General features: G+C 33.0%; 1 protein-coding gene and 2 long non-coding RNA genes across 4 annotated transcripts; 1 reads left to right on the top strand and 2 right to left on the bottom strand.

The window, feature by feature from the left end:
* Nucleotides 1–16,477: 16,477 nt before the first annotated feature.
* Nucleotides 16,478–17,831, top strand: LOC108221299 (uncharacterized). Its single transcript, XM_017395188.1, has 3 exons — nt 16,478–17,148; nt 17,293–17,505; nt 17,621–17,831. Exons 1-3 carry the CDS (start codon nt 16,478–16,480, stop codon nt 17,829–17,831), a joined length of 1,095 nt encoding a protein of 364 aa, XP_017250677.1.
* Nucleotides 17,832–40,743: 22,912 nt separating this feature from the next.
* Nucleotides 40,744–42,721, bottom strand: LOC108222623 (uncharacterized). Of its 2 annotated transcripts, XR_010292016.1 has the most exons (4): nt 42,356–42,721; nt 41,419–42,244; nt 41,264–41,334; nt 40,744–41,046 (listed from the first exon to the last, which is right to left on the bottom strand). It is a non-coding gene; the product is annotated as an uncharacterized LOC108222623 (long non-coding RNA). The 2 variants fall into 2 exon arrangements; XR_001807017.2 differs by having other exon boundaries at nt 41,419–42,721.
* Nucleotides 42,722–63,783: 21,062 nt separating this feature from the next.
* Nucleotides 63,784–66,012, bottom strand: LOC108222454 (uncharacterized). Its single transcript, XR_001806967.2, has 3 exons — nt 65,779–66,012; nt 64,477–64,559; nt 63,784–63,993 (listed from the first exon to the last, which is right to left on the bottom strand). It is a non-coding gene; the product is annotated as an uncharacterized LOC108222454 (long non-coding RNA).
* Between the last annotated feature and the right edge of the window lie 902 nt (nt 66,013–66,914).

The following is a 66,914-nucleotide window of genomic DNA, read 5'->3' as shown; positions in this document are numbered from 1 at the left end:
GATGATGGAGACTCAGATTGCTCAATTAGCTAGCTCTTCAAATACAAGGCAACCTGGTTCTTTACCATCTCAACCAACTCATTCCAAGGAAAACGTGAATGCTATTGCTCTTAGAAGTGGTCGCACATATGATGGTCCCCCAATGCCTACTCAAGATGTTTCTACTGAGAAAGAAACGAAAAGCACTAAAGATGACAAGGTGGATGAAGTTGTTGATCAGAAAGATAATGGTGGAACTGAAGGAAGCAAGAAAATTGATAAAGAGAAGATTAGTAGTGCTCCTCCACCATTCGAGCCTAAGCTACCATTCCCTAGCAGGATGAACAAAACAAAGGTAGATCAGCAGTTTGGTAAGTTTATGACCCTTGTCAAAAATCTGGAGGTAACTGTTCCTTTTACTGACTTGATTTCTCAAGTTCCTTCATACGCAAAGTTTTTAAAGGATATTCTTACAAAGAAGCGATCTTTCGGTCAGGTGGAGACAGTTGCTTTTACTGAAGAATGCAGTGCTGTTTTACAAAATAAGTCTCCACCTAAACTTAAAGATCCTGGAAGTTTTTCAATCCCATGTCATTTAGGTGCATTGTTTATTGACAAAGCTTTATGTGACCTAGGCGCTAGCGTCTCTGTCATGCCTCTCTCTATTTTTCAAAAGTTAAACATGGGAGAGCTAAAATGCACACAAATGACATTACAAATGGCAGATCGCTCTATTAAATATCCCTTGGGTATTTTGGAGGATGTGCCTGTCAAGGTTGGAAAATTTTATATCCCTGTGGACTTTGTGGTATTGGATATGGAAGAGGATAGTCAAATACCTATTATCTTGGGTAGTCCATTCCTTTGTACAGCAGGTGCTGTAATTGATGTTAAAAATGGGACTCTATCTTTGAGCATTGGTGATCATACAATTTCTTTTACTCTAACATCTGCTCTTAAGTCCCCATTGTTGGAGAATACTTGCTGCAGGATTGATGTCATAGATGAAATTGTTGAGGATGAGCTACCACAGGTTTTATTGAATGATCCTTTGGAAGCAGTTCTTATGCTTGAAGCTTCAGAAGGAGAAGGACATGCCGAAATTGATTCATTAATTCTTGAGTTGGATGGTAAGGTCGATCCGAGGAATTGTGAGGTAACAAACTCTATTACTTCTTGTGATAAATCTCATGTGAAGAAACGAGAGCTAAAACCTCTACCACCTAATCTTAAGTATGTGTTTCTTGATGATGATGAGTCTTATCCTGTGATTATTAGTTCAAGACTTGATGATAATCAAATTTTTAAGCTTCTCACTGTGTTGTGTATGCATAAACAAGCTATTGGGTATAGTATTGATGATCTTAAAGGGATTAGCCCAAACTTTTGCATGCATAGGATAAATCTTGATGATGATCATAAGCCTTGCATTCAGGGACAACGTCGCTTGAACCCTAACATGCAAGAAGTAGTTAAAAAGGAAGTGATAAAACTACTTGATGCGGGCATCATCTACCCAATTTCTGATTCTAAATGGGTGAGCCCGGTTCAAGTAGTTCCTAAAAAAGGAGGGACCACTGTAATTAGGAATGATAAAGATGAATTAATTCCCACTAGAGTTTTCACGGATTGGCGAATGTGTATTGACTATCGCAGGTTGAACACTGCCACCAAAAAAGATCATTATCCTCTCCCATTCATTGATCAAATGCTTGAAAGACTTGCAAAACATAAATTCTTTTGTTATTTGGACGGGTATTCAGGGTTCTTCCAGATCCCAATACACCCCGATGACCAAGAAAAGACAACATTCACATGTCCATATGGTACCTTTGCTTATCGTAGAGTGCCTTTTGGACTGTGTAATGCGCCTGCTACTTTTCAACGTTGCATGACATCCATATTTTCTGATTTCATTGAGTCTATTATGGAAATTTTTATGGATGATTTCAGTTTATGGATCTGATTTTGATGAGTGTTTGCATAATCTTTCTAAAGTGCTTAAACGATGTGAAGAGGTTAATCTGGTTTTAAATTGGGAAAAGTGTCACTTCATGGTCAATGAAGGAGTGGTACTTGGTCATCTTATTTCTGAGCGTGGCATCCAAGTTGACAAAGCAAAAATTGAGGTGATCGAGAAACTTCCTCCCCCTGTCGATGTCAAGGGCGTCAGAAGTTTCTTGGGTCATGCGGGGTTTTATCGGTGTTTTATTAAAGATTTTTCAAAAATTGCAAAACCCCTCACTCAATTGTTGCTTAAGGATGCCACTTTTGTGTTTACTGATGCTTGTTTGGAGTCCTTCTACAGGATCAAGAATGCTTTGATAACTGCACCTATCATACAGCCTCCAGATTGGAGTCTCCCATTTGAAATTATGTGTGATGCAAGTAATTATGCTGTTGGAGCAGTTCTTGGCCAAAGAAAAGATAAGGTGTTACATGCAATCTACTATGCAAGTAAAACCTTGGATGAAGCTCAAGTGAATTATGCTACTATTGAGAAAGAACTTCTAGCTGTGGTTTATGCCTTAGATAAGTTTAGAACTTATCTCATTGGTTCCAAAGTCATTGTTCACACTGATCATTCTGCGCTGAAATATCTTTTGGCTAAGAAAGAAGCAAAACCAAGGCTCATCAGATGGATTCTACTCCTCCAAGAATTTGACTTGGAAATCAAGGACAAGAAGGGTGCTGAGAATGTGGTTGCTGATCACCTTTCACGATTGCACTTCAAATCCAATGTTGCTGCTGACACTCCCAACGATGACTCTTTCCCGGACGATCACTTATTTGCTATCACTGTAGAAACTCCATGGTATGCAGACTTTGCCAATTTTTGTGTGAGTGGCTCTCACCCTCCAGATTTGACCTTTCAACAGCGGAAGAAGTTTTACCATGATGCTAAACAATATTTTTGGGATGACCCTTTCCTGTATCGGAAGTGTGCTGATGGAATCTTTCGTAGATGTATCCCGGAATCTGAGGTTAATGACATTCTTCAACATTGTCATTCTTTGGCATGTGGAGGACATCATGGCCCATCTAAAACTGCTGCTAAGGTACTTCAATCAGGTTTCTTTTGGCCTTCTCTATTTAAAGATGCCCGTGCCTTTTGTGTTGCTTGTGATGCTTGTCAAAGAACAGGGAATATATCTAAACGTCACGAGATGCCACAAACCGGTATTTTGGAGGTTGAGTTATTTGACGTATGGGGCATTGACTTTATGGGACCTTTCCCAACTTCTTGTGGAAACAAATACATCCTAGTTGCAGTTGACTATGTATCTAAATGGGTAGAGGCTATTGCATCACCAACCAATGATTCCAAGGTTGTTATTAAACTTTTCAAAAAGATTATCTTCCCACGTTTTGGAGTACCAAGGGCTGTGATTAGTGATGGTGGATCTCATTTTCACCAGCGACAATTTCAAACTCTATTGAAGCAATATGGTGTTACTCATAAAGTTGGCCTAGCTTATCATCCTCAGACAAGTGGCCAAGTGGAAGTCTCAAATCGTCAAATAAAAAGTATCTTAGAGAAAGTGGTGGCCAAGTCTCGAAAAGATTGGAGCTTGAAGCTAGATGATGCTTTGTGGGCTTACAGGACAGCTTATAAAACCCCCATTGGAACTACTCCGTATCGGTTGGTCTATGGCAAGTCATTTCACCTTCCAGTTGAACTTGAACATCGTGCTTTTTGGGCTATAAAGGAGCTAAATATGGATCTAAAAGCTGCAGGTGAAGCCAGACTTCTTCAGATGAATGAATTATATGAGCTTCGTTTTGATGCTTATGACAATTCTCGACTTTACAAGGAGAGAACAAAGAGAATGCATGATAAGATGATCCATCGCCGCGATATTCAAGTTGGTGATAAGGTGCTTTTATTCAATTCGAGACTTCGACTTTTTCCTGGCAAGCTTAAATCTCGATGGTCTGGACCGTTCACGGTAACTGAAATCAAATTTCATGGTGCTGTTGAAATTATGGGACAAGATGGGACGAAGTTCAAGGTCAATGGTCAAAGGCTGAAACTATATGTGGATGGTGCATTTGTTGGTGGAATAGAAACCTTCTATATCCCCAACCCCTCTACAGACATCTAAATCAAGGTTAGAAGTCAAGCTAATGACTCTAAAAGAGCGCTTCTTGGGAGGCAACCCAAGCTCATAGTAAGTTAGCTATTAAAAAAAATAAAAAAAAAAAAAAAAAATTAGATAGAGTTTTTGCAGAATTTTTGTATTTTGTATTTTTTGTATATAGTTTTTTTTTACTCCCAAGGTGCCTTGATAATTTTTGTGTGAAGTGCTTTCAGACATTTTAATAGATTACATTTGGGGCTCTGGCAGTTGATAAAAAAAAAATGTTAAGGCAAAAAGACCTGCCGATCTGTCTTACATAGTCGCGGCTCAAAACCTACTGTTTAAAAGCTTTTAAGGAGATGGTCAAGAGAGCTGCAGCTCTGCTCTGCCTAGCTACGGCTCAAAACCTTCTGCTTAAAATAATTAAGGAGCTGATCCAGGGAGCTGCAGCTCTGCGCTGCCTAGTCACGGCGCTAAACCCTTCTGCCACTCACGCATATGTACATCAGTATTACTACTACTTTTGTTGTCCTTTTCCTTTTTTCTTTTCTTTTACTTTTTTCTTTTTGTATTTTTGTTTTGTTTTAGTTTTAGTTCCTTTTATGTAAATTATAATAATCACATTTATCTATATTGTACTACTACTATTTGTATTTTTATTATTTAAATTATTTATTATAATATATGTATTAAATTTTTATTATATATATATATATATATATATTTGTAATTTATATTTATATTTATATTATATTTATATTATATTATACTATATTATATTTATATTATATTATATTATATTTATATTTATATTTATATTTATATTATATTTATATTATACTATATTATATTATATTTATATTATATTTATATTATATTATATTGTATTATATTATATTATATTATATTATATTATATTATATATGTGTATCTCTACTATATATATATATATATTCTAATACTATGCATATTTAAGTCATAATTTACGTGACTTATATATGTTTTATGTAAATTCATTTTTTTTATAATCTGAAAAAGAAAACAAATTGATTTATTTTGTAATATTTGTAATTGTATTAGTTTTGTATTAATGATGTTACATGTGTACATGTGTACGTGAGTGTCTCTCCAAACCCTAGAACCTGTTTTTCATCGGAACAGAGTCGCGCGACAACACCTCTCTCTTCAGTATTGCGGTTCAGTCTAGCCATCCAGTCTCAAGGTTCTGATCTCATCTGCAGGCTCGTCTGTAGCCTTCTTGCGCATTGAACACAGCCTGTCCGGTCTGCTATACAGAGTGTATGTTTTCTTTTGTTACCTCTGCATCAACACGAAAAAACAGAGCTTCCTTCAATTTCTCTGCAGGCTGCTCCCATATATATACGCGCAGAATTAACAACAGCTTGCATCCAGGAGTCTTGTTACAAATACTGTTTTTCTGGTCGCCAACATTCCATTGCAGCCGCTACAAACAGGCTGAGAGTTTGCAGCAAACACACGTGTTGTTCTGTTTTCTATACAGAGCTGTTCTGTTTCTATACAGAGTGTCCGTGCCCTTTCTCTAATCTCTACAGTAGCCAGTAGCCGCTTTCGATCAACGCCATCGATCATCCGAGCTTGTTGTAGTTCGCTGTGGTGTTCACCATGACTCGTAGCTCTGCACTTGTCTCACCTCCAAAGAAGAAACAAAAACAAAGCTCTGAAACCGAAAAGCCTGTTATTGTCAAGTACCCTGCAGTCAAAACCAGTGGAGACACCCAACAGAATCTCTATGCAACATTATCCAAACGTCCGGTGTTCCTCAACAAGTATGTTGATTCTGATGCCACTTACCGCTTGAATATTACCAAAGAATTGACATATAAGCTTGCTAAAGTTGGATGGCGTGGTTTGTTATTGATGGATGAACCTTCTTATTCTACCCTTACCTATGAATTTCTGAGCTCATTCACGGTGACTACAGAGGGTTTGTTATCTTTCCGGACTGCTAATACAAATCATCAGATCACAAAAGCTCAACTAGCTAACATGTTTGACTGGGAGTTAGTGGAGCCGCAGAAACTTCCGGCAAATTATGCTACCCCTTTTTGGCTTAAAATCACAGGATTGCCTTCAACCACAAGATATATAGCTCACGATGCTTATGCTTCTGATATTATAAGTCATTGCTATCGCTATTTTGCTCGACTTGTCTCATACACAATCTATGGTCGCCCTGAGAGTAACAACAAAATTCGATCCGGGGAGCTTGCTTTGTTGTATTATTTTGACGCAAAAATTCCAGTGGATTGGACGAGTTTATTGATTGAAAGGCTATTATATCAAGCTAAAAAAACTACAGGTGCTCTTGTGATAGGAGGATTTGTTACTCGAATTGCCGAGAAATTGGGAGTTTTTGATCGTGGCACGACGAGTCTCAAAGTCGTGGAGGGATGGTCTCCTAGGATTGATACCGAGTATGTAGTATGCATGAAGATGTTAAAAACACGACCATATGATCCAATACCTCACAAACGCCTTGCGGTGGCGCCTTTAGAGGAAATCGAGCTTCCAGCCTTAACACTCGAGCAACAGGTTGATGAGCTAAAGAAAAATCAGGTTCAAATGATTCAAACTCAAGAGAGAGTGGAGAAACAATTGTCTTCCATGGAAAAACAATTGTCTGACATTGCTGCTTCTATTGTGAAACACTTTTCACACCATGCATCTTAATCCCAGGGGAGTTTTCTTTCTTTTCTTTATAGCGTAGGTTTAGTAATTTCTATCAGTATGTGAGTCTAGTCTATAGTTTAATTGTTCATTGAGGACAATGAACCGCTTTAGTGTGGGGATGGGGTCTCAATGTTAAGAAAATCAAAAATCAAAAAAATTATATATTAAAAACATCAAAAAAATTAAAAAATTGAAAAAATTATATATTGCCATGTCTCAAATTTAGGAAATTCATGTTAGTTGCATTTAATTTAGAGCATATAGTTAATTAATTTGACATGCTTTTAGGTTGCACTTGCATATTTCATGAAAGTATATAATACCGAGTCAATTTCTCGTGATGAGCTTATTTGCATAATATCTTGGTTAGTAGTCTGGACCATATGTGATGTTTTGCATGCTTGGAAGTTGCTTTTGCGGAAATTATAATGACACTATTTGATGCTCTAGAAACAAGACTTAGACTAGCCTACTTCTTGAATCTTAGCCATGAGTCAAGCGTAGAATTCTGACTATTCCCTTTTGAGCTTAGAGTATGTAAATCTTATGTTTGGGAAAGCTGTGGGAAGTATATGCCTTTCTTAGAAAAAAAAAGAAAGAAAAAAAAATATATATAAATATTGCAAATAAAGTATCAAGTACTCCTTTGAGATCAACGGGTGGCAAATTCTGAAAGGGACGATCCATGTACATGTGCTGGTATTAAGCGCGATAGTACTAGAAATAAATCTTTCTTGGTGACTTTTCACTAACCTTGGTTACTGGAGAATTACTTGACTTAAAAAAAAACAATAATTAGCTAGCGAAATCTTATGGTAGTCGTAACTCACTTACCCTGAGAAGCGTCCCAACCTTAGATTGAGCATGCAAGTAGATTCAAAGAAAAAAAAAGAAAAAAAAAAGATGTATAAACATATATAGGAGAGGCATAAAAATTCCCTTGCGACCCTAAGCTATAGTTGACTCTAATGCAATGGAGTGTTTAAGCATTGTTCTGATTAATGACTCATGTTTAAGACTCTGTTGAAATTTGTCAGTCTATGTTTTGTTTCATTAGAGAGCATGTGGAGCACACACGATGCACTCCGTACTTGCAGTGAAAGAGTTGCATGACTAATATGTGAGATAGATGAAGTCCTTGATTGTTGCTTATTCTGAGGATTATCTGTTGATGAGGTTGATACTTTCATAGTTGTATTTCATGTATATTCATTTGGTTTGCATTCATATTAGTTGCATATTTGAGACTTGGCAGAATAATGGATTTTGTGGGTATATTCACTATAAACCCTCACGAGACAAAACTCGTCCTACTAGGGCTGCCTAGGGGTTTAACGGCTTGTTGCATACGCTCAATGCAATCGTGTCATCTACGAAAGTGGTGCTAGTTAGTTAGAACTTAGTTTATTTCGCTTATTTGCCCGAGGACGTGCAAAAGCTTAGTGTGGGGATGTTTGATAGAATATATTTTTATATATATTCTATATGATTTTATTCTCATATTTCATTATATTTTGCACTGATTTGGATTGTTATTAATAGACTTTAATGTTTTATTGTAGGAAATAAAGAATTTCTAAGTTGAGAAGGATTTGAGCAAAAAGATCTATTTTTGGAGCTAAATTCTATGAAAAATCGGATTTGTTGGGCTCTACCCGGTTTCTGCACTGTTCGGGCCATATCTTGAGTTCCGGATGTCGGATTTGGATGATCTTACAGCCCACGCGAATCTTGGGAGATTTTCTTTAATTCAGAGATAGTCCAAAAAGCACGATGTTCAAGTTCAACTGGAAGGTGACATGACTTGCCATAGACCAACCGATACGGAGTAGTTCCAATGGGGGTTTTATAAGTTGTCCTGTAAGCCCACAAAGCATCATCTAGCTTCAAGCTCCAATCTTTTCGAGACTTGGCCACCACTTTCTCTAAGATACTTTTTATTTGACGATTTGAGACTTCCACTTGGCCACTTGTCTGAGGATGATAAGCTAGGCCAACTTTATGAGTAACACCATATTGCTTCAATAGAGTTTGAAATTGTCGCTGGTGAAAATGAGATCCACCATCACTAATCACAACCCTTGGTACTCCAATACGTGGGAAGATAATCTTTTTGAAAAGTTTAATAACAACCTTGGAATCATTGGTTGGTGATGCAATAGCCTCTACCCATTTAGATACATAGTCAACTGCAACTAGGATGTATTTGTTTCCACAAGAAGTTGGGAAAGGTCCCATAAAGTCAATGCCCCATACGTCAAATAACTCAACCTCCAAAATACCGGTTTGTGGCATCTCGTGACGTTTAGATATATTCCCTGTTCTTTGACAAGCATCACAAGCAACACAAAAGGCACGGGCATCTTTAAATAGAGAAGGCCAAAAGAAACCTGATTGAAGTACCTTAGCAGCAGTTTTAGATGGGCCATGATGTCCTCCACATGCCAAAGAATGACAATGTTGAAGAATGTCATTAACCTCAGATTCCGGGATACATCTACGAAAGATTCCATCAGCACACTTCCGATACAGGAAAGGGTCATCCCAAAAATATTGTTTAGCATCATGGTAAAACTTCTTGCGCTGTTGAAAGGTCAAATCTGGAGGGTGAGAGCCACTCACACAAAAATTGGCAAAGTCTGCATACCATGGATTTTCTGCAGTGATAGCAAATAAGTGATCGTCCGGGAAAGAGTCATCGATGGGAGTGTCAGCAGCAACATTGGATTTGAAGTGCAATCGTGAAAGGTGATCAGCAACCACATTCTCAGCACCCTTCTTGTCCTTGATTTCCAAGTCAAATTCTTGGAGGAGTAGAATCCATCTGATGAGCCTTGGTTTTGCTTCTTTCTTAGCCAAAAGATATTTCAGCGCAGAATGATCAGTGTGAACAATGACTTTGGAACCAATGAGATAAGTTCTAAACTTATCTAAGGCATAAACCACAGCTAGAAGTTCTTTCTCAGTAGTAGCATAATTCACTTGAGCTTGGTTTTACTTGCATAGTAGATTGCATGTAACACCTTATCTTTTCTTTGGCCAAGAACTGCTCCAACAGCATAATTACTTGCATCATGTTGGGCTCTACCCGGTTTCTGCACTGTTCGGGCCATATCTTGAGTTCCGGATGTCGGATTTGGATGATCTTACAGCCCACGCGAAGCTTGGGAGATTTTCTTTAATTCAGAGTTAGTCCAAAAAGCAAAATCCTACTGGAAAAGCCCAGAAACAGAGAGGAAAAGACAGCTGCGAATTTTGAAGACTAATCCTACTTTGCTTTGGAGTTATATTTTAGATATTGGTTCAAAAACATTAAAAACAATTATTATTATTGTAGGAATAGAAAAAGATATTATTTTAGTTTTTATTATTAGTTTTGGGGAAAAGGAGATATATAGGACTTACGTTAGTTAGGTTTGATCTATCATCTTCTTCCTCCCGTAGACACGGTAGCTTTTTGGTTTTGAGCTTGGATATTGAGTTCTTGATTAATACAAGTTTAAGGTATTTTTATATATTCTCTCTACATGTCTTTGATGATTGTTTATGCTTCTTCTATTCTTAGCATGAGTGAGTAATTCTTTTCTAGGGCGTAAGGAGAATCCATATTTACACCATAGTATTGGCATGATGTTCATAGTAGTTTGATCGATTACAAGTAATTCTAGTCGATATGTTTTAATGCTTAATTTCTGTAATTGGCCAATATCATTGATTAAGTGTATGCGAATAAGGGTAATAAATCGAGAGATAAAATACCCATTAGAGGCACACATACGATTAGCCGAATGAATGTGAATGCGAGAGCATCATTGGAGTTCTGAAAAAATTAATACTCGAGAGAGATTAACACATGTTCTAATTACTTGACCAGTTTAATTACTAAGAGTTGTTAATTGTGTCATCATGTTTCGAGAGTGTTAGTACTCGAGAGAGACTGACATACTCTAGCTACGTGACCACTTTTATCATCTCAGTTTAGAAGCCAGTTTGGTGTAAGCATGGTGAATCCGATTGCCCTAGACCTTTAGTTAATTGATTTTCAAAACACATTTATTTGCATTGTTAGTTATATAAAAATCTTCAAAACTCATCTTTGTTATTCCGGAAGCAATTTGCAATAATTAGATTGAATTTCTTGAAACCTGTCTCCCTGTGGATACGATCCCGTACTTGCTAGTCTATGCTAATAACAAACACCGTGCACTTGCGGATATTAATTTAAAACGCATCAGCAACCCTGGTCTGGTGTTGCCTATTACCTTATGCAACGCCATTTAGGCCTTATGCAACTAAATAGTGGGGGCTGCCTATGTGCACTTATGGCATAGTGAATCACACCATATATGTGTGTGCCTCCTTACTATCTTACTATTATTCTATTAAATTTACTGCTATTATATTAAATTTACTGCTTTATTTGAATATTACAGACAGATACAGAATTCATAATAAAAGAATCTATTATCTCGATAAATAAATAAAATTCTCAAACCGTGTAAAAATTCATAATAAAGTATATTCAAACTCACAAAATAATCGAATAAAATTAATAATAAAGTATCTGAGACTTTAAGAGCATCTTCAATGGGAGGTGCCAAGAGGGGTGCCAATGTCATGTGGCATGACATGTGGACCGGCACTCTCGTTAGCACCGCCATTGGAGATGTTGGGGTGCTATTGGGGTGCCAAGTGAGTTGGCATGGGTGCCACTTTGGGGTGCCAAAAGTTGGCAACCCATAAAGTAGGGTGCCAACTTCATTTGTGTTCCTAATAATACATAAAATATTATTTCTTTATTAATAAAGTTGGCATCTTGGGGTGTCAACCATTGGAGTGTATTTTGAAAGAAGGGTGCTAAAAATAATCTGGAAGAGTGTGAATATAAAAATAATATTTTGAGTTATGTGTCAAAATTGGCACCCCTTGAAGGGTGCCAACCATAGGAGATGCTCTAATGAGATTGGATTATAATACAAATACTTACAATAATTTTTTTGGCTGCTTTCGTAATCCACTCCCCTTTCCTTTCTTTGTCTTTATATGTGTGACATTCCTTGTAGACAATAGTTTTATCGAGCTTCCCATCGTGTTTTTTCATATAATCCTATTTATTGATTACACAATAAAGACGAATGAATTAAAAAAAAATTACAAGCAGGACTCAAGGACTCTAGCACAGTGACTGTTTAAACGAATGTAATATCAACTAGCACACATGTATTTGTAGGATTGCTGGTTTTTAACAGATACTAGCTAAACATTGACAAATGCAATGAAAAACAATGAAATTCTATACCAATGCCCGCGAAAATGAAACCATAATGAAGATATTTGGATCCCATGTGAAGTAGCGCTAGGACATAGAACAAATAGACCATTAACAATCAAGATAAAAACCTACACAATTACAAAAAATTCCAAGATATACAAAGATGTGACTTACCAAGAACTCAATATCTATACATGTTGTCCAGAACGCTGGAGACTTCCTATCAATATCTCGCACGCCTACACAACCATCTGGCCAAAACATACGTGTAATCGCCAATATGTTGCGCAACGCCTGTGGACAATCTATCCTGAAATGTACAGGGATACATATGTAAATGAATAACTCTATTTAAAATATAAGCATATCATTGTGTTGAAGATCAAGTACGTGCTACTGGACTACATTTGCTTGTAAATACTATAAAATGTAATACAGTTTAATATGATAAAACGACAGACCTTTAACCGCTGAAAAGATCCCACTTGCATACCCTAAAAGTACTCAGTTCGATGCTTAAAATTAATGTTGATGCCTCATGGTTTGAAGGGGCAGATACTTGTTCTGTGGGTATGGTTCTTAGAGACCATGAAGGAAATTTTATCGAAGGCAGAAACATGGCCCTTCCTCAAACAAGTACAGTGTTCGAAGCTGAGAGTATAGGAGTTAAAGAACCTCTGTCGTGGGTGTCAACTCGAGGTGAAAGGAAGGTAATAGTGGAGACGGACTCTAAACTAACAGTTGATGCGATAAATGGCCACCGAGAATGTCTGTTGGAAGTAGGTCATGTAATCGATCATTGCAAAATTATTCTCCTAGATTTACCGGAAGTTACTGTCAAACATGTTCGAAAGCTGGCTAACAAGGTAGCTCATGGAATAGCTAGATTGCCTTGTGTTATTAACTGCTGTAATGTTTTTACGTCTCCCCCTGATCACTTGGTGGAGGCTTGTTTGTTTGATGCTTCGTTTTAATGATGAATTTGGTTCTTTGCGTTCAAAAAAAAAAAATAGTACTCAGTTGATATTAATAGACTCAAATGAAATCTTATCTACAATAATGATAGATTAATGTATTTTTTTAATCTTGGCTGTAGATGAAACTTATGAGTATGATATCAGTTTGCAGAAATAATTATATTGAATAGAATCTGAAGAAGTTAAATATTGCTAAAGATCCCTATTATATTCTATACACAGAATACTATTTATTTGTATATAAAGTAAAGTAGTATTGTATATACAGATAGATCTTCCATTCACGTGAATATCATGGCAATTCTATATATGCAGTGTATTTGACAACAATGAGCTAAAATACTATGCATGTATGCAGTCATATACAAAATACAAGATACTAAAATTTCACAAACATCAACTAAAATTTCACAAACGCAGCAAGTGATAGGAAGCAGCATTCACAGAGCAGCAAGTGATATGAACCACATTCTGCATCTCCCTGGCCCCCACTTCCCTGACCAGCAGTACCACTCCCCCGGCCATCAGAACCATTTGTGTCTCTCTGGCCACCACTACCCTGACCAGTAGTTCCACTCCCTCAACCACCAGTCCCATCTGTTTCTCCCTGGCCACCATGGCCTTGTCCAGCACCACCTTTGCGCCGATGCTCTAAACGTTCAATGTCTCCCTGGCCACCACTTCCTCGGCCACTGCCAGGACTCCTGCCTTCCAAACCTACTTCTCCCCGCCCACCATGAGAACCCCCCCTGCATTAGCCCTTCTTCCGGCCATCACTCCTATGACACTGAAATGAAAACAAGAGCATATTAGATCACTATAATATATATACAAGAGCATCAAATACGTACACATATATACAGACACCAAAATGAATCTAACAATTAAATTAAAAAGCATTAAACTGTGGTATGAGTCTGCCTAAAGACAGGGTTCCAATATCACACTTTAAGGGTGACCCGTAGCTGCTCTATTTGATTGTAAAAAATGGCATAGACAAGCAAAGGAAGTATTGTCTACACATGTTACAACCTTTCAAATAAATTACTACTGAATTCTACAAATTAAATATATAGTCAACCAAGCAAAGAGAAAGCAAGAAATATAACATAATGAATGCATATACCTTTAATTCATGGATTAAGTTGCCCTATGTCTTTTTCCTTCAGTTGTACAATCATGAGTTATGCACTGAACAAAATATATATTCTTAAATTAATAATCAATCTTTCAACCTTATAAAATTGGGAGTAGTCTGCTTTCAGCTGCTTTTTTGATACAATCGCAATTCTCATCTTTTTTTTGCTTCTCTTTACTTTATAAATCCTGTTGCCTTTTTGGCTACAAAATGTCCCTCTACATTCTTGCTTATTTCTGTTTACTGCCACTTGACTCAAGAGATTTATACGGTTTTTACTACACTACATTTACTCATTTTGTTGAGCTTCTAAGAGAAGCTGCAGCTGAAGCTTATCTTTTTACCTCGGTTAATTTCTAAAGTTTTATAACAGAAGCTAGCCCAGATGTCCAATGTGATTAAGGATACTTTGAAATTATTATTGGTGTCTTTGTTTGGTACTTTAGGTAATTGATTTCTTATTTGCAGTTTTTAATGAAAGGAAAAGCTGGACATCATGCATCAGTTTTTGACAAGTACCGGCTCAAATCAACGGTTAGCTTTGTAAAGTAGATCTTCAGTTTTTTAGACAGTTTTAGTTAGTGTATGCAAGGCATTTACTTTCGGCTTCTTTTTCTCTCTGAGATTTTAGTGGCCAGCTAACTTTTGCCTAAACTCTTTTTCGGTGCACATCTATATCCATGTTAGCCTGTAGTATAGATAGATGATGCTTATCTTATAACATGTTGGGTCTTATTTTGCGTCGATTTTTGTAGAATAATTGCTGCCTGTTGGAAGAATGTACACAACTCGAAGCTTTGCCTGCTTGTGCATTCAAACAAGCCTTTGGAAATTGGAGTATCGCAGTTCCTGTAGGAAAATCTGGCAGTTGTAGAGAGATAAAACCAAGAGGGTAGATGAGTTTCATCTTGATGTCGGGATCACTTCATAGTTTGTGTGTGTGATCAAGTCTCAAACTGGTATTTAAATATTTGCTCCTAGACAGTGAGATGACTTTTTAGTATGTTTATGTACTTTTAAGAATTTAGCTGCCGATGTAGTTGATGGAGCAGGGTCCTGCTGAGTTTGCTGAGAACTGCAGATAAACCTACTATTACAAGAAGGAATAATGGCCGCTAAAGCTCTCAGTGAGCTAGCTAGGACTAGAAATAGCGGTTTATAAAAGATCTTGAAAGTTGGTTTGGTTCTTTAGTTATATTATTTGGTGATTCCAGCTTCTCTGATATTGGTTGTGTCCTCGAGTGACATTCCAGTTATGGTAATTAAGCAGATCACTGAAATGTCTTTGTTTTATGTTTGACTTTGTTGTTTTTATATTCTATCAATCCGTTCCATTTTCATGGTATTCTAAGTTTAAATTAACTTTTCTCAAGCTCATTATATGTAGTTCTAGGCCGCTGGCTGCATTTGATGCTTGAACTATGATTTTAAATCTCATAATTACATTCTACCTGTAAGAATTTCAAACTCTCCGGCTAGCAATATATTAATGGGTTGGTTTACGGTGCATGCATAAATTAAGGTTGGCAGTAGAAAAATATAATGTGAGTATGTAACTTCTGGACAACATTGAATGAAGTCAAAGATGATGGCTCCAGATTTATTAGTTGTAGCAGCAGAAATACAAAGCTGGAGTATTAGATAAGAATAGCTGGGTGAAACATCTGGTTGATGAGAAGGTGATGCAGCTGCTTCAAAGATTATGGCTGATATTGAATGCTTAATACATAAGTAATGACTAACAGCTGCAACATAACCTTGGAGTAAATGTGGTACGAGTAAAAATTAGTGGGCACACATGAGAATTTGAGAAACAAAGGCGGCCAAAGTATTGTGTCTAATATTCACATCAGGGAGTAAATACTACAGGTCATGGTCCAAATTGCAGGCTGTAAAAATTAAATATGTTGTGATGTATGCAGTGATGTTATATTGTATGTGTCTACCCTATAAATTAGGACTTGTAGCTGCATGCAAAAAGATATAGTATCGAGTAAACTGAGAACTCAGCAGAGTAGACAGAGAGAGAAAAAATACAGAAGTGAGGAAATGAGCTCAAGCTCTTTACATGCTGTAGCCTCAGTTTGTTTTAAAAAGAAGCCATAGCTTTATTTACTAAAACAGTTTATTGAGTTTATTTTTCTGTTAAATCATTAGTATACTATTTTATATATTTAGTGTGTGAAGCTTATCACGTTTCCAACAAGTGGCATCAGAGCTAGGTTATTCCGGAGAAGAAAAATGTCAAATATGATGGTGCAACCACAAATCCCAAAGTCGACGGCAACATATTACGGGAGCTGGAGTATATATCCAAATGAAGGTGTTACTCGGTTCATACGATAATTGGGATGTTGTCGAAAATGGGTATGACGAGCCCGAGGATGAAGCCGTTCTTCCTGATGCAGAGAAAACGGTGTTAAAAGATTCCAAGAAAAGAGACCAAAGGGCGTTATATACAATTATTCAAGGAGTTGATGAATCAACCTTTGAAAAAAATTCAAATGCAGAAACGGCGAAAGACGCGTGGGAGTATCTGCAGAAATCATTCCAGGGTGTCGAGAAAGTCAAAAAGGTTCGGCTCCAAGTTCTACGTGGGGAGTTCGAAAATTTAAAGATGAAGAGTTCAGAAAATATTGGTGAATTTGTTACGCGTTTGAAAACGGTGACAAATGAGATGAAAAGAAATGGCGAAAGTCTCGATGATGTTCGGGTCATGAAAAAGTTGCTCCATTCATTAATAAAAAAATTTGATTATGTTGTGACATCCATCGAGGAGTCAAAAAACTTGTCCACAATTTCTATTGATGAGCTCGTAGGTTCTCTTCAAGCCCACGAGCAGCGAATGAACCAGTATGATGATGCAAATCATTTGAAAAAGGCGTTGCAAAGTAAGGTGTCCATTGGTGACAGTTCTGGCAGTAGCAATTCTGCACGTGGCAGAGGTGGCTTTAGAGGTGGCTACCGTGGTGGACGAGGACGAGGAAGGCAGTCCTTCAATAGAGGCTAGAATTCTGAAGGCTATCAGCCATCTGGTCGCGGTCAAAATTTCAAAGGCCGACAACGAGGTGATAAGTCTCAATATCAGTGCTATAACTGTAATAAATATGGTCATTTCAATTATGAGTGTAGAGCACCAAAGGTGGAAGAAAGAAGTCATTTTGCAGCAGCAAAAGAAGACAAAGATGTTGACACTGCTATGTTCCTCACTTACAAAGGAGACCAGGAAAGCAAGAAGAATGTTTGGTATCTTGACTCAGGGGCCAGTAATCACATGACTGGTCACAAGGAACTATTTACGGAGATAGACAACACCATCAGCGGAGAAGTTACTTTTGGTGACTCGTCAAAAATTCCGGTCAAAGAAAAAGGTACCGTTACAATCATGTCAAAGAAAGGTGAAAAGAAAATATATAAATGATGTTTATTACTTTCCTGCTTTGAAAAATAATATTATCAGTCTTGACCAACTTGTGGAGAAAGGATATAATATACAGATGCAGGACAATTCTCTCATTATCGGAAATCAAGCTCAGGAATTGATTGCAAATGTGGAGATGTCAAAGAATCGTTTGTTTACGCTTAATATGCAAGCGAAGGTTCAGAAGTGTTTAAAGTCTGTCATTAAAAACGGCTCGTGGTTGTATACAGAAATAGGGAATCGGGCCTAATCGGTTGAGCTACCGATTCAGGGATTAATCAGAGTGAAAGTCGGATTTATTTTAATATCAAAATATTGTTTAATATTTAGTTATTATTATATTAGCTATTTAGTAAATAATATATTTATTATATTCATAAACTCTATAATTATTCATATTTAAAGTAATATAATATTTTAATTTTAATAATTTATCATATATACTTCGATTGCGAAATATATATAAGGATTAATTAGATTTCAAAAATCGAATCGGTGCCCGACGTTGCTGGTGATTAATCGGTTGAATCAGGGATTTTTAGAACAATGTTGATACTTGATATATAACAACCAAATAAGAAATAATAAAACATAATATTTCTTTTCCAAGCGATATATAATTTTACCAAAAATCTAACTATATGAATAGAAATAAATAAATTATTATAGTATTTTTAAAGGTGCAGGTTATTAATTTTTTTCAGTAAATCATTTTGTTAGTGTAGGTTTATTTTTGACCTGCCCAAAGATATATTTGTTTATAAAATTTCAAAGTATAATTATAAAATGATTTATCATATGGGAAAATGCCGGGACCTTCTTGACTCAGAAAGTCCTCGGACCTTCTTAACTCAGAAAGAAAGCATCTTTGCAGAGTTTTGGACCGCAAAAAGTTGTTCGCGGAAGCGGATAGAGATGCAGCACATATTGAGCGAGTTGCTCTAGCTAGGAGTAGTTGTACAAATTCTCTTTATTGAGAAAGCATGAGCTGCCAAAAATGGTAACATGGTCTTTCAAGGCCTTTCATTCAGTAACTTGCAGTCTTGCACTACGAGGGCCTTTTCCTCCTGTTGACAAAATAGGCAACTCATTTTCGAAATCAAATATTTTGATTATTTTTAATAATTTTTGTTACAATTTATTTCTTATTTATGGATTATAGATATTAACAAATATTTCTTTATATATATTCACATATTTTTATTGATGGAGATTTGTATTGATCGTGTCATTATTTTTTTTGACAAAATGCAATATATCATTCCATTAAATCATTCCGAATAGAGTTTTTAACATTAATTGGAACAGCCTTCCGGTCAAAAATACGATTACAACACATAGGACGCATGCACGAGCAAGTTCATGAGCCGTCATATTCGCAGACCGTTTAATAAAAAACAACGTAACGTTGTTACATTGTCTTACTTCCTTCCTGCACTCCTCAATCACCTTGCCCAGCCTAGATCTTAAAGGAGCTGCACTTCTGATTAATTGCACAACCGCTAGACAATCAGACTCGACGATGAATAAATTCCCATGCATGTCCATGGTCCAACTCAGAGCCTCCTTCACAGCTATAACCTCCGCTAACATTGGGTTTATTATGTCTGTATAATGCGCAGATGGCCATTATGATCACGAGCAATCAAACCAACGCCAGCCTGTTGTTGTTCTGCAAAAAATGCTGCATCCGCTGTAATCTTTACTCCATTCTGGTGTGGCTTCACCCAGTATAAAGCACCATCCCCCAGTACTTTCAGTTGAGAGGATACTCCATGACTTCTATTCTGAGCTAGATTCCACTATGGAAGATATTCCCAAGCTTTTGCAACAATTTGCATGGTTGTCCAATACTTCTTATTCCACACTAAATCGTTTCTGAATCTCCATATTGACCTGCCAAAGTGCCTTGAATCCAGTCCAAAAAGTCCATGTCACCGTCTGTGTTGATACCAGGGTCAAAAATCTTCCAGCACATAGTTATCAGCTTGCACTGAACTAAGGCGTGGAAAATTGTTTCAACACCTTCATTGCAAATCGGGCATAATGCATCAACCTGTACATGTTTGATTTGCATTCAAAACCTTTGGAGGAGCCTTAACTTTCCACAAATCTTTCCAGAACACATTTTGAGCACCTACAGTCCACGCTCCTCTCTCATTCTGTAAGAATTTGTATGCACTTTTAACCGAATACTGACCTGAATGCTCTAAATTCCAACTGAGAACATGGACATCTAAATCCTACTCAATAATAGTATTCAAGATGCATTGACGGTCCTATCTTAGCTTCCAGAAAGTCCCTATCGGCATAATACCTGGCTTTATAGATTCGAGCGACCAAACTGTCTTGGTTTGTAATTATAAGTCTCCAACATTGCTTTCCTAACATAGCCAAGTTGAAGTCTCGCAAATTTTTGAAGCCCAAACCACCAACATGCTTATGCCGCGCCATTCTATCCCACGCCGTCCAACTAATCCTAGAGTTGCATCTCTGAGAGGAATTCCAATAAAATTATTAATAATAAATATTAGGGCAAAGTATATATTAGAATAATCATTTAATTACAGGATATTGAATTAACTAACAAAAAGAACCCTACTGGGTTTATAAGTGAAGTATCTTATTTATATATTTGTGTAAAAAATTTATAGGTCAATTTCTTGCTTTAAGGCTAGAATTTGAAAAGTTCAAAATCCTTACCTTTTATTGATTTATTTTATTTTTGAAATTTGATTTTACAAATAATTTTCGCTTCTCCCCACCCACCACGAGAACCCCCCTTGCATTAGCCCTTCTTCCGGCCATCACTCCTATGACACGTACTGAAATGAAAACAAGAGCATATTAGTAATTAGATCACTATAATATATATACAAGAGCATCAAATACATACATACACATATATACAGACACCAAAATGAATCTAACAATTAATTAAAAATAAGGCTAGAATTTGAAAAGTTCAAAATCCTTACCTTTTATTGATTTATTTTATTTTTGAAATTTGATTTTACAAATAATTTTCGCTTCTTCCCGCCCACCACGAGAACCCCCCCTTGCATTAGCCCTTCTTTCGGCCATCACTCCTATGACACGTACTGAAATGAAAACAAGAGCATATTAGTAATTAGATCACTATAATATATATACAAGAGCATCAAATACATGCATACACATATATACAGACACCAAAATGAATCTAACAATTAATTACAAATAAGGCTAGAATTTGAAAAGTTCAAAATCCTTACCTTTTATTGATTTATTTTATTTTTGAAATTTGATTTTACAAATAATTTTCGCTTCTCCCCGCCCACCACGAGAACCCCCCTTGCATTAGCCCTTCTTCCGGCCATCACTCCTATGACACGTACTGAAATGAAAACAAGAGCATATTAGTAATTAGATCACTATAATATATATACAAGAGCATCAAATACATGCATACACATATACACAGACACCAAAATGAATCTAACAATTAATTAAAAAAGCATTAAACTGTGAATAAAAGAATTACTAACAACTTGTTATGGCATCATACAAAAACCAGAAAAGAAACTGTCTAACAGATCCAAATTTCTTAATCTTTGAGTAGGTTGAGGCGCGCAGGTGTTCCGTTGTAAGTACTCATTATAAATCTCGAACTTGAGATGAAGATTTTTGTTGTCGAGCTCTTTTTTCAATAATTCGGGTCTGTTTAGTATGCATGTATTCACGTAAACTAGGATAACATCTAGAATCGAAATCCTTCAACAAAATTTTATTTTCTTCTTTGTACTCCGCGAGGTAGTTTTCCTTCTAAATCTTAGACTTGTTTTTTGATTAATTCTATAAGAACATTATTTTGCTCAATAATTTCAGAAATCCCTTTATCATGTTTTCGTTTTCCTTTTGCTTTTTTTGACTCCCATTGTACCCACAATTAAAGTAAGATGTTAAATATTTTAAAAATCAGGCTTTGATTCTTTATAGTCTTGAATAAATATTTAATGTTTGAATTTAAAGAAAATTTTAAGAGTAAATTGAAACTATATTTTATATAGTTTCAAATAAATATTTTAGAATCAGGCAATATTTATAGTTTCAAATAAAAACTATATTTGATATATATAGTTTCATATAGATAATTTAGAAACCAGGTTTTGATTCATTATAGTTTTGAATAAATATTTAATATTTGAATTTAAAGATATATTTTAAGGGTAAATTGAAACTATATTTAATTTTGAATAAATATTTAATGTTTGACTTTAAAGAAAACTTTTAAGAGCAAAATTGAAATAATATTTTATATGCACCTTAATATACGCGTTAAGAAATGAAAAAAATTATATAAAAACCAGAGGGACAAACGAAATACTATTAAGAATTCATTAATATTATTATTCAACGGTACGTTCACAACTATATATACGAGCAAAAAAAATAGTTTCTGTGCCATGCATTTTCTTTCTATCAACTCCACAAATTTTATTTATTCGTTTTCGAGTTTAGAAGCATGTTAAATTAAACAATAACTCAATATATCGGAAAATAATAAGCGTGTACACATTTTTCAGAGCAATCACATATATACAGTCGTCAATAACTGAATTTCTGACCAAATATATAACAAAGAACTAAATATTGAAATTTGAAACACTGGAAAACGGGGGACCTTTACCAACATAAAAGGGAAATAGACGTTAATGTCTATAATTGTCAAAAAGAAAAAACAATGGTTCTACTCCTATTTTAGATGAATTCTAGATATATTTAAAATACTTTTATTAGGCAAAACCGGAATCAGAAAGTTTTTTGAAATTATTTACTGGCATTGCTGGGACATCCTAGCTACCGCACCTAAGATGACCGGTTGCTTTACGCCTTTACCAAAATTCATACGCTAAAATACAACTGGCCAATTTAGAAACAAAATTTATGTGGTACAGGACAGAATGTCAGTATTGAGATATACTTCAAAGACTAAATTTTTTTAAGTATTTTTTATAAAAATTACTCTGTAAGTTATAAATTACTCATAAATCACTTTATTTTATTTTTATTATTATATTTTTAATAATTCATAAATTATTAATAAATCAAAATTATCATCATATAATCATGTTAAATTATAAATCAAAATAGAAAGGCAGCTTTCTGGGTCCCCACATGCTGGGGGTGTTGCTACAAATCAAGTTTCAAAAGCCCATTTATCAATCACCTCAAAGTGCATTATCGCAATATAACCTTGATATTTATTATAATATTTATTCAAAGAGGACTATATATATATATATATATATATATATATATATATATATATTATAATTATTAATATTTTGCACTAAATTTTAAACTTAATTTCAAGCACCAGCCTAGCACCGTGTTGTCTAAAAGAAAGCACTCTTGACGGAGAGTAGAAAAACGAAAACAATAATCAAAGAATTTAATAAGTCATGTCAAGGTTCTTCGGCCACCAATTTTTTCATAGATTTGTTGGAATTTTTTATTTTTCAAAGAGAAATAATCTTATCAATTTGTTAAAAATCGTATATATTTTTCAAGCTAAAATATTTTGCACCCTTAACAACGAAAAATTATATGAACGTATATTTTGACTAATATCAGATACTATTATTATAATTGTAATCAATGAAAATGACACTGAGAAAAACCTTTAGCAAAGACCACTAATCCACTATCCCAGAATTCTGTATACAAATAAAATATAGAATAGAAACTAATAGCGGGAGACTCCATCAATTTCAAGTCTTGAGTAACCATGCAATTAATTGGAAAAGAATTAAAAAATCTTCCGAGACACGCAACACCCTCTCAATGTGTATCTGCCATCTTTCATATATCCAATCAGTAAATATATAAGTTTGTCATTTTTGTTCTTTCTGCAGTCGTACAGATAATTAACATGTGCCTGGCATTTATATTCAGCAAGGTCATGTAAAGACGCACAAGTCATTTCCACAAAGGGAGAATTCTGTAAAAATAATGAATTACAAGTCATTTCCACAAAGGGAGAATTCTGTAAAACTAATGAATTAATTCTCTTTAAATAACCTTAGCCGATGATTAGTTTTCTTATTCTAACATAACACTCTAGCAATAAGCTCAATTCTTACATGACATAACACGGGGTGGCGTTGCTTCCTTGCTCTAACGTGCGAGAGTTTTTTTTCTTATAAATCGAAATTTCCATTAAGAACGAAAATAGAACAAAGGGAAAGCCACTCGATCGATACAACCAGCACTCTCGATCAAAGCAGCAAACGAACCACTGAGAAGAAAACTAAGACAACATAGATACCAGACCACAAAAGACAGCATAAAGCTAAAGACAAACACTGGGAAACTTAATAGCTAAATACTAGAGAAACAGACACCCTGAGAGATCTAGTTGCCACTTGAAATTTTGGGACCATTCTGCAAGGACCTGAGCGACTTCCATTAGCTCCACATCAATGGCTGCATGAGATTCTTCCAAGTCTTCATCCGGAAACTCCACAAAATAGGTTCCAGAAGAGGAGGAACTTGCACCAGCGTAACTTGAATTCCATGCCCTAACTGCTTGCTTCATGAGGTCTTTTGCCTTGAACCCATCCCACACATCAGCCTCTTTGTATTGAGAAAATAAGTAAAGCAGGGCCGACCGAGAGGGCTAATCAAGAACACAATTTCTAACAAAATAAGGTTCGCACGGCCGCTAGCGTTTTCTGTGAGACCCAGAAAGAAAGGACGGGGGACTACATTCAGGTACTGTACTGGCGCCGCTGATGGTAATGATGGTTAGAGAAACACCCCATCATTCAGGCTCTTTTTTTTTTTTTTTATAGTTTTTCTCTAACCAAATCGCATGGTTAATAAATACCAAAATTTTATATTATTCTTTGAATATTTACGTAGCTGGCATATTTCACATATATTTAGTGCTCCTTTAATCAAATAATTTTATTGAAAATTTGATAAAAAGTTTGTTTGATCATTTTTTTAATAACAATTGAAGCAATAATTTGGACTAAACTAGTCTTAAAAAAAATTGTTTTTCAACCTCACAAATTTTAATATAAAATCTTTTCAAAAGAATTTATATTAATTCAAAAGGTTCTGTAATAATTATTCGATTTTTGCGAATTTATTTCTTACCATCACCTTTTTATAGATGTATGTTTACATGTTTTGGTTAGCTTATGATATGAAATCAGAATACAGTAAACTATTGACTTAATTTGCTAAAGATTTCGCGAAGTTGTTTGGCTTTTTGATGTGAATTATTATTAATTTATGATGAGGAGAAGCTCTAGGTATGTGTCGGCTATTAAATTGCATGTGTATTTTACACTTTTATATCTAAATTTATACTGTTTTTTACAGGAAAAAAAGATGAACGATCATGAAGCCAGTACGAGTGGCACGAAAAAGGAAATTGAGATGACTCGCATGTACTACTGTAAGTTTTTCTACAAAATAAAATGCAACACTTTAAATATTATAAGTTTTTATTATTTACAAACAACGTATTAATGTCAATAAAGAAATAATTTGATATATTTTAATAATAGTAAAAACAAAGCAGTTTTCACTAAAACCAGCTTGTATTAGCATATGTAAGTATATTATATACAATAGAGAAAAGAATACAATGATCATAACACTTGTATTAAGTTAAAGTAATTATACTCATTGACAACTTTTTTAATATTATTCTTTTTTGTTTTATAGTTGAGACTTCGGACTCTAGCGATGAAGATTGTGACAGACACTCGTATGTTTACGAGATAGACGAGGATGCCGAGGGGGAATTGATAGATATTCCCCCAAATAATGTCCCATTGGAAAATACGAGGATGCCGAGGGGGAATTGATAGATATTCCCCCAAATAATGTCCCACTGGAAAATATCCATGTCCCACCGGAAAATATAATCCCCCCTCCTCCTCCTCCTCGTAATCATCATCATTTCAGTATCATTCCTTATATTTTTTATGTTTGTTTTCTTATTTTATTTGTTCTTTCCATATCAGCCTATACTTATATGAAATATAACTCACAAAAAGTCGTCTTGCATCCTTTCACGGCAAATATCATCGGTTTTAAACCGAATGGTAGCCGTGAACCTTTAAATGTGAGTTTTTCGTATTTGTTTTACAATCCAAATTCTATATTGAATTTGGATGTGCTTAATGGGACAGCAGATGTTTACTTTGGTTCTCATGGACGTCTTTCGACTAGTATTCATCAATTGTCCCTCCAACCTCGTCAACACAAAGATGTTGACTTCATTTTTCCCCATTTTAGATTACGTAGGTATGTAGAAGATTATTATTTCAAGCTTACAGTCAAAGTCAGAACGATAGTTTATTTTAGGTATATTCCTATATCGTTTTCCAGTTCTATCGAACAAACATGTCATTTCCATATCGAGGGACAGTTTTCTATCAGATCTGTTCCTGTTCCTGTAAAAAGATTTTCTTGTCACTATGAATAAAATTTGCGTTTTCATATATTTGCCTCTTATTATTGTCTTATGTTCCAAAAAGCGGAAAGAAAAAAAATTATTCTCTAATTATGTTCGTACAATAGTCAAACTATCAATATTGCATATGATCATAGTAAATCTCTTGTAAAGAAAATGCTGATATTAAATTAATTTTAACAAATGTGGGACAAAATGTGACAAACATGATTTTAAATAATTACTACTATCTTGCAAAAAAAAAAAACAAAGAATAGCATGGTTAACACATAATTACTACTCACTCGAAATGAGAGTATTCAAACCGCTACAATTATCATAATTTATCAATATAAAATTTTAATAGAGAAAAGAACAATTGAATGTTTATTATCTCTGCCCACCACAAGACAAGAAAATGATTGTATGGTTTCAAAAAGAAGATTGTATATGAAGATTGTACCGCTAAACACTACTGAAAACTGAATTGAACTCATTCGATCTCGTAGGTGGTAATCACACATATGTATCCTTGATGGTGCTATGTTTGATCAGGTTTGTTTGTGATTGTCAAATATGGGTTAAAAAGACTGCCGCATAGCGATTAAAGCATTGCTATAATAAATTTTTTATTTATTTGTAAATGCATAAATTTATATTTTTGACAAATATACATCTACATTTTTTTTTTTGAATTCAATCTTATACTCTAATTATAATTCCAATAGTACTTTACATAGAGAAGCATAATCCAAGGAATCACCAAATTCAACTCACATAACAAAAATTGAAAGCTCAAAAAACTGGCAACAATCCAGTTTGACCTTAGTCCCTTCCATCAATCTAATTGTATTTGGAGTCTTCGTAATTGAATTTACAATTCAAAAATTCAAGTGCCAAAGAAGATATTAACATATACAAGAAAAGGGGTACTCAGTTCCTCACCCTGCAGATGTCGAAACAAAGAGTGAATTTCACATCGTAGGCTACAGAGTATGCAAAGACAAGAAAGGATGGCACTGTGCAGTGTGCAGAGCTAACCTGAAGTAAAGGGTGAAGGTCAGCTTCAAATTTATATGACAGGCGATCTAAGCTTTTCCTCAAGTGAAAAACAGCTACTTATTTATATTTTTCAAATAAGCTCTTAATTTATAAGATACAAAAACCCTGTTAGCAATGCTCTTTCAGAGCTCTTGATGAAGAAAAAATTGTGGCCACAAGTGCTCTGGTCTCTGTAAATGCCTGAACTACAAAACGATCATAGTTCAGAAGCAATGCTACAACTGTATGAAATCTGTAGAACAGCAGAGACAAGAATATATACGGCAGCAGCAAAACGAGTCCGGCAGGCAGCAGCAGCAACAACAACAGTATAATGATGAAACTGCAGAGGCAGCAGCAGAATAGCGTTAGTATATAGTCTGAAACTCCACGAGTCTGTACTTAATGCAGCAGGGATAGCTGAGAACAGTTCAGGAGTGTGCTCATCAGCTACATCTAGACCTGGGAGTAGTATTAGAAGAAGACCAATTATTCCTTTCTAGGAGTGAGTGCTCAACAAGCGTTTATATAAATTACTTATGTCAGCCAAATTACATGACATAATTAGGTCTAGAAGCGCCCCCAGGCAAAGGTTAAACTTTGAGAGACCTGATGCAGTGAAGAGGTACGTACATGGATATTGGGATGAGGAGACCATCTCAGAGAATGGTTGGCCTTTACAGGCTAACTTTAGCACTATAGCTTATCAGTCGAAAAGTTTGGATATGTTTTGAGCATGTTTGTCTCATGTAGGATTTTCTTATGTTTTCAAATTCCGCCCGAGGTGACACATCTGGTTATTCTTCCACTTATGGTCGTAGATAATTTAGTACGGTAGTGCTGATGAGGTACAGTTCTGATGGTCCAAACTCATCTTCGTCTACCAATTCTTCCATACTTGAAATCAGCATCACAGACAGTATCAAGGGCTAGAATTATTCAATATCAGGAGTTGTGTGGATAGATTTATTTGTCTGATGTTCTTTGTGTCCTGTTGTACCTTAAATCTGTGTTGTGGACAGGATAAAATGTAATAAAATTCCATGGCTGGAAAAATGTAAATTTCGTATTAATTTTTTGACAACGCAAAAAAGATGATCTCGCAGACATATTACCTCAAGGCTTTCTCCAATATTAACAGAATTGATGGTAGTCACCAAGAACTCTTCAAGGACACTATTTGTAATATATATTTCAGAGCTTATACCTGTAACAAACCATCGTTCCCTGGTACAGATGGAACACCAGCATAAGAGTACAAATTTTGAATGTAGATAAATGAGTTTGAGCGAGAGAATTCCGAGAAAGGGATGAGCAACCACGTGAGAGTATGGAGAGGGAATGAGCGACTTGGATCGTTTGACCGTATACACAGGCCTATGGTTCAATGGCAGAGGTGAAAATACGTGAGTATCAATTGGGTGAAATGGTCATTTCAAAAGTATTTTTGCATTTTATGTATATATACAGGTGTTCTACTAGACTTTATACAAGGTGGTTCCATATGGAGTGCGACTCTATATTTATATCTGTGTGTGTGCGCACGCGTATATATTTATACTTGATTTTTATTTTTTGTATTATTTTTCATAAAAAATATTAATTATTCATGAAAGGATACATGATACATGAGGGCAATGCTTTTACTAATAAATCAATTTAAGTTGTTATCATGAAATTTCACGAAATCTCCTTTAACGGGAAAGTTTTCCATTTTATTTAAATACATATAATATACACATATTAATATTAAGTAAAAAAATCTTCAAATTAATGTTTTTCGAACTTCGTGCATCATTTTGATTGTGATGATCTCAATTGTACAAGTTCTGACATTCAAACATCATATTCAAATTTCACTTCTTTCCATAGATATTATTTTTCTCAATACAATTTTTTTTGTATTAAGAGGGGTGTATTGTATTAGGATTTTAAAACTTTTTTTTTCATTCATGAAATCCGAGGGTATTCTATTGGGATTGTTTGAAATCCATTAAAATCTTGAGGTATTCAATTGAGATTTTAAATTATGCTACAAAATTTGGTGGTATTCAATTAGGATTTTAAATTAGGCTTTAAAATCCGATGGTATTCAATTGAGATTGTTTAAAATCCATTGAAATCCGATGGTATTCAAATACTGATGGATTTTTTTAAGGTTATCATAAAATGATGAATTTTGTGGTATTCTTCAGTGTATTTTAAGTTTTTTGAAATCCCACCAAAATCCATGAGATTTTGAAGCATTGTGCTTAAAATCCTATCAACTCTGCGACATTTTATCAAGAATCTACACAAAATCAATATCACATACAATCTATTAAAATCTATAGACTAAAAACAATCCATTAAAATCTCAATCTAATACACCCCCGTAAATTCCTAATTTGGGGGAGAAAATATAATCATTTATTCAGTATCAAATCTTTAACATTTAATACTCAAATATCTTATAAAGACATGAATGATTATTTATACATGTCTTGAAACTCTAGGATTGAATATTTAAATTCTCTCTTTTGAAATACACAAATAAATTACAAACTATGTATATGTATCATGATTAGTGTGATAATTATGCACGTCGTTCTGTCAGACTTTTCAACATGTCCAGTAACATGTAAGTATCTTGATTGGCTTATAAGGTGATGAAAATATAATATTTTAAATTTTCAATACTATTCCTTCCTAATCAAAATCTTTATTGATAAAATTATAATATCTTTTTTCTGGGGTAAATGAATTTGTAAGAAATGAAATGAGATTTGAATGGGTAGAAAATTTTCCTTCATCATTTTATATGTTTAAACCCCAAATTAAGATGTAAAATCTCGTTCTAGTTTTTTAGCTCATCCTTTCTCCCTTCATTATTGCCCTTATCTTTAACATTCATTTCATTTGGTTCATGTTTAGTATTAGAATTATTAAAAAACACAATATAAGAAGAAAGATAAAATAAATTAAACTTATTTTGATATTATTTTGTTATTATTTTGTTAGAAATTTTACAGAACTATATCAATGTATATTTAATAGATTAGAAAAATAAATTCGTTTAATTTGATTGTATACTGATTTTTTTTAATTACAGATGATTCCAGTGCATATAATCAAAAAAGGGCAGTATGCACATGTATTACTAAATATGACCATGGATGCCAAGATGTTCCATGCTCTTATTTGTGCTTAAAATTTGAAGTGATAGATGGCTATTGTAGTGACAAATGGACATGTACATGCATATACATATGTTGAGACATTATGATGGCAAAAGTTTGAATAGGCAAGAAAAATCAAGTGCCCCTCCTTGCTGCGAGATTGTACTTGAATTCGAGTCTAAGTATTAATAATGTTGGCTATATTTTGAATGACGAATATTTATTTTAATCATAAGAAAGCAAATAATTTTCTTAAATCACACTTCTATATTGTGATTGTCTCTAGTACTTGGAATGCTTGATTAATTTGCAATTTTGACTCGATTATACAATTTGTGTGAATAATAATAATGATAAACTACATTTTGATTGATTATTTGACAATGTAATTGTCAACACGTGAATAGTTTTTATATAAGAAATTATTCATTTAACTTTAACTTTTTTGATAAACGGCAAATATATTAAATAAGTCGTAAACCTGAATTTCTAAAACATACTAGAGAATACAACCTAGATTAATCAAGTCAACAAACAACCCAATATAATAGAAATTAACTTCTAGTTTAAAAACGTTAACATCCATACATGAAATAAAAAATATTATAGTCAATAAAACTAGAATCTTCATAGAAGAATTTGGTTCAATAAAATTGGAGGTTATCGTCCAACCTATTTTTTTGACAAGAAAATGCTGGCTGTATAATTCAAAGTCGGTGAAATTGCATTCTCGGTTACTGATTGTAATAGCTTGTTCTCATAGTGATAGTAATAGCTAGGATTTTCTAGCAAGCCTATTGTAATAATAAATACTTCCAATCACAACAAGAAAAGTGACTATTTTCAAGTATTTCCGGCATAATATGGTCGAAAAAACATGGTCGAATATAAAATTTGAGCTAGTATTTGGTCGGATAAAAAGAAATTCAAATATACCCCATAGAAAATATTATATTTTTTACCAACATTTTTTCTACGTTCAAAAAAGTTTCACCAAAAAGAACTTCAATTTCGACACCCATGCCTCTAGTCGAAAATAACTCATGTCAAATTTTTTAATTACATGATAATTTTGACATCTATTTCTGACCAAAAGGGGAAAAACTTTCGGTTGAATATACAAACAGATTTAACGAAATTCAAGTTTTTGGCAAAATTCAAATTTTGGTAAACATATATGTGAACTATTTTCTATCGGGGTTGGTCGAAATAGGCGGTTGAATAATTTTTATTTTTTTTGGCTGATTATTTAATAGCTTTACAGCGTATATTTTTTCTTCAATCGCAAAAGATTGTTTTGTGACCTTATTGGTCAAAAATAAGGATTTTTGACTAGAAGCTAACGGTCGAAAATAGTAATTTTTCCTGTAGTGGATACAGTATATGTATCATTCCTCATATCCGGGGGTCTCAATTTGGTGTTACTAAGTCAAAAATAATTTAAGACATGTACGTTCGAAAGGAGATAAAGACAAATGATTCAAAACCTGGATATTTTTCAAAAGGATTTAAAATTTAGTAAATTGGACCCCCTAAAAACAGGATCAGATACAGGTTACAACATTGAAATCGGAAATCAACAAGCATTTATTATTAGAACATAATATGCATTATGACATGAACTTTGATAAAAGTTTAGCTCATAATCAATTTATAAAAGATAAGCAACATAATAAAAAATGAGAAATAATACTTACTTGCTTTAAACTTAGTTGATGTATAAGTTTGGAGGAAGGAGATAAAATGATGGCAGAGAGATTGAATACGTGGGAGGAGAGGAAGGAGGAATAGTGGAGAAGAAGTGATGATACAGGATAGATGATAAGGTTTGGGAATTAGATCCTCTATATAAAAGTGTCTGACATAAATAATCTGGTAGCTTTTATAAATTCCACCAGTTTCGGTAGCTTTTATAAACTCCATCGATTTCGGTAGGTTTTATAAATCCAACCGAAGTTGATCGCTTTTATATCTAAAATTTTTGATCCATCACCCGGAAATTTTCACGCCTACACTTACGGAACTTAAAAGCGATAACCAGTTGCTTTTATATTTAAAAGCGACCGCCCATAAAAGCTACCAAACAAAAGCAACTGACTGTAAAAGCCACCGCTTTCGGGATCGCTTTTATGTTTTAATCTCATAAAATTTAAATTGACTTTAAAAGCAATCACATGCAATTTCTTGTAGTTTTAGTCTTACTAACACATTTCACAATCATATGTTGCATGTGCAAGGGGATGTGTTGCACTTACTTGATCTTATCATGAAATCCTTTTTATACTATTTTCGTGTCTAAACTATTTATTTCATTATTCTCTAAGTAGTGTATGAAAACATATCAAATGTGACACAAGCATGCATGTATAAATAGCTATACTTATGTAAATATATATACAAATATACAGGATATACTTTTTTTTTTACAAAAATTATACATAATGGTTATATTAATAAAAAGCAGAGCTTTTATTTTGGTATGTTAGGTCACGATTTAATCAATAGAATTAAGCGGAATTTATCTATTATTAAATCAAATGTCGAAATAATAAGGATAAACAACTAAGAGGATTTAAATTAATTCAACTCTTATTGATCATATAAGAACTGTGTAAAATAACCTCTCAGGAAACACAGCCGTTCTTAACAGCTTCTAGGTTACACCGATTTTGCTCGTGTTGTGTATCTTGCTTTTAGCAAAACATAATCTCTGTGTTTATATAGTACACAGCTACTACAATTATTAACTCGAGATATTCTATGAGAAGAAAATTTTTTCTATGTATATCATGCGTGATAAAATATATCTCTATAAATAAGATCTTTAGTGTCAATCTTCTTTCTTTCCTCGTCAAACTCGATCTCTAGATCCTGATTACACTTGATACCGATGAAGTATCCGCATACTGATGATATTCCATCAGTTTTTGATGCAACCATCATTTTCCGTCAACTACATTGTTCCATGTTGCTTCATTGTGATGATCTCCTCGTGCATGAATGAATCTTCCTACGTAACAATCTCCCCCAATTTATACTTTGTGAAATAAAGCATAAATTCAACTAATTCATTGATGCCAAGAACTTCTTCAAAATTTGTGAAACAAGTTGTATCATCTTGAGTTTGAATTCTTGATACCTGTTTGTTCCAAGATTGATATCTGCCTTGTTTTCTTTTAGCTTGTTTATAGTTTCCAATTGAATTCCTCGTCCAGATTTAATTCAATTCTCTCTTCTGTCAGTAATTTCTTCCTTCTCAAAACTTTATTCTTGTCTTCAGCTTCATTCTAATTACTATAATATTCCAAAAACTTTGAAAATCAGTCTTCAGCTCCACTATATAACTTCAGAATTTCCAAGAATTTGTTAATTTCCTCTTTTTTTTTTGTTGTCTATAACCCTTTGATAATTTTGAACATTTTCTCCCTCATTTTGGCATTAATTGACCAATGTGAGTGTTCAGTCATCAGTAGTAGAAGAAAATAACCTGCGAACATGAATAAATGCAAATTCCTAATTTTATATGTTCTTTTTAAGCCATCTCATCACTTCTCACAAAAATACCTATACCACTTTAAAGAGTGATAACTAACTCTCCTTGCAAACATGTCACTTTCTTTCTCACAACTACCTCTCCTTTTACCAGTACAGGAGACTGCCTCTCTATGAATCTTTTCCGTAAATATTTTTCACACAATCTCACATGAAAAGGCTTAGTCTCTCATCAAATCAAAAAAATAAGAGGTGGCGAAGAAAGTTAGAATCAGTCATATAAATAAGGGTTTCTTTTATCAACAAGATCTGTTTGAGAGTTAATTCCAGAAATTACCATCTCAGCAGTGTTTGAAAAATATTCATCAACTGGATTTGTCATGTTCATACAGTATCTGGCTTATGGTTCACTTTGAGAATCAGGTTCTTGTGTGTCTTGGAGTTTCATGTTAAGCTGTTGTTTCACTTTGAGAAACAGGTTCGTGTGTGCATACGCCAATTCCTGCTTAATATGCTACATCACTTTGAGACATAGGTTATTGTGGGATATGAGGATTGACGTGATCTGCTCCACTACCCACTACTTTAAAGTGAAGGTTCGTGTGTGATTTTCTCAATAAACAGTCTGAATGTGATAGATTTTTCTTTATATGATTCCATAGAATTTGTCACCCGTTGCTACATGTTATTGATCGCGTAGTCGGTAGTCACTTTCATCGATCACTTGAGATTCCAATTGATATCTTGCACTTGAAAGAATAAGAATTTTGAATTTGCATAACGCCAAAATTTATGCGTAATTGATTCTTCAACAATTAGTAGCTAGATAATAATCATCAGGATATGATCATCTATCAGTATTTCATTTTTCCATCTTTTCGATCATTTGACTTGCTTAATACATTTTTGTTAAATTTTCTTTCATTTGTAACCATGAAATCTATGTATATGCTTCTTGTTTAAGTTAAATTATGAATAAGTCAAATTGGTTTTAAGAAAAGATGTTGTTCAGTGTAAACATCTGGGACTAGTTCAGTTTTTTAATTTTAATTTGTTGACTTAATGTGTAAGCTTTGCTGTAATCTTAGTAGAAATAGTGTCAAAATTAAAATTTGTGCAAAATATCTTAAGAATTAAGATTTGACAAATCGCATTTATATTTTAAAAATATCTTAACAAATCGCATATTTCAGGTATATTCAGTGCTCCTTCAATCAAATAATTTATTGAGAATTTGATAAAAAGAAATAGTTCGATTATTTTTATGAAAACAATTCAAGCAATAATTTTAACTAAACTATTTTAAGAAAATTGTTTCTCAACGTCAAATTTTAATATCAAATTCAGACCGAAATATCGTTGTCTTTATATGCTTGAGGGTTATTTCACCTATATGTTCATGTAATAAAACGAAATATAAAAATTTCAATTTACTTTCGCTTAGGTATAATTTATTAAGCTTTTTTAACTAAAATATATAAACAAAATACAGTCGTTATCATGCAAAACACCTATCCAATTTATTTTATATTATTTAAGAAATAATAATTTTATATTTCTACTATCTATACCATACTTCCTATTTTTCATATCATTTTATTTTGAAAATTTTATTTATATATATTGACCCATTATTAAAGTAATTATTTGTTTTATAAATGAAGACTAATAAAAATAATATATATATTTATTTATTTATTAGTGTAGGAAAAGTAATGTCATAATATAATTACCGATCGAGCATGAGTTTGGGAGTAGTTTAAAATAGCTCTTGTACTTTACAGTAATATCGTATAATAAATTAATCTAGTTAATTTCTTAAGAAAATATAATCGTCTCGAATTTAAATAATAATTTTATATCTTTATTTCTTTTCAAAAATATTATATTTGTTCAATTATATTAAATCATATATATAATAGATCACTGAGTAATTTTGTTACATATATTTAGATTTAACAATATAATCAACACAATATTTAGACGTTTTCCAAATTTTAAAAATTGTTTAAAATAGAAGTTGAGCCAGTGTTTTGGAAAAGGAGCCAAGTGCCTTTTTTCGGCTTCAGAAGCAATAATTCAGAAATTAGGAGTTGAAACTTCTTTTCTTTGCTTCTATTTCCAGTTTACAGTGTATTTGTGTAGATTTATGGAGTAACGAGTAGAACTCAATAAAGTAGAGTAATGATGTGTGGCTCCTGGCAATTTCTTTCTTAAGTAAAATGAAGTAGAGTAATGATGTGCGGCTCCTCGCAACAACTGTGAGTTTCGGAGCATACTATAAATTAGATATCACAAGTAGCCACTTAGTAGAATCTAAGTACAATCCCACAAATGTATCATGAATAACCTTTAGATTAAGTACCTGGATAAAGAAATCAGCAGAGAACAAGAATCCATACAGCAGCAGCAGCAGCAAAATTAATCCTGCAGGTAGCAGCAAGTTGCACATTGTCTGGTTCTTTGTAGTTTTTTTCTAACAAATCGCATATTTCAGGTATATTCAGTGCTCCTTTCATCAAATAATTTTATGGAAAATTTGATAAAAAAAATCGTTTGATTATTTTCTTGAAAACAATTCAAGCAATAATTTTAACTGAACTGTTTAAAAAAATTGTTTCTCAAAGTCACAAATTTTAATATCAAATTCTTTAATAGAATTTATATTAATTCAAAAACTTCCTAAACTTTGCTCAATATTTAAAAATGTTCAGTTTATTTCGTATACATATATATAGGTAAGTTTATCTATTTATTAGTAAAAAATATTAAAAATACATATATTTATTTATGGAATAAAAATCTACAAATTATATATGTGATTAAAGTCAAACATGTTGTTAATAAATAAAAGGGAGCAATAAATTATATTTCTAGTTATTATTTCTTTTTTAGTTTTTTTATTTCTTTTTAGTTTACTTTTATATGGCCGCCTCAAAATAAAGTTTAAATTAATTTTCACTAAATATAATATGGTCAAAGGGTGGAAATTGTATAAGTATATTCATATGGATTTTTTTTATTAATATTTTGTATTTATAAATTTTGTAAGGAATAAGTGGTAAATTAAACAAAATTCTGTTAAAATATTACGTGCATATAAAAACTGAGAAGACATATATAAATTAAATAAGTACCAACTTATGAAGTAAGTAAATGCTGACTGATTGATTAAATTCTTTTACATTTTGACTTTGGTACTAACCTATATCTCGCGCTAAACGTGTAACTTTTAACATACTAATTTTGATAGTTTTCAAAATTTATGAAAATCATTTGTGAGTATATTTTATTTGTAAAAACCACTTCTTCACTTTTCTTTCCTTTTCACACTACTTTTACTCCACTATCTTCTTTTTATACATTAAAATCAATGGGTCCCACCACTTCACCCACTTTTCCTTCTCTTTTCCACTACTATGGGAGGGACGGAGGGAGTACATAAATAGATAGATGCAGAAACTTAATATGTATACCATTTGCAGCCTAGAGTAGCGCATTGCGAGCAAATAATCCTGAACCAACCTGATAATCCAAGTTGACGCCATCCATCAATTCCTGTGAAATATATAGGAGTTAGTTAGAGCTAATATAAAAGAACCACTACTCTCATAGCTGTACAGTTTTACTTCAAGTCATTCTAGATACTCTGTAATTACTAGTTTACATACAACAATACAAGTGTTCTATGCAATCCACTAACTTATACTATACACTTTATCATCAAAGGGCACGACTGAGACGTGGTGTTGGTTTTGTGTTTATCCTTTAGCTACACGACACGACACGAGTTACACGAAATAAATATAATTTTATAATTAAATATTATAAATATGTATATTTATAATAAATTTGTGTATATTTCCTTTTAACATAATGCATAGTTTATAATATTGTAAGTACAAATGAATTAAATGTATATATTTCATGAAATTGGTAAAATATTTATCTAGAAATCTAATATTTACAATAATTTATATATATTTTTTTATATATAAACGACACGAAACACGCACGAGAACATCACGAAACTCGCACGGGAACGACACGAACGCACGAGAACAACACGAAACTCGCACGAGAACAACATGAAATTTATATATTTGCGATGTATTTTTCTTATTGATCATTTTTCTTATTTTTCCGAGTTTGCGCTTACGAACCAACCTTACCGACTTAACCGGAAAGAAACTACTACATAGATAGATGCAGAAACTAGTCTACATGTTGTCCTTAAACCTCAGCACAGACCTACGTTTGACAGCTGCCCGGGACTGAAAAGCCAAGCCCATCCCCCAGTGTTGTAGAGCTATTCTTGACACTGGACAGACTGCCATTTGCAGCCTGGAGCAGCGCATTGCGAGCAAACAATCCTGAACCAACCTGAGCATCCAAGTTGACGCCATCCATCAATTCCTGTGAAATATATATACCTTGTTTGTTTCAAACTTTTCAGCATTGAGGGAGCTCTTGGGGGACCGGGTGGGTGAGGTTGGTTTGTTGTGATTGTTCAAAAGAGCTTCCTTATAGGCAGCGGCGGACCTACAGGGCTGCCAGGTGAGATTTTTGAAACAGTTTTTTTCACTATTAATAGTATGTCAGTAGGTACAGCCCTGTCCATTATTTGGGAAAGGCTTCTGCTGTTTTGTTTTTCTGAAAATGCTTCTACTGTTTTGTTGTTTTAATTCTTAAATTAATAATCTTTTTGTTAAACAAAAGCGAGCATTAGTTAGAATCGCAGTTAACTGTTCAGATTTCCTGTATCACGTATAACTTTTAAGAACTATAATTAATAATTGCCCAGTTTATATATATATATATAAAATTCTCAATTCAAGTACTTGCATGTGTACAATTTAATATATTAATTTCATTATATGAAGAAAGTTATAGGATGATGTCTCCTCTGGGTTTTTAGGTAGTGTTTTATGCTGAAAGCATGAGATGAAGTGCTTAAGGAGCATGGTGAGTTCTTTAGGTTTGAATGCCCCTTTTGGCCTTAGTGTAGGTTTGAAACCCATCCCTCGCTTTTGCCCAGACAATGAGGTGTTCTTCCTTTTCTGATTCACAGGTGGTGAGTTGCCATTCTTTGTAGTCCTGGCTTCTTGAAGGGAGCCATATTGCACTTAATTTAGAGCCATTCTAATTCCTTCCGTATCTCCTTTTTCTACCATAAGTTGGACATTTGGGGGAATCAACGGATTATTTGCATGGAGGAAGTTTAGCATACATATAAAATTTATGAAAGAGAATTAACCGAGCTATATAACTTTATAGATCTAGTGTCCTCCACTTCTCTAAATTTCAATTCCAAATGATAGTAATCTAATCGATAAAAGAGACGAATTTTGACTATGTGATTGCACTACAAGAAAAACAGGCTCAGACAACACCTTTCAGACAACGCTACGAAAAAAAACCGTTGCAAAAAAGAAACACACAACGGTCGTTTTCTGGACCTCAACTAACCATTGTCTAAACGAGGATCATACTACTGTTTTTAAAAGCGTTGTTAAAAAGTATGCCAGAAAGTGTGCTTGACACAACAGTTTATAAAGACCATTGTTTTTTAGACATTCACACAACGGTGTGTAAAACTGTTGTTAAAAAATATACAATGGGTTTCCTAAACCATTGTAATTAGAAAAGTCATACAACAGGGACGAGTAACCGTTGTTATGTAATAAACAACGGTTGGAGAAACAGTTGTGTTTTCAGATATTACACAATACTCTGTTGAACCGTTGTAAAGAGTTTACAACGGTTTATAATTCTATTGTGTATTCTTTGTTAGACAACCTTTCTTGGTAGCATTGTTCTTTAGACCTCACACAATAGTTTATCTTATATTATGTCTTGTCTTTGATTTGTTAAGACATGTGCTTTTTCGTAAAACCGTTGTCTATATCACTGTAAATTTTTAAAAAAGATGAGCAGAAAGAGTGAAGCCCCTGCATTACCAAACAACTACCAAAACAATAAAGAGTAAATTTTGACCATCATCAAACTTTCAAAATTTCACATAAAAACAACAATCAAACCAATCATCAAGACCAAATATTTGAATTGTGCATTACAACAATGTGAAATATGTTAAAAAAAGGCATCATTCTAGTTGAATTCGTTCATCTACATCACGCATGTAACTAGCATCCTCGTGCAAATCATCATCTGGTAAATCGGGCATAAAAAACTCAGACTCAAGCTCAACTTCAACGGATCCTTCATTTTCATCTTCAATATCATCGTAGTGTTTTCTCTCGGGAAACTTCAATACCACGGACCATGATTTCTCGAGGGGGTCATCAATATAACAAACCTGCTTAACATGTGTTGCTAATACAAATGGATCATTCAAAAAACCAGACTTGTTCAAATTGACTAATACATATCCTAGTTCATCAGTCTTGATCCCTCTATTCATATCAACCCATTTGCATAAAAAAAAAGGGATCCTAAAGCTGTTATAGTCCAACTCCCATATATTATTTATAACACTACAAGAAATTTGTCATTTACCTACCAATTATATTTGTAGGTAAAAGCATAATATTGGTATATGTAGATGTTTAACTACCAATATAGTATTGGTAGCGATTGGTAGGTAAAGGTTGGTAGAGAAAGGGTCTTTACCTACACATATTTATAATAGTAGGTAATAATACATGTGGACCCCATTTTATTATTAACTAATAATGACTCATCATTAGACATGTCACTTGCTTACGTGGTTAGAATTGTCCATGTGGCACTTACATGGCATGCTAATGTGGCACATCTCTCATTGTCACATGGAGCCACTCAATTTTGCCATGTGGCACCTCTATATTTTGCCATATGTAAACTCTATACAATGCCATATGTCACCTTTTTATCGCGCCACATGGAGCCTTGACATCCTACCATTCAACACTATATCAACTTACCACCTGGCATCCCATTGACATGACATATATCATCTCTTTATAATAATATATTTTTATTTTCCTTTAAAAGATAAAAAAAACAAGTACACAGTAAAAGTAATTTTATTATTCCATTCATTCAAACTAAAATGTAATAATACACAAAACTTGAACTTAAACAGTACATTTAAACTGTATATATACAAGGTACTTGAAAAAAAAAATAGATATCTTAAATCTCCTAACATTGGATCAGAAGCTGATTTTTGCTGACTTTGGAATTAAAATTTGTGATAACCATCCCAACGTGTGACTCATCCAGTAATGTCATTGAAGTAACACAGATTCTGCGCTTTCTCAACTTGATCAGCAATACCACTTAAGTGGACTAATCATTCAAGTTAATAAAATATCCTGTAAATACATAACATCAACACCTATCAGTCACCAACAAATAACACTGTGACATTGAGACAAACAAGGTAAACATATACACACTTCTTATTTGGAAAAACTTGCTAAAAATTCATCACCAACATTTAGTAACCTCACAGTCTGTTATAGTGCTTCCAGAAATGATTCAAATTCGTCAATAATGGGCTTAAGATATGGATACAAAACAAAGGATTACCTTTTGATTGTGAGCTCCAGAAATTACACATCACTTCTAGTTATCTTCCCTTCCAATTGTTACATTATCCGCTACCAGAAAAGAAACCAAAAATAATTATACACAAGAAATGTATAAATATGCTTTAACATTAAAAATGGATAAAAATAGTGTACCTGTTGATGAACCAACTTCATCTTTACTTCTCATTAGGGGTGAGCAAAAAACCGATCTGAAACCGAACCGAAACCGAAACCGGGAAAAACCGGCTAAAACCGAACCGTCAAAAACCGAAACCGAAACCGAAAAAATTAAACCGAACCCGAACCGTTTTAATTGGTTCGGTTCCGGTTATATTTCCAAACCGAACCGGAAAAAACTGAACCGAACCGATTATTAAAATAAATAATTAAATATAATTTTATATAATTATTTATAATCTATATAATTTTATATAATGTAATTCTAACTTTAATTTATACTACTAAGTCACATGAATTCTTATATGCAGCTCTTTTGTGTTCTGTCAGAAATCTTTATCTTCTACTGTTGCTAATATTACCCAAGTCATGATGCTTGGCACACTACACATTAGAGAGGTAATAATCACAGGACACAGATTGCCCCTGAAAATTCTTAAACTGGAGCACTCTCTGATTATATGGTGTGAAATCCTAAAATAATTCTTTCGACTGATGTCTGGGCAATAAGTACCAAGTGAATTTTGTAGTCGGTTTTGTAACCGAAACCGAGCCGATTATAACCGAACCGGGATTTTTAAACCGAAACCGAATCCGAACCGGCGGTTGCGGTTTTCGATTTCAAAAACCGAGGATATATGGTTGCGGTTCCGGTTTTATCGAAAAACCGAGCCGAACCGGCCCACGCTCTCCCCTACTTCTCATAATGCAAGTATGACTTTCAAAGGGGTCCTGCTATCTTTTTGAGTTGCATCGACCCTTCATGGCGGACTTCTTAGCCTGAGGTTTTAATTTCACAATTCTGCCAAAATAGAAAGATTCCAATATTTAGAGATTTTGCGATTGCAAAATGGAATGATAAATATGGACGGTTTTTGTTTGAGTGATATTATCAAACAGTTAGAGTACATACTTGAATTTGATGAAAAACAAACAAAAAATCTGAGCATAGAATCTGAACCAAGAAACACACAATCGCCAAAACAGAGTAGAAGAAGCCCAATACATATTATGCATAACCCGATAGATATGATGACAAATCAAAATTTAAACAGTTGTTCATCTACCTTACGAGTTACGCATGAAGGACAGGGGAAGAAAATATCAGAAAATATAAATCGCAGAGAAAAAAGGCCAAACATAGTACGACTGTTGAAACTAAAACATCATCACGAAATAGGAGACTCCAGTTAGCTTTATCTGCTAGTTTGCCGGTAAACAAAAATATTTTGAACTTTAGCCGCGAAAATGAAACTTTTTTGTGAACAGAGAGAAGAGAGAACACATACCGTTAACTGTACATGAAATTTTGGGACTTTGACTTTCCCCTGTATTTTTAAAAATGCCAAAAAATAAATCATATGACACTTTGAAAAACGTCTAATTTCTATTTTAGCTTTTGAATTTTAAGATGCTACTTTGTTATAGGGGTGGCAATCGTTTCGTTTCGTATACTTTCGTTTCGTGTATTTTCGTGTTTCGTGTACTCGAAGGTGAAACCCGTATCCGCCCGTTATTAATTTCGTGTACCTAATTTGAAACCCGTATCCGTTTCGAATCGTTTCGTGTACTTTTCGTGTATATAATATATAAAAATATTAATATATTTTTTAATCAAAAAATGGATTTAATATATATTTTCCTTTATTAATTTATTAAATGTGAATGATATATATTATACTTGTATACAATTCTTTATAAATTTTTTAATGTATTTACAATATATATCCACACATACATATAACTATATACTTTATACTCAATTATATATTTAATACATCATTACATATATATAATAAATATAATCTACAAATATTTCGTGTATTTCGTGTACCCCAAATGAAAACCCATATCCGACACGAAATCTATCGTGTAATTTCGTGTTCGTGTACTTTCGTGTTTCGTGTATCGAAAATCAAAACCCGTATCCATTTTTTTCGTGTCGTTTCGTTTCGTGTTAGCGTGTTACGTGTCAAATTGCCAGGCCTACTTTGTTACACCCAAATCTATACATCTTTTTTTCCTACGATTGTAAATACAAATTTCTATAAAATATATTTTAATAACTTATCTTTACAAATTTTTGTTGTTGTACAAGAACTGAAATATTTCAGTCAAAAAAAAAAGAATTAAAATTTTGATTTTAATTTAAAAAAATTAAAATAAATTATGAGACTATATTTTATAAGAATTTTAAAATGTGTGCCAAACCCTCCGTCCCAAGTGTATACTACTCATTGTGATGGAGGAAGTTGAATAAAATATCTTAAATATAATAATATACGATTCTCATTATAATACCAAAAGATAAAATAAAAATTAGAAATTTATTATTATTTTAAATCAAATATATAAAATTGAAAATAAATTTCAGAATAATTCTTGACATATCAATATTTATAATTATTTTATAAAACTTACTAAAACATATAAATTAGCCTACTTAGCTATTTTATAGTTTCAGATAATAGATATTGAAAATTTATCTTCAATATTTATTTCAATTTAAATACATTATATTCTTATACGCGCCATTAAACTAATTGCTTACTACACTCACTCATTTTATATATTAAACATCAATAATCTACTATTTTATCCACTTTTCTTCTTTTTCCAAGAATTAATTCGTTTCTATTAATCTCAATGCTCAACAGTTTATTTGCAAATGGGGACGGAGACAGGTTAAATATTAAAAAAAATGTAACATATACTAAGATTTTAATATTAAAATTTTGTATAAGTTAATATAAATTGCATTGAAAAAAAAAACCAATAATGCCCGCTATCTAGTATATAGTATAGATAGTGTTCTAAAAATCGCTTAACTCAACGGAGAACTCAATCAAACTCAATCGAGTGCTCGTTTGAGCTGAGTTCCGAGTACTCGTATTTATAAATGATTTTGAAAAAAAATAGGTCAAAACTTGATTTGACTTTAGAGTATTTTGAATAAAACTTGAGTTTGACTTTGAATATAGACATAGATGTAGAAAATAACTAAAACTTGTTAATTAGACCGGACTGAGTTCCGAGTACTCGTAGTTATAAATAATTTTGAAAAAAAGGTCAAAACTTGATTTGACTTCAGAGTACTTTAATTCAAATTTGGATTTGACTTTGACTAAATACACAGATGTAGTAAATTATTAAAACTTGTTAATTATTATAAGACCGAGCTGAGTTTTGAGTACTCGTATTTATAAATGAATATGGAAAAAAAGTCAAAACTTGATTTGACTTCATAATACTTTTAAGTTAAATTTGGATTTGACTTTGACTAAATACATAGTTGTAGCAAATTATTAAAACTTGTTACTTATTATAAGACTGAGCTGAGTTGCGAGTACTCGTATTTATAAATGATTTTGGGAAAAAAGGTCAAAACTTGATTTGACTTCAGAGTACTTTAAGTCAAATTTGGATTTGATTTTGACTAAAAAATATAGATGTAGCAAATTATTAAAATCTTTTAATTATCATAAGATATTATACCTAAACGTGAACTCAATTATCACTATATATTTTGTTGTCAGTAATTTTATTTATTCATTAATAAATTATTGATAATATTAGATAATTATCGTTAATATGTAATATAATATATGTAATATATATATATATATATATATAATATTATATATAATATTATTTTGTTATATATAATATATGAACAAATAATTACACTTAACTTTCAAGTTTAAGCACTCGTAATTTGATTGACATTGAATTTAAAATATGATAAAATATTAATATTTTAGTAACTATCCGAGTACTCATTCGGAGTACTCTCCAATTTTCGAGTACAATTTTTTCGAAACAAAATAGAGTCGAATTCATTTTTGATTTTTACGACCTTGGTACAAGTATTTAAAAAATTCGAAAGTAATCCTGAATTGAAAATTTTTAAATCAAGAGAAGTAGCGGGAAAAAGATAAGAGAAGTAGCGGCAAATTGATACGAAAGAAGATAAGTCATCGAATGATTTCGCGGACGGTTACAAGTTACAACTTGCAAGTTGCATACACGAAGCTGTTCCTGACACCACGCACTTGCATGTTTCTACCCACTACGTTACCATGTTATGGTACCTGATAAGAGCATCTCCAATAGGCTCTTAAACAGGCTCCTAACTCAAGATATAAAAAGGATGTTCAAAAATTGAGCTCCAAGAGCCTCCTAGTGGCTCTTAAAAACCTTAAGAGCCTCTTCTCTCTCCTCTAATTTAAGAGCTACTAGTTGGCTCTTAACTTTATAAAATAATCATTTCCTCCCATTCTTACATTAGACTCCCACCACATGACAAATGTTTGAATTCAAAATATAAATAAAATATAAGTTAAGAGCATATGTAAAGAGCATTGTTGGAGTTGACACTCTTAATTTTATATTAACTTACTAGGAGCTTAATATTTTATATTATATATAGGATCCAACTAGGAGACTATTGGAGATGCTGTGTTGATATTAGACATAGCTATGGATGTTCAGAAAAGATTTAAAACATAAGTCATACAACAAATATAATAATTATATCTTTATTAAAAACAATCATCAAAACATGTTATTGATTTTCATCTAGAATAAAATAAAAGATATATATATAATTAGTAAAAAAATAATACAAGTATATAGACCCTTAAAACACGTCCATAGTATTTAGTCAGGTTTAAAAATAGTTTTTTTTAAAATAATTATATTTATTTTAGTTAAAATAGAATATATATTACTATTTATATCTTCGATGACAATAATCTAAATATTAATTTCAATGGGTTGAAATAATATAAATATTTAATTTATAGTTGGTTAGATAATAAAATATTTAATTATTAAATGGAGATAATAGAAAATAAAATGCTCAATTCAATATTTGATAATTCATCTGAAATTTTAATTTTTGTTTTCTTCTTTATTTCTTGGTTTTCAACTGAATTAATAAAAATGAAGAAATATGAACACACAGTGTTCAAATACTAGCAAAAATAATTTGTCTTATTGATATGTTTTTCTTTTTGACGGATGTCTTATTGATATGTTAATGATTATACCAAATAATTAGTTTTGTTATTTTAAATTATAATTCATTAAAATAGTTAAGAACCAAATTAATTATTTAACAATAAAATATGAATTCAGGAAATGTAGCGCACAGAAGAATACAAGCAACAATGAGTCGATGACAGGAAAAACATAAATGGCAGAACAAACACATGAGCCTCAGAAAAAGTGAGTACTGTCATTATATTTAGATGACATGGCCATAGGAAAATTAATTATAAAAAAAAGAAAAATTTACAAACACATACGTACATGTGTCATATCTAAATTTTAAACCAAATCGGAGAGAGAGATTGATGTCTTCGGAAATAACCCACGATTACATGTAATTAGCTGGGCCCGAAGATAAAATTTTATCTTGAATAAATTCATGTGTCACATTTATCTACCAATAATCTATACATGCGAATATTAGTAACTAAAGTTTACTTTTAACCACTGATATATAATGATAGCTAAATTATCAGTAGGTAAAGACTTAATTTCTTGTAGTGTAACTCCGTAGTATGTATGTGACGTATGATTAATATTTCTGTCAGTAGCTTGCACAACCATTGTTTCAGCATCTACACACACTCCACTACATTGAACTTGACGTGCATCATCCCGAGACTTGGTGCTAAATGGAACCCCATGTACCTTATAACCACTGAATGTAGGCACATCGCTGTTAGGCCCATCTGCAATCCATCTTATCTCGTGTGGTATCTCCTTCCCATCTAGTAAATCTGATGCAATCTGTACAAAAATAAAGATACATACAATTTGAACGTTTATAATAATAGATGTAAATGGTTGAATATAAACAATAAAGCATTCGTAATACCTTTTCTTTAAACCATTTCGGAAAAGTTTCATTTTGCTTGTTCTTTAACCACATTTCATCATTTCCATGTTCTGGGAATTCGTCCATCAAGAATGACATGTGTTCACTATAATTAAAACAATGACATAAAAATTAGGATAGCTTTGTAATTGATATATGAACTGGATGGATGTTTTTAGTATACTGTTGTTGGTTATGGTTCAATATATTGATGTTGGATATGGTAATTATATTGATGTTGGTTAAGCTTGTAATTCTGCCGTTTCGATTTAAATAGGTTTGCTAAAACAATTGTTTGATCTTTTGTTAGGCAATGAGTTCACATTCAGGTTTCTTGTTACAATATGTATGAGACAATAGTTTGGTTCCAAAAGGTGTTAACAAATGATTGTACAAACAAATAATACACAACTCCTTTTAACAACAAAACCATACAGTAATATAGCCTACACACAACTGTTAGTTAAAAAAGAAACCATTGGCAAAATACAATGTTCACAACTCTTTAAGAAATAACAACCGTTGTCCCACATTATTCTCACAACGCTTCTCCAAAGAAAACAATTGAATATGTAAAAGCAAGACTACACTTTATTTTAGAGAAACCATTGTATGTAAGGCAAATCAACACTTGTTGATAACCTATAGACTATTGTGTGTAAGGCAGATTAACAATTGTTGATAACCTATAGACCATTGTGTGTAAACGAGATCAACAATTGTGTGATAATCTATAGACTGTTGGCTAATAAGATACCTTACAATAGTCCATTATACGACACAGTTGTCTTATCAAAATCTTTACAATGGGTAGGATCCTAGAAACCGTGGAATATATTAGAGCAAGACAACAATTTATTTGACAGAAACCATTGTCATAAGGCTAATCAGAACTTGTAGATGACCTATACTCCCTTGAGTAGTACCTTGTTTAACAATTGTCCATTGTACAAAACCATTGTCATTTCAGAAACTGGGCAATTTTTATGATACCATAAACTGTTGACTAAACTGAAGCAAGACAACACGTCCACTTAAAGACACTGTTGTGGAAAAGAAGATTAACAACAGGTTATCACCTAACAAACACTTGACTAATCACTTGTTTTACAATAGGTAAGCGATCATAAACAATTGTCTCATCCAGCATTCTCACAACATTTTGTAAAGAGTTTCCTCTTGTCTTAGCTAGAGACAGACAACGATCGCGTACCGTTGTCTCCTAGGATCAGACGGCATCTCAATACTCAACGGTATTTGAGGATTTCAGACAACGGGCAAAAACCCTTGTCTGATTCATTTTTTCTTGTAGTGTTGTTTCTATCTGTAAATATAGTATTTTATGCCTACCAAATTTATATTTGGCAATCGGATAGTTTTATTGATTGCATGTGTTTTTTACACTTTTATATCTAAATTTATACAGTTTTTGTACAGGAAAAAAAGATGAATGATCATGAAGCCATTACTAGTGGCACGAAAAAGGAAATTGAGATGACTCGCATGTACTACTATAAGTTTTTCTACAAAAAAAGCAACACTTTACATACCGTGAGTTTTTATTATTTGATCTATTTTAATAATAGTAAAAACAAAGCAGTTTTCACTAAGATAAGCTTGTATTAGCATATGTAAGTATATTATATACAATAGAGAAAAGAATACAATGATCATAACACTTGTACTAAGTTAAAGTAATTATAATCATTGACAACTTTTTTTAATATTATTCTTTTTTGTTTTATAGTTGAGACTTTGGACTCTAGGGATGAAGATTGTGACGGAAACTCGTATGTTTACGAGATAGACGAAAATGCCGAGGGGGAACTAATAGATATTCCCCCAATCAATGTCCCACCGGAAAATATAGTACCCCCTCCTCCTCCTCGTAGTCATCATCATCATCTCACTATCCGTGAGATGATGATGATTATAGTGATTGCTTATATTTTCTACAGTTGTTTTCTTATTGTTTTTGTTCTTTCCGTATCAGCATATACTTATATGAAATATTCCTCACAAAAAGTTGTGTTCCATCTTTTCACGGCAAATATCATTGGTTTTAAAACTAATGGTAGCCATGAACCTCTTAATGTGAGTGTTTCATATTTATTCTACAATCCAAATTCTAAATTGAATTTGGATGTGCGTAATGGAACAGCACGTCTTTACTTTGGTCTTGATGAACAGCTTTCATCTAGTATTCATCATTTGTCCCTCCAAACTCGTCAACAAAAAGTTGGAATATTTTTATTTCAAGCTTATCGTCAAAATCAGAACGATAGTTTATTTTAGATATATTCCTATATCGTTTTCCAGTTCTATCGAACAAATTACATGTCAATGGACAGTTTGTAGAAAAATTTTCTTGTCATTCAGAATAAAATTCATGTATCCAAAATGAACGTTGTGTTTTTAGCCGTGAAGGCACTAAGTTGTGTTTTTTTCTAATACATGAATTATATTAGCAACATTGTGTCACAAAGAAAAATTCAATAAAAATTTGCGTTTTTACAGATATCTGCCTCTTATTATTGTCTTATGTTCCAAAAAGCGTAAAAGAAAAAAAAATTATTCTCTAATTATGTTCGTACAATAATCAAACTATCAATATTGCATATGATCATAGTAAATCTCATGTCAAGAAAATCCTGATATTAAATTAATTTTAACAAATGTGGAACAAAATGTGACAAACATAATTTTAAATAATTACTACAATCTTAATAAAAAAACACATAATAGCATGTTGGTTAACACACAGTGAAATAATCTGAAATGTGTATACACGATATTACTTTCTTTATGAAAATATCTAAAAGTACCTCGACTCTAAAATTTGACAAGATCGTTAGCATACATTATTATAAGTCATTTATTATTTCTTACATCTTTGCACTCACTCAAAATGAGAGTATGTAAACCACTACCGTTATCATAATTTATCAATATAAGAATTTTAATAGAGAAAACAACAATTGACTGTTTATTATCTCTGCCAACCACATGGAAGGAAATTGACTATATGATTTTATAAGAAGATTGTATATAAAGATAGTACCGCTAAACACTACTGAAAGCTGAATTGAACTTATTCGACCTCGTAGGTGATAATCACACATATGTATCCTCGATGGTGCTCTGTTTGATCAGGTTTGTGATTGTGAAATATGGGTTAAAAAGACTTCTGCACACGGATTAAAGCATTGCTATAATAATATTATTATTTATTTGTAAATGCATAAATTTATATTTTTCACAAATATATATCTACATTTTTTTTTTGAATTCAATCTTATACTCTAATTATAATTCCAATAGTACTTTACATAGAGAAGCATAATCAAAGGAATCACCAAATTCAACTCGCATAACAAAAATTGAAAGCTCAAAAACTGGCAACAATCCAGTTTGACCTTAGTCCCTGCCATCAATCTAATTGTATTTGGAGTCTTCGTAATTGAATTTACAAATCAAAAATTCAAGTGCCAAAGAAGATATTAACATATACAAGAAAAGGGGTACTCAGTTCCTCACCCTGCAGATGTCGAAACAAAGAGTGAATTTCACATCGTAGGCTACAGAGTATGCAAAGACAAGAAAGGATGGCACTGTGCAGTGTGCAGAGCTAACCTGAAGTAAAGGGTGAAGGTCAGCTTCAAATTTATATGAATGGCGATCTAAGCTTTTCCTGAAGTGAAAAACAGCTACTTATTTATATTTTTCAAATAAGCTCTGAATATATGAGATACCAAAACCTTGTTAGCAATGCTCTTTCAGAGCTCTTGATGAAGAAAAAATTGTGGCCACAAGTGCTCTGGTCTCTGTAAATGCCTGAACTACAAAACGATCATAGTTCAGAAGCAATGCTACAACTGTATGAAATCTGTAGAACAGCAGAGACAAGAATATATACGGCAGCAGCAAAACGAGTCCGGCAGGCAGCAGCAGCAACAACAACAGTATAATGATGAAACTGCGGAGGCAGCAGCAGAATAGCGTTAGTAGTCTGAAACTCCACGAGTCTGTACTTAATGCAGCAGGGATAGCTGAGAACAGTTCAGGAGAGTGCTCAGCTACATCTAGACCTGGGAGTGGTAGTAGAAGAGGACCAATTATTCCTTCTAGGAGTGAGTGCTCACCAAGCTTTTATATAAATTACTTATGTCAGCCAAATTACATGACTTACACGGAGTCAGCTCAGGCTAAAATTAGGTCCAGAAGCGCCCCCAGGCAGAGGTTAAACTCCGAGAGGCCTAATGCAGTGAAGAGGTATGTACATGGATATTGGAATGAGGAGACCATTTAAGCGAACGGTTGGCCTTTACAGGCCAACTTTAGAACTATTGCTTATCAGTCGAAAAGTTTGGATATGTTTGAGCATGTTTGTCTCATGTAGGGTTTTCTTATGTTTTCAAATTCCCCCCGAGGTGACACATCTGGTTATTCTTCCACTTATGGTCGTAGATAATTTAGTACGGTAGTGCTGATGAGGTATAGTTCTGATGGTCCAAACTCATCTTCGTTTACCAATTCTTCCATACTTGAAATCAGCATCACAGACAGTATGGGCTAGAATTATTCAAAACCAGGAGTTGTGTGGATAGATTTATTTGTCTGATGTTCTTTGTGTCCTGTTATACCTTTAAATCTGTGTTGTGGACATGATAAATTGTAACAAAATTCCGTGGCTGGAAAAATGTAAATTGCGTATTAATTTTTTGACAGCATAAAGACACCCGGATGTGAAATGTTCATTAGCTTTGATACCTTCTTTGCTAAAGATAGGTTACCATTACAGGAACACATTGCATCTCTACAGTAAGAGTTGGATCCACGACATCCACCATTTATGTTTCAACTTCCCGAATTATAATGCGAATACTCCCTTCGTATAAGTTTGCAAGAAGCTCTAGCACGGTTTCAACTTGGTAGATACAACATAATCGGAGGACAAGTCCATTTTACAATGTAGCATATTTGTAAGGACAACAAAGTTCTCTTCAATTTTTTCATTTATTTTTTTAAATTCTCTAAGAAGATTAGAGGAACAACGCAAAAAAATGATCTCGCAGACATATTACCTCAAGGCTTTCTCCAATATTAACAGAATTAATGGTAGTCACCAAGAACTCTTCAAGGACACTATTTGTAATATATATTTCAGAGCTTATACCTGTAACAAACCATCGCTCCGTGGTATAGTTGGAACACCAGCATTCTTCATTGTGTCCCTGGCAGTTGATTTGTCACCATGACACATGCTGTCAGGCTGCAAAAACCCAGATTCATTTCCTCACAAGGCAAAATCATTAATCTTAAACTTAGCAAAAAATTCAATCATAAACATGGAAAGAAAATCAAGTGTACTTTCAGAATCGTTGATTGGCGATTGCCCTGGTAAAGTGTAACAGGAAATGCTAGCCTGCAAAGTTAAAAAATAATATTATACCTCAAATAACATTCCAGTAGAATCAGTCTGTTCAGCAAACTTAGTATGTCCAGTAAAAGTATTTGAAAGAAGGCAGCAGAAAGCCAGGAATACATAATGATCCCATATACTAACTGGCGAGGCAGCAACAATGCAACAGAGCATGTAGAGTTGTGGTCAGGAGTCATATATCATGTAAAGTCATGGTCCTCATGGGACAAGATAGGCTTATGACATCAAAACATATCACAAATTTGAGATTAAACATTTTGCTCTTATGTAGTGCACAAAGCAATAAAAGAGCCTATGGCAAAAAAAAAAAGAAGAAATTTTGAACACACGCATAAACTGAAACAATCTTCTTAAACACATATTCACGCATGCAAAACAAAATACTTATTATTGTAGTTCAATCAATTCAGAAGCACTTTACAATAAAAATAATATATAGTAGACATAATTCCGTTGTCTAATTGGGGACCTTGTAATAGATTTGGATTATATCCTACAAACATAGCAAGATAAAAAATTCAAGATAAATAATAGAAAATGAGTCTTAGATTTATTTGTGACCTTTGAGGAGCCGTATGAGATGACAATCTCATGTGAGGTTCTGTAATAGCGTTGTGAACAATAATGTTATCGTCGACTATAACTATCTTGTTTGTTTGTTTCTCCAGAAAAGTAACTTAAAAGTTGGTAATTACCTTTAAGTCTACAATGTATAATTGTCTGTGTAATAAGTATAGGTGACTTGTAAGTTTAATTCTGGAAAGTACAAATGTAAACTTATTACACTTAATTATTTTGATTGTTGCAATTCACTTTCTAAAAGTTAATACTATCACTTTCAACGGCTACTTCTAGTGTTTTATTGTTATTTTGTCAATTTTTATACATTTAAGTTATATATTACTAATAAATTCATCCTACCTATAAATGTTTATGTTCCACTGGGCAAATTCTTTTTTGGATGCACTTAAGTAGCATTATCTACTTCAGATTAAGCCATGTCATCATCTGAAGCATCAGCATGTGTCGATCTTTCCCTTATCACTTCATCTTCTTCATCCTCAACATATGCTTTATATGTTAATTGAAGTAGAAGTTCCCCCGCTGATCCCTTCCCGAACGGTCCCCGGCCTCCTTGCAAGGTCACAATCCTATCTGCTGGAACAGTATCTTTAAGAGATCCCAGATCAACCTGAGAAAGGTATATTATGGAGACTACTGTACCAGTGTGGCAAGAACCAATAGTAATGAGCACTACAACTTTGAAATGAGAGTGAGGATCCAGCGAGTTCAAGATAAATGTCATTATTGTAGCTACTAATCTATTTGATACATTAAACATAAAAAAGGAAATTCCTTTAGTGTTGTAGATGCATAATTGTTTAAAACAATCAATGGCAAGCAAAAATAAGTAATTTATTTATTTTTGTCAATGGTAGTTGGGATTAAAAATCCTTTGTTAAAATATAAGCTCCAAACTGTATCTCCAATCAAGTCAAGTTAATTCAAATTTCTAACTTTGTTTATTTTTATATTTACTTTTGCTAAAGAAAGCAATTTAGCTCCACTGTTAGTCCAAGAGTGAGTGAGCGACATAAGACTCTGTATATAAATATATATTCATTCATTTTAGTCAACCAAAATTTTTGGCAAAAACCCATCTTAACAATTTTGCCAGAAGCAAGAGGACTTTCTGCTCACTTTATGGTTTCCAGATGATAAAGTTGAACTTCTACCGTTCTCCAGGGTTCTGAATTGTATCAAAAATGTTTCTCATTTCATCTTATAATTACAAATGTCAAGACTATGAAATTAATTTTTGAGGTTTAAATATATTAAACTATTTTAAGGCCACTAAATTACACATCAAGCTGTTTCAAGAAACCATCTGCTTCACATGTACAAAAGTAGAAAAGTTTATCTCCCCGGTTCCTATACTCAAATCTGCAAAGCTAAGGGAGTCATTCACTTGTCTATACATCTTTTCTTTTCTAGGGTTTGTAACCAGCATAGAAATGTCCTGCTCAAGTAAGGTTTTGTTAGATGTAATACTAAAACCGAAACTCGAAGATTAAATCTGTGCGAGTTTAACAATGCATGAAGGCTAAATGACAAGAAACATAACCTGATTCCAGATTGGCTCACCAGGAGAACCAATGACAGTTGTCTGACTATTCTTTTTACTACGTATGACTTGATCTCCCAGTTTTAGAATAACATACGAGTCTGTCTTTCCTGAAAGATAGTAAATGTAAATATTAATATATCATAAAAGCAGGACACAAGAGTCATCCTAAGTGTCTATAAGTGCCAGATATCTGATCAGCCTTTGCAGTGATGAAGTAATGGACATTGTTATCTCAATGTTTTATTACCCACGGTATCTAGATTAAGCTGAATTTATCCTGGTATTTTCGGTAAGTGTAGCAAACAGAAATTCATTCAGCTCGGACATAAAAAGAGGAAGTCGTCTTAACTTTTAATTGTAAAAAAAAAGTTCAAATTGAGAGACAACTGGTACCAGGAAAAACATAAAAGAGCTTTCTAGCATCTACAAGGGTAACCGATAATTCCCCCGCATAGTCCTTGTTGCCTTCTTGTACTTCTCCAGACCTAAAATCAGTAGGAAGGAGACCAACTGCTTTTCCCTTCTGGAAATCTAAAACAATCTTCTTTGGACGAACAAATGATTGTGGTAAATCCTCAGTCAAAAGCTTCGTCAAAAACCTATAGGAATATCATAGTGATTGTAATTAACATTCACTTGAACACACAATAGAATTGACAAAAGGAAACACCTATGGAATATCATAATAAACTATAATGCTGTAATAATTGTAATCAGATGAGGAAGTGAAAGTAGTAAAGAAACTGATCTAAAATTAAATAATTAGAGAGAACATAGTATGTCAATTTTTCACTTAGACATGTGATCCCTAAATTTATCTACCGTGGACACGAATTTGAGTAATGTAGACATCTGCCATGCCAACAAGTTTATCAAAATTTGCTAACTAATAATAATGTAGAAGACAATACAATCAAGAACATATTTATGACAAACAATATTTACGAATTATAGCCAAATAGTACTAATGTAATATCTTCGGTCATATGAGACTTCTCATTTAAGGTGTGTTGGTTAAAGCTTAAACCTCCCAACCAGTGCTTAAATGGCACTAGGTACTTCTACTCACAAAGAAGCACTTGTCTGAGAGATTTTAGAATACTCACACATCCCATTACTTTCATCTAGAAGTAAAATTTTAGAGAGTAAAAATATTTTATGATTCACAATGCTTAATAAATTTAGAAAAAGTGCATCAATATTCCATGCGCAGAAACTAATATATAAGTTCTAGAGAGAAAATAATTGAAGAGTTCAGAAGATAATTCCACTTACATCGACAGAATTGGAATTGTTGGTGTGCATGCAAGAAAGAAGGGAGTATTAGTAATCAAATCAAGGATTCACAATTTATCAGGAAAAAGAACACTACTGGACATCAGTACTCTGTAGATACCACTTTCACTTTAAAAAGATAAAGTGTACAATAAGCACAATTATATACATACATATTACCGGACCTATTACACAGTAGACTGCAGGGAAAGCCTCAAAGTTACCAAACACAGCCAGTTGAAGCCTTCCAGATTAACTTATTCATGCATTTAGCTTATTCATGTAAGCTAGACTAAATTCCACAAATTTATATATTAGATTTAAATTTGAGGCAAGATAGGACAAGTGAGTTGAGGATCACTAAAGAGTAATACATTATTCTTTTTCACGGAAGTTTGATGGCATGTGTTCTTCTGAAGCGAACATTAATTACTACTTATATATCTTCCTCTTCATAAAATTGTTTTCAGAAATGTTCATGTTAAAATTAGATTATCCAAACATTTTTAAGCATAGGGAGCACATGCATTATATAACAATATTATTATAGCTTCAACAAAAATGTCTTTTGCCTACCTGTCATCTAAATTTCGCTCCACGCCACTGGAAAATTGAAATCCTTCATGCTGCAAGTTCAATCCTTTCACCTCTCCGTGCTTTCTCATACATCTTCTCCCCTCCAACCTATGACAAGATGCAACATTTAGCAAAGATGTTGCTAATGATGTCTGCAACGCCTCTTCTTACAATCCCACAAATCATAAGTTATGAGCTATAGTGCTAAACTGACCACCCATGCACCCACTGCCTTCTCTCACCGCTCTACCCCCACCCCACCCTAGTTGTCGTTCGGGGCTCTGCCTCCCCCAGTTCTCTCTTTTCCCCCTATCTCTATCTGCTGTGCTCTGCCACCACCATTGATGGTGGAAGTTCGGCTCCCTCAACCACCCCAAACACAACGTCGCCTCCACCCTTCCGTCGTTTCAACCTTTTCTCTCACCACACCTCTATCTCCCCAGTGGTTTCTACGCTACAGCCACTTCCACGACAGGCTTTCTTTCCTCCAGTAACGATACAAACTGCCATCCTCTCCCTCGCCGAATCCTTTCCTCCTTTGTCATATCCTCCGCGCATCCCTCTTCCTCATCCCACACGTAAATGACACACACAACCCAACAACCTTACCCTCCGTTAACTCTCCGTGATTTGTATGTGGTTGGGAAAGATGATAGGAAGAGATGCGGTGATTTATGTGTGCGGTGGTGAATTTTATTTTTTGGCGCTGATTTTTCATTCTCTGGTCGTGATTTTTCATTTGACTATGATGATTTTTTGCCGGTGATGATTTTATGGTGATCTCCAGAGGTGGTCGTGGTCGCCCGTGTTGGTGGTGGTGGTTAGCGGTGGTTGAAGATGATGGGCAGTTGAATTAAAATATGGTGAAATATTAAAATATTAAATATATGTTGAGAGATGAATATAATATATTTAAATGAGCGGAAAAGATTAGATCTCATATCTCACCATAAAGTGTGTGTGTTTTCAATGTTACGTGATAACCTTGGTTTTTATTTTTTGACTTATATTTTCTTAAAAAATATTAATTATTAATTAAATGGTACATGATACATGAGTTAATAAATTAATTTAATTTGTCATCATGGAATTTCACAAAATCTCCTTTAAAGTAAAAAATCGTGTCCATTATATTTAAATACATATAGGATACACATATTAATATTAAGTGTAACAAATCTTCAAATTAATGTTTTTCGAAATTGGTGCATCATTTTGATTGTGATGATCGCAATTATACAAGTTCTCGCTGCTTTTTCTAGATATTATTAATTGTTAAATACATATCTTTTTTGTATCAAATATCTCATTTGGCAGAGAAAATATAATCATTTATTTAATATCAAATCTATAGCATTTAATACTCAAATATCTTATAAAGACATAATGACTAGAAACTCTAAGATTGAATATTCAAAATCTCTCTTTTGAAAAACAATATGAATTTCAAACTACACATATGTATTATGATTACGGTAATAATTATGCACATTGTTGTGTCAGACTTTTCAATATTTCCGGTAACATGTATATAATGTTTTAGATGATCATTCCACTACAAGAAAAGCGGCTATTTTCGACCGTCAAATTCTGGTAAAAAATAGCTATTTTCGACCGTATTTGATTGAAAATAATTATTTTCGACCGGAAAAAGTTGGTCGAATATAAGCTAGTCAAAATTAGAAACCCGGTCGAAAATATTTATTTTCGACCAAATACGGTCGAAATTATAAATTCGACCGGAATTTGAAAATTTCAAAAATTTGTCAAAATATTTCAAAAAATTTAAATTTGCCGCCAAAATGTATATGTTTGACCGAAATTGGTCCAATTTATAGATGCTAAATTCGACCAAATACGGTCGAAATTAACTTACCACATTTAAAAAAAAGAAATAGTAGCCGACTGCTCCACAATGCAGTATGCATGAGAGACGAACACATAAAACCAACAAACAATTTTAAGGCAACAATAGTACCATGATTCTTGAAGAACACCATAAATACTTATACATAAAAAGTCCAGAGACATTCAAGAGGTTTAAAACAAAGCATGTATCAAACAAAACAAAATCTAAACTAAACTAAACTCAAACCCATAAATAACTTTGTTTGTATCTACAACAACCTTGAAGATATACACAAACTTATGTACTCTGCATATGTACAAGCAAAAGCACTAACGTGAATTTATTAACCTTCATTTCCCGGGCACCAATCCTCAATCTCCGATTCTGAAAGCACCAACATGGCCTCCACTTCTACCGGAAAAACCAAACCCAAAATGAAAAAGAATACAAATCCAGATAACTCCTTGCAACCCCACCAACAGTCCCTTCTGAAAACACCCCAATTCAAATCCCTGATTCTGTGAGACAAAATATCGAACAGGTTGCGTGCGCCACCAGGGCCTCCGATGGATGGGGAGAGAGAGAGAGAGAGAGATTACCAAGTGCGAGAGCCTGGACTGTAGGTCCTCAGGTGAGCCTTCCAACTCTCTCTCGGAGCAAGTCCTTCTCGCTTTCTCGCGGCTGCAGATTGATTGATTCCCACAAAGAGAGAGAGAGAGAGAGAGATTGAGGGCGAGAGATTTTGAGGTTCGTAGTAATGGAGACTGATTATTTGATGGAAAATGCTTGGTGCACATAATTCTGTACAAAAACATGTACATAATGACATGCGGTGGATTCTAATTGGATGGCCCCCTGCATTTACACCAACCACCCCAATTAAAACCCACCACATCACCTGCCACATCATTATGTACAAATTTTCTGTACACAATTATGTGCACTTAGCACTACTCTTATTTGATATGCAGAGGACACTGACCCCAGTTTTATTTGTGTTTAGAGCTTATGGGTTAAATGGATTAAATTGATCAAAAAGACTCAATTAATTAGGCTATAGGTATTTTAATAATGTAAAAAAATATTAAACAATGTAAAAAATATTTTAAAATATTTTTCTGCATATGAATATAAAAAATATATTTTTTTTATTTTTCGAGAAAGTATGGGTTTAATAATCTAAATTGTGTATATTCTTGGTTTAGTAGTATGAATTTTTTTAAAATTATCGATAATCCAATCATATAGATGTTAAGATGTATATATTTTAGTCTTATTCCTAAATTTTCCAAAAATATTAAATTTATATGACTTGAGATTTTAATAGTCAACTGAAAATTTGACTATTACATCTAAATGGTGTATACTTCTCGTTTTGTAGTTTGAATTTTTTAAAAATAATTATCGATGATCCAACCGTTTTTCTTGATGATCATTCTTTTCCTTCATAATAAAAATTTTCATTGATAAAATTATCAAATCTTTTTCTAGGGTAAATGAATTTGTAAAGAATGAAATGATATTTGAATGGTTAAAAAAGTTTCTTCATCAATTTATATGTTTAAACCCAAAATTAATTTGTAAAGCCTCGTTCTAGTTTTTTAGCTCATCATTTCTCTCTTCATGATTGTCATTTATCTTTTACCTTCATTTCATGATTTGTTCATGTTTAATATTAAAATTATTAAAAAACATAATATAGGAAAAAAGATGGAATACATTAAATGTATTTTAATATAAATTTTCAATTTATAGATGATTCCGGTGCATATAATAACAAAGACAGGGAAGTATGCACATGTATTACTAAATATGACCACGGATGCAAAGATGATCCAGGCAGTGATTTGTGCATAAAGCTTGATGTGATAGATGGCTATTGTATTGACAAATGGACATGTCTATGCGTATATAGATGTTGAGACATTATGATAGCAAAAGTTTGTATAGGTAAGAATAATCAAGTGCCCCTCCATGCGCGATTTTACTTGAATTTCAGTCGAAGGATTAAATTTAATCTTGGCAAAAATTTAAACGACGAATATTAATTTTAATTATAAAAAAGCAAATAATGTTCTTAAATTGCACTTTTGTATTGTCTTGTCAATTACTTGGATGCTTGATCAATTTGGAATGACTTCATTATACAATTTGTCTGAATAATAATAATGATGAACTACATTTTGATTCTTTATTCGACCATGTATTTGCCCAACATGTTAATATTTTTTATAAAAAATATGGTTCATTTAAATTTTATTTTTTTGATAAATGACAAATATGTTAAATAAGTCGTACCTGAATTTCCAAAACATGCTATAGAATACAACTGAGACTGTTTAAGCCAACAAACAACCCAATGAAATAAAAATTTATTTCTAGTTTAAAAACTTTAACTACCTCACTTGGAATCAAAAATAATATAGTCAATAAAACTAGACTGTTAATAAAAAAATATGGTATTTGTAAAATTGGAGGTTATCGTCGAACCTATTTCTCTAACAAGGAAATGATGGTTGTATGATTCAAGGTGGGTGAGATTATATGTCTCGGTTACTAATTGTAAAAGAAAACGTTAGAATTTTCTGACAAGCCTATCACAATAAAAAAAACTTCCGATCACAACAAGAAAAGCGACTATTTTCAAGTATATGGTCGAAAAAACATAGTCGAATATAAATTTAAAGATAGTTTTTGGTCGGAGAAAAGGCAAATCGACTATAATCCATCAAAAAAATTATATTTTTTGACCAACATTTTTCTACGTTCAAAACAGTTCCACCAAAAAAAAATTCAATGTTGACACCCATGCCTCTAATCGAAAATTACTCATGTCAATAAATTTAATTGAAGGTCATTTTGACATCCATTTTTGACCAAAGGGGAGAATATTTTTATTTGAATATACAGATTTAAAAAAATCAGGTTGAATAAACAAATTTGACCAAATTTAGTCAAATATATAAATTAAAGTTTTTGTCAAAATTCAAATTTGGTAAAAAAAACTGGACAACTATTTTCGATCGGGTTAGTCGAAAAACGGCAGTGGAATTTAATAATTCTCGTTCGGGTGCTTATTTTTGACAAGCTTTACATTGATTATTTTTTTTCCGATCGAAATAGTTTGTTTTGTGACCTTATTGGGTGAAAAATAAGGATCTTTTTACCAGAGGCTAACGGTAAAAAATAATCATTTTTCCAATAGTGGATACAATATGTGTGACATCCCTCACATACAAGGGTCTGGATGTGGTGTCACTAACACAAAAATATTTAAAACATGAATATTGTCCGAAAGGATATAAAGAAATGATTCAACACCTGGATATTTTTTAAAAGGATTTAAAATAAAATCAATTTGCTCCCATGAAAACAGGATCACATAGAGGTTACAACATTGAAATCAGAAACCAACACCCAGTTATTATTACAACATAATATACATTATCAGATGAACTATGAAAAAAAAAAGAGTGTAGATGATAATTAATTTCTAAATATGTATTATAAATGCATCATAACTATTAGGGTACCTTTATGCATACGAAGAGGATAATGTTATCGATATATCGTTCCTAAAATGGAAGTCAATAAGAAAAATATAGCATTAATTGCTATATTAATCACTGAGGATGAAAACTATTATGGAATAAAAATCGAGGGGGGCGAGCTTCTGCTGTGACTACTTTTGTGTACCAGAACTCGAACGGTCCATATGAGATGCCTACATATCTCACCGGAGTAAAGAATCAACTCAAAAATGTAGTTCTTATTTATAGGGGTAGAGCTCTTTATATAAATATCTTAGGTGTTAGAGATAGATTAAAAGTTAGGTGTTAGAGTTTGTGATAAGATAGAACTAATATTTGATCATTATCTTGAGTGTTGATGATTGTCCAAGACTTTGATAGTCATCCACTCGTAGAAATTGACTTTCCGTGTCACCCCTTTAGTGTCGGTTAATGACAGAACCGACGCTATAGATATTTTTACGCGTCGGTCGGGTAAAACGCCGACGCTATAGGCTCACTTGTAGCGTCGGTCGGGAGAATGCCGACGCTATAGGTTCACTTGTAGCGTCGGTCGGGAGAATGCCGACGCTATAGGTTCACTTTTAGCGTCGGTCGGGAGAATGCCGACGTTATAGATTCACTTTTAGCATCGGTCAAAAGAATGCCGACGCTGTAGGTCAAAAGATTTCTGAATTTCTGGATCCTTGTAAAAAACACATAATTAGATTAGAATTCAAGGTACGTGCCTTTACAGGGCTGGGGGCTCGTGCCTTGAGGTTTAATAAAACATAATGTAACCTAATATATATTAGCGATAACTCAACATGATAACTAAGACAGAAAATGAAAAATAAGTATGACTCGGGAATATACCGAATGGATATCAGGTGATAAAGGATTAGACAGCAAAGCAAACTAAAGCACTCATTAGTTACTAGGGTTAATTATCTGATTGGGCACTCACTTCACACCAATATATAATCCGAGGCACTCTCGAATTTTCGATCTCATTTGAAACACTGTTTTTTCAGAAATTGTATCAGTCTTAAAAGTGAAAAGTTAAATTCGAAAACAAATAAACTGGTTTGAGAAGTGTTACTCATGGGGATTTAACACAGTAGGCTATAGAGATTATGTAGGTACGATTAATTGAATTTCTTACAGAATAGGCTTTTAGCTACGGTCAAATTAGGCCTTTAGCGTCGGTGTTTCAGCGTAGTATATGAACCCGACGCTATAGGGTGGTCTCTCTTGAGTCGGTTAAAAAGACCGACGCTTAAAGTGTTCAAGCCACGGTTAAACGCCGACGCAATAAACCCTTTGACCGACGCTTAAAGTCCGTTTTATGCGTCGGTTCTGTAGAATGCCGTTGCTTAAACTAGAGTTTTATGCGTCCCCGGTCAAAGAGCCGACGCTAGAAGTCATTCTTTTAGCGTCGGTTAGTCAATATGCCGTTGCTTAAAGTCATGATTTTTTGGTAAGTCATAAGCGTCGCTAGTCAAACGACCGACGCTAAAGATTAATCTTATAGCGTCGGCAGTCAAACTGCCGTGGCTTAAAGTATTTTTTTTTTTAATTTTTTTTCCCAGCTGCTGTGCCATATTTATATTATATAATACATATATTAACCCTGCACATCATTCATTCATGTAAATAAAATCCAACAACAAATACCCAAAGTCAATAGCACTAATTAAACTTACATTACAAAAACTTAAATGTGGGAATTAATCAATGTACATTAAGATTAAAATGTATTACAAACCATAATTCTTCTTGTGAAATTACACGTCAACACTAAAAATTATGAAATCAGTGAAGTCTTCGCTCTCGTCCTTAGCACTAAAAAGCTTGTAGTGGCCATCACAATTTGTCAACTAGCTGTATATATAAACATATTTAGACAAAATATTGAACCAAAGCCCAGGCCCTTGCAAATGCAAATGATGATAACATATTTAGACAAAATATTGAGCTTAAAATTTTTAAAAGAATCATTAACTATATATTTTGTTCTTACCTATTTCCAATTGGTATTAGGATTTTTTTGAGAAAGCAGGAATATTTCATGCATGTACCTCATAACAAATCAGAAGGAAGATTAGAGATAAGGAGGGCAAAGAATAGAGATGAGGATCGCAAAGAATACCAGTGAAGTAAGAGATTTTAGCAGAAAATTACAAATTTTAGGTAAAGATTTAAAATCTAAAACATACAAGTAATTCAGTAATATTAAGTTTTAATATCTGAGATGTCAATATCAAGAGAGACTATCACTAGCATGAAACTTAATAAGAGTGAACCATCTTGATATTCTAAAAACTAACATAAAGAGTACTAAAAACTAACATAAAGAGTACTTACGCCAACATGCCTCCAACAGACAGGAACTCTGCTATTAGATGCAAATGCCCCTGTGCAGCTACTTGAATGCCTGTTGATACGACCTGCACAGACCACATGCACAAAGAAAAAATATTAAAAATAAAGATATAAACAAGTCAACATGTTATTATAAATTTGCCAGAATAAGTAGCTCAGCTCGTTGGAAAAACAAAAGGTTTTTGATAATCATATGTATGCGTTGTTTATGTCTGCCGAGTCAAAGAAAAAGTCAATCATTTCTACTCTACTTAAGCGGGTTTTATTTTCATAGGTGCTGAAAGGTCTACATATATGAGTTTATGTATCAATGTATATACTTAATAGTGCAGATCTATGAAGCTAGCCTAATGAAGTAAGGGGTCAGTTCATATTTCCCCAGTACAAACATAAGACATGATATCTAATATAGGATGATATGCAACTAAGTTCAGAATAATTTCAGAAATGCATCATCAAACAAAACATTTAAATGAGCATAAGTAAGCATCCTTAAATAAAATGGAAAACTTTATCATGCCAGAAAAACAGGGATGTACTTTACCTTGCACCTGACACCTGACACAAAAAGAAGTAGTTTAACACCTGCTGCCTAGTGATTATAAAACAAGGAAAGTTTCAATGGAAAACAAATATTGCATTAAACAGAAAGATAACTAAAGATTTGCCATAAATTAGAAGTTCTTTATATATAAACAAGTCAAACCATCATCTTGGTTTCCTATAATACTTTCTAAGCAATGCACTAATATTAATTTTAAGTAAATATATATATATCTATTATTCACAACAAAAACTACACAGACTCCATCACAGCCTGCATAATTAGGTAACTGAAGTTCTACAAGTATCATACATTATATTAGCTTAAGCTTAGATATGCAGGGTGTTCAAATATGCCTTTTAATAGCCCAGCTTAAGCTTAGATAACATTTTTGTACAAGATAAAGGAAATAAATAAAGAAAAGAAGAAACAAAACAAGAAAACAGGGCAGGAGTTTGTCTATCATAATGTCTGACTCATGATATTACTTCATTCTTTATGCAGAAAACTTTATTGACTAGTTAACAATATCGACCAGTAAACCAAATCCCAAACCATGAACAGATCTTTCTAATACAAGTATAAAATACATATGCACCGAAAATGACATATAAAAATCAAATAAACTTAACAACACTACAAGAATGAATTAAACACATCCAAATTACAGCAATAGAATATTATAGTGAGAGAGAGAGAGAGTAAGGGAGAGACAGGGAGGGAGGGACGGAGGGGCATACGAGAATTGGCTATGGAGATCTCATTGCTTTCATTTAGATCAAGCCACACCTTTCCGGCTTTCCCTTTCCACACTTAAAGACGATGGAGGCGAGAAGCTTCTACAACTTAAGTGACTCCATCTTTTTTCTCTGCAGCTGTGCTAACAAATTGAACATGATGATAGAGAGGGGTTTCACTTTCATATTTCTCCGCTTATTATTCTCTTGATTAGGGTATAGGATCTCTTTGGGTTTTAGTTGTTTCGAACCCAATAAAATTTCCTCCGGCCCGAATGTAAGGCTATTGTTTATTCTTTTTATAATTTCTAATTATTATTCTTATAATTTGATTTAAAAAATATTGTTATAATTTTAATATATTTGCAACTATATATTATGATATATTTTAAAATAATATTAAAATATAATTTTAAAATTATAAATAATTTAATTATAATTAAAATTATAAATATATTTAAATGTATATATTCTAATATTAGTTTCAAATTATATTATATTATTCATAATTTATTTTATTTATAATTATAAGATTATACTATTGATAAAAAAATTAAAAATTTTAGCTATAATTTATGCGGTACAATTTCAAATATAATTTTAATATTGTGTAATATATATAATTATATATTATGTTAGAATTTTTAAATTATACTATATAAATTTAAATATCATAAATGTTAAGCTATATAATATGATATAATTTTAAAATTATACATCACGCACTGTTTACGTGTGGTTACTCGTCATCATATATCTAATCAAAATTTTGAATTGTGCTAATAATATGATTATATTTTCACTTATTTTTATTAAAAATATTAATATATATATATATATATATATATATATATATATATATATATATATATCATATAAAATAACTATTTTGAAATGGAATATAAAGTATTTGATAACAAAATATTTATAAATTTTCCTTATATATTTGTACACATAATATGGTAGATCATATATTATTCACATAATAATATAATTAATTAATGAAAATCCTCAATTTTTTACAAATACTTAAAATCATCATTTACAAAAACAAATTGATATTTGAATTACAAGGAAAGCTCACATACCAATCTCAAGGCAGTACTGAAGTAGAAATTCCCCCTACGTGGAGTCGGAGA

Source organism: Daucus carota, chromosome 5 (assembly GCF_001625215.2).
Source record: "Daucus carota subsp. sativus chromosome 5, DH1 v3.0, whole genome shotgun sequence".
NCBI classification, from domain to species: domain Eukaryota; kingdom Viridiplantae; phylum Streptophyta; class Magnoliopsida; order Apiales; family Apiaceae; genus Daucus; species Daucus carota.
The sequence above is the reverse complement of the archived record's forward strand: the minus strand, read 5'-3'. Positions and strand labels throughout refer to the sequence as shown.

What these genes read in the sequence shown, in the direction of transcription:
- LOC108221299 (XM_017395188.1), top strand. Translation starts at nt 16,478, where the DNA reads ATGAAGGTGTTACTCGGTTCATACGATAATTGGGATGTTGTCGAAAAT. An exon ending in GGTGGACGAGGACGAGGAAG is followed by an intron (nt 17,149 to 17,292) that starts GCAGTCCTTCAA and finishes TTATGAGTGTAG; the next exon opens with AGCACCAAAGGTGGAAGAAA. An exon ending in GAAGTTACTTTTGGTGACTC is followed by an intron (nt 17,506 to 17,620) that starts GTCAAAAATTCC and finishes TAATATTATCAG; the next exon opens with TCTTGACCAACTTGTGGAGA.